The 71,475-nt window shown below is 33.0% G+C and overlaps 6 protein-coding genes across 11 annotated transcripts; 4 read left to right on the forward strand and 2 right to left on the reverse strand.

Annotated features, from left to right (window-relative positions):
- The first annotated feature begins 5,049 nt into the window (after positions 1 to 5,049).
- LOC120276864 (zinc finger protein ZAT6-like) lies at positions 5,050 to 6,089 on the forward strand. The gene has a single exon (XM_039283591.1). It carries the CDS (start codon positions 5,133 to 5,135, stop codon positions 5,820 to 5,822), a length of 690 nt encoding a protein of 229 aa, XP_039139525.1. The 5' UTR covers positions 5,050 to 5,132; the 3' UTR covers positions 5,823 to 6,089.
- An 8,154-nt stretch (positions 6,090 to 14,243) lies between these two features.
- LOC120277410 (BTB/POZ domain-containing protein NPY4-like) lies at positions 14,244 to 18,727 on the forward strand. Of its 4 annotated transcripts, none has more exons than XM_039284246.1 (6): positions 14,244 to 14,302; positions 14,380 to 14,490; positions 14,958 to 15,589; positions 16,571 to 16,640; positions 16,735 to 17,919; positions 17,991 to 18,727. In XM_039284246.1, the coding sequence occupies exons 3-6, from the start codon at positions 15,528 to 15,530 to the stop codon at positions 18,549 to 18,551; spliced, it is 1,878 nt and encodes a 625-aa protein (XP_039140180.1). In that variant the 5' UTR covers positions 14,244 to 14,302; positions 14,380 to 14,490; positions 14,958 to 15,527; the 3' UTR covers positions 18,552 to 18,727. The 4 variants fall into 4 exon arrangements, with proteins under 4 accessions (XP_039140180.1, XP_039140182.1, XP_039140181.1 ...); XM_039284248.1 differs by having other exon boundaries at positions 14,380 to 14,483; XM_039284247.1 differs by having other exon boundaries at positions 14,291 to 14,490.
- Positions 18,728 to 19,058: 331 nt separating this feature from the next.
- LOC120277189 (UDP-N-acetylglucosamine transporter UGNT1-like) lies at positions 19,059 to 29,541 on the forward strand. Of its 3 annotated transcripts, none has more exons than XM_039283947.1 (11): positions 19,059 to 19,282; positions 20,086 to 20,255; positions 21,897 to 21,973; positions 22,676 to 22,831; positions 22,926 to 23,059; positions 23,707 to 23,837; positions 23,923 to 23,967; positions 24,073 to 24,170; positions 28,724 to 28,831; positions 28,923 to 28,979; positions 29,051 to 29,541. In XM_039283947.1, the coding sequence occupies exons 2-11, from the start codon at positions 20,111 to 20,113 to the stop codon at positions 29,129 to 29,131; spliced, it is 1,032 nt and encodes a 343-aa protein (XP_039139881.1). In that variant the 5' UTR covers positions 19,059 to 19,282; positions 20,086 to 20,110; the 3' UTR covers positions 29,132 to 29,541. The 3 variants fall into 3 exon arrangements, with proteins under 3 accessions (XP_039139881.1, XP_039139882.1, XP_039139880.1); XM_039283948.1 differs by lacking the exon at positions 19,059 to 19,282 and adding an exon at positions 20,715 to 20,768 and having other exon boundaries at positions 19,967 to 20,255; XM_039283946.1 differs by lacking the exon at positions 19,059 to 19,282 and having other exon boundaries at positions 19,970 to 20,255; positions 29,073 to 29,541.
- A 14,067-nt stretch (positions 29,542 to 43,608) lies between these two features.
- On the reverse strand, positions 43,609 to 45,179 carry LOC120276900 (probable N-acetyltransferase HLS1). The gene is made up of 3 exons (XM_039283634.1): positions 44,945 to 45,179; positions 44,677 to 44,843; positions 43,609 to 44,592 (listed from the first exon to the last, which is right to left on the reverse strand). Exons 1-3 carry the CDS (start codon positions 45,113 to 45,115, stop codon positions 43,725 to 43,727), a joined length of 1,206 nt encoding a protein of 401 aa, XP_039139568.1. The 5' UTR covers positions 45,116 to 45,179; the 3' UTR covers positions 43,609 to 43,724.
- Positions 45,180 to 54,205: 9,026 nt separating this feature from the next.
- Positions 54,206 to 55,508, forward strand: LOC120276879 (LOB domain-containing protein 37-like). Its single transcript, XM_039283612.1, has 2 exons — positions 54,206 to 54,668; positions 54,756 to 55,508. The coding sequence occupies exons 1-2, from the start codon at positions 54,485 to 54,487 to the stop codon at positions 55,157 to 55,159; spliced, it is 588 nt and encodes a 195-aa protein (XP_039139546.1). The 5' UTR covers positions 54,206 to 54,484; the 3' UTR covers positions 55,160 to 55,508.
- An 8,121-nt stretch (positions 55,509 to 63,629) lies between these two features.
- LOC120276927 (protein SNOWY COTYLEDON 3-like) lies at positions 63,630 to 67,782 on the reverse strand. Its single transcript, XM_039283671.1, has 6 exons — positions 66,879 to 67,782; positions 65,171 to 65,290; positions 64,733 to 64,849; positions 64,541 to 64,630; positions 64,089 to 64,196; positions 63,630 to 64,013 (listed from the first exon to the last, which is right to left on the reverse strand). Exons 1-6 carry the CDS (start codon positions 67,629 to 67,631, stop codon positions 63,963 to 63,965), a joined length of 1,239 nt encoding a protein of 412 aa, XP_039139605.1. The 5' UTR covers positions 67,632 to 67,782; the 3' UTR covers positions 63,630 to 63,962.
- Positions 67,783 to 71,475: the final 3,693 nt, after the last annotated feature.

A 71,475-nucleotide genomic window follows, 5' to 3' on the forward strand; every position in this document is an offset into this window, starting at 1 on the left:
GGAATGCACGCATGCATGAATTACGTAAGTGATGACAACATGTGATCTCATTCAATACGTTGATATAAATTAATAAAAATAAAGTGTGCACGCCCAGTCAATCTAGTCTTTCATGCCATTTCTTTCTTTGATTTTCCCTTATTTTTCCTAGTTTATATAGACATCACCTTTCTCAAAACACATGGTCTTCATAGTTCTCTACAAATTCATTAATAATGACTAAAAAAAAAAATCAGAGATATATATGTCGATTTAATTTTACAAAGTCAATTAATGTTACAAACTAATTAAAAAAACCCTCAAATGATTTCGATTAAAAATAAAAATATTAAATATTAACAGAAAAATAAGTCCAAAACACAGTTCTCTTCCATCTCACAATATCAACAACTTCTTATTCTAAATAATTATATGTAAATGCATTTGAACAAATAAAATATCTTCAAATTATTCAAAGTCAAACTAGGAAATATACGGCAGCCCTCAATTCTCATGTTGTTCATATCTTCTTCTTATCTAATTAATAGTTAATCAAAACAGATGTTTCATGAGAGCAAAACCAAGAACTAGTCTAACATCCTACGAAGTTAGGAACTATGAATTTTGTTTTGTTAGGGTTCACATGTTATTATTTATATTAAGTTATTAACATTAGAGTGAGGTGAGTGGTAAGTGACAAAGTCTATGTATATCTTTGATACAATGAATGTGATAGAACTTTCCTATATGTCTTTCCACGCTTTGCACTTTCTAAGTCTTATGAAACTTTTTGGTCAATATATAACGTTTACACGTGTTGGTCTTATTCTTTAAGAGAAGTGTGAGAGTAGCTTACCCACTGGAAGCCATCTTATCTTTCTTTGCACCTAATTCATTGTTGCCAACTAAAATATATCTCATTTAATTGAATGATTATATATATATATATATATATATATATATATATATAACATAATATATATATCATATTTCATAGGGATTATGTAATAATTTGCAACAATAAGTTTTTATAAGTACACAAAAATATATTATTTTACACATATCACAAGTTTCGATTTTGGGATATGAGTTTCTCATTGTACAATGAGACCGGTGCCGTTAGGTTAAAAAAATTTTATCTACTACAAATAACATTTACATATTTATTGATGATATGGTTTCATGCTTTAAAAATATTATATGAAAATTTATTTATTGTTATGTTAGAATGCATTAATTGATCATTCACTATCAACTTTTCTAAATATAAAGTTTTTTTCCGTGAAACTTCCACTTGGAGAAATTTAATTTCATTATCACTTTTCTTTTGTACTTAATAATATAATAATAAATTAATAAATTAAAATTAATAAATATATATTTTTTAAAAAATCACGTGAGAAAAAATATTAACCCCAAGTTTTTTGTGTCTAAAATTCTCATAAAATTCCCCCATTTATTTAAATAGAAATGAAGAAATTTTCATGGCTTCCTTAAAAACATAAATTATTTAAAATTTTATTCTTTCTTAAATATTTGGATTATTAAGCAGTGTAATTTACAAATATTATGTGAGAAAATAAACAAATGTGAATACATAGCACTTCGATAAAATTTATCATTTTATATAAATTGAAAAGGAAGAAAACTTGTGTTTTCTTAAAAGCATAAATTATTTAAAATTCTATTTTTAACAAATATCTGAACTATTCTCTTCTAAATGATTTTATTTTATTAAATATTTGAACTTAATCATCCATTTACATAAATTATATAAGAAAATAGACAAATATAAATACTGAGCAATTCAATAAAATTTATCTTTCTGTATATATAGAAACAAAGAAAAATTCACGTCTTCTTAAAAGTATAAAAGTATTATTTATTTAAAATTTAATTTTGGCAAATATCTAACTATTAATCAAATTTGATTTTTCTTAAATTTCTTAACTATTAAGAGGTGTAATTTACAGAAATTAGATTAAAAAAAATATAATAAAAAAAGAGACACAATACTTCAATTAAATTTCTTTTTTTTTTAAACCGAAATTTTCATGTCTTCATAGAAATATAAATTGTTTTCATAATTTTTTCATTTGGAGAAACGACGAAAATTTCATGTCCTCCTAAAAATATAAATTATTTAAAATTGTATTTTGCTCGAATATCTGAACTATTAAGAGGTGAAATTTAAAAAAATATATAGGTGACAAAATAGGCAAATACCAACTCACAGTACATCAACGAAATTTTGAAACATGGAAACTTTGGTGTTTTTCTAGAAATATAAATAATTTTTTTTTTTTAACATTCAAATTATTAAGTGGTGCAATTTATAGAAATTAGGTGAGAAACAGACAAATGTAGATATAGAGCACTTTGATTAAAAAAAAAATCTTTTCTTATAAATAGAGAATTAAAAATTTCATCTCTTCCTAAAAATATAACTTATTTAAAATTTTATTTTTCTCGATTATCTGAACTATAGATTGTGCTTCGTTGCAAAAATTAGGTTAGAAAGTAGGCAAATAAATTACTTAAATTTTTATTTTTCTCAATTATCTAAACTATTAAGTAATGCTTTGTTACAAATATTTGATGAGAAAATGAGCAAATAAATTATTTAAATTTTATTTTTCTCAATTATCTGAACTATTAGACGGTGCTTTGTTGTCAAAATTGGGTGAGAAAAAAACATATAAATTATTTAATTTTTTATTTATTTCGAATATTTTAACTATCAAACATGCTCCATTTATAAAAATTGGTGACAAAATACCTAAATGCAATGCAGAACACTTTGATACACTTCCCTGTGTTTAGCAATACAAGTGATCTTTAAAATTGGAAGTCGCATTCTTACTCCATCAAGTCTCTTTTTAATATGAATTAAAAAAACATACACTTCTACTCCAAACCAAATTATTCTTATTATGTTAAAGTAAATATAAATATAATTTCATTAAAATTTATTTAATTCATAATGTTGCACTCACCCTATATACTATATTTTATAAAAATACAAACTTATATATATATATATATATATATAAGGACCCATCAATTAAGGGCACACCAAAATTTATTCTAAGAATGTCCACATTAACAATTAGATTACTATTCAATGACTATAATCTATTTTAAAAACAATATTTAGCAATGTCAAATAGTATTATATAATAATTATAAATAGTAAACCATCACATTATTTATAGAAACAATAACCGTTAAATCATCACGGTTGTAAATAAATATTTTTAGTGAATAAATATCTATGTACATACTGAGATAATTTAAACCATTGTTATCAAACCCGGACCGGCCCGGCGGTTCGACCGGTCGACCCGGTGACCCGGTGACTAAACCGGTTCGGGTCTCTAATTAGACCGGACATGCAATCAACCCGGTGTAACCCGATGTGACCCGGTGTGACCCGGCTAAAACCCGAGTGACCCGGTCGGGTTTCAATGACCCGGACGGGTTAATGCTTGTTTATAAAAATAACCTTTTTATTTTTTTAGTTTTTTTGTATATTTTTTTATATGTTGGAGGGTAAAAATGACCCTTTCATCCTTTTAGTTTTATTATGTATTGGATTAAAAATGGTTTGATGTTAAGTTTAAACATGTATTGTAGATTGATTTGGTGTTAAATTTAAATTTGTGTTGTGGAATAGTCGATCATGTGAAGCTTGAATTTTTGAAATTTTGTTATGTATTGATTTTTATGTTTATCATGTATTTTTTTACTAATTTATTTTTTTCCCTTCATATTATTTATTTGATAACAAATAATAAATGAATATTATATATTATTATAGAATTAAAAAAACTAATTTATAATTTAAAAAAATAATATAAAAAAATAATTTTATTAACCCAAAGATTGACCCTAAATGACCCGCTGGTTGAACCATTGACCCTGAGACCCGGGAGCCTAAACCGGGTCGATGTCCGGCCGGGTCCGATAACTATGATTTAAACCCTATATATATATATATATATATATATATATATATATATATATATATATATATATATATTCAAGATATTTTTTTTTAAAAAAAAGTTAATATTGGGAAGGTGGATAGGAAAGCAAGCAACACACTCTTCCACAATGAATTCATTTGATAATAATAAAGGAAAGTATGGAAAACGTGGGGTTATGAGGTGATACTTTGTATGAAGCTGGTGAAACTATCTTCTCTAGCTTTGCCGTCTTTCTAGAATAGTCTTCTTTTTCCCTTTCTATGTTCTTCTCTTCCTTTCCAAGTCTCCACGCGGCAACAACCACACTTCCTAACAGCCTACCCGGTCCACTGTCCCTCCACACCACTCCTATCCTTATCTTATTCCTATCCCCACCACAACCACCACTAATTATTAATTTTGTTTTCTTTAAATAAATATGTTAGCACTTCTATCCAGTTCTATGATTTTTTCCATCCATCTGTGTCAGAACACCATTTATATCAAAAACAAATATTACTCTTTTATAAAACGCTCATCGGTTAAAAATTAAAAAAATAATAATTTAACTCAATAGTATAAAAAATTACACCGAAAATAAAACTATGATTATTCTAAATATAGAACATTCTATAAAATTAATAATACTTGAAAAAAAAAATTATTTCAAATTAATTCTAAACCAAGACATTCCTAATATACTAAAAAAAAAAAATCTATTCTATTCCTTTAAAAATTCATCAATCAAACATAATCAAACTAAACAAACAAGGTAACAAATCATATACCAAAAAAAAAAAAAAATCATATTCCAAATTTATAAAATAATTTAATTTTTTGCCCATATTAGGAGGAACAAGTTAACTAAAATGAACCTTCGAGAAAGACACCTAATAAGCTCACTATCTAAAGACGGCTAAGCGAGGGCATTGACCAAAGAACCAGTCCCCAACTTCTCCCTTTCCTCCTGGTCAGCACTCACACACTTCGTGTTGACCCTCACCGCTTATCCTGTTCCACCACCCTTACCCCTTCTCTTCTCTTTGCCACGCAACTTCCACTCACCCTCACTCTTTCTTTCTCTATATATACACCTCTTCACACACCTCTTCAAACCATTCCCATTCAATTTCAATCCTCACTTCCAATTCAATCCTCACCGTTCAATTCTCTTTTCAGTCACTAATGGCCGTAGATGCTATCGGAACCACACCAACTCCCACTCCTCCGCCGGCTCAACTCACCACCACAAGCGACGCAGGGGAGAGCTGCTGGGCGAAACGCAAACGCTCTAAACGTCACCACCGGTACTTCGACCACCCTCCAACTGAAGAAGAGTACCTTGCTCTTTGCCTAGTTATGCTTGCCCGTGGAGGTTCTGATCACCGCCCGGTGTTTCGCTCACCTCCACCTCTGTTTCCGGCCACCCAGAACTCCTACCAGTGTTCCGTTTGTGATAAGGCTTTCTCTTCTTATCAAGCTCTTGGTGGTCATAAAGCGAGTCACCGGAAACCAATGGACGAGTCAACGGCGGCGACGGCGGTGCAGGTTGCGCCGGCGAGTTCGGCTACCTCGGGATCTGTGTCTGGTGGGGTTAGAGTTCACAGGTGTGGGATTTGTTCAAAGGTTTTCCCTTCCGGGCAGGCTTTGGGAGGGCATAAGAGGTGTCACTATGATGGAACTCCGGGGAGTGCTAGTGGTAGTGGCGCTGCTGTGTCGGAGACGACGACGACGACGACAAGCTCGGTTTTTAGAGGGTTTGACTTGAACTTGCCGGCGGTGCCGGAACTGGCGAGGTGCTTGTCGGTGGTCGGAGAGGAAGAGGAGGTGCAAAGCCCACTGCCGTTGAAGAAGCCGAGGTTGTTGCTGGCTTGACGAAGATGATGACGTGGTGAAGTCGGTGCTTGGGTTGCCGACTTTTGGGTTGGTGAATTCGGTGTTTGGGCTGCCGACTTTGGTGTAGATTTATTAGGGTCGGTTTGTATTAGTCATTGGTTGGGATTTTGTTTGTTTTTGGGTTTTTTTTTTTTTAATTCTATTATTGTTTTATTGGTTTTAAATTTTAATTTTGTATAGATGGAGTTATTGGTGGTAAAAATAGGGGGTTGTAGTTTTTTATTTATTTTTGTTATTTTTCATGAATTTAATTTATTCATTTCTTTTTGCTTTTTGAAATATTTATTTATTTTTGTGGTAGTGGGGTGTGTATATGAATAGAAGTTCAAATTAATTGAAATTTAATTAGTTTGAATTTAAGGATTAATATTTTTCATAAATAAAAATTAAAAATTTAGTCCCAAAAGTTTGTTTTTGTGGTATCATACGGCATTTAGATGCTAATGTTTGAGTTGATTAAACATTGACTAAAGAATTAAGAAGTTTCATACTTTAATCACATCGACAATTGGCATAATAATAACATAAATTAATATGCCGACATGCATAATTGATCCACTTGTACAATAAAAAAAATAAATAAAAGGGACAATTTATATAACAAAAAAATTACAGATGTATATGTATATATTCACAATGTGAGAACTTAAACTTAGTGATTTTTACAATCACTTATTTAATTATTTAATATTAATTAATTTTAAATTCATTGAATTGAGGGGGAAAACCCTATATTTGAAGTAATTTTCATTTTTACCCCTATATCTTCTTCAACTCTAAAGACAAGAAAATTCATAAAGACATGGAAGTCAAGTCATCTTTTTCTAGGAATTTTCTTGCTAGAAGTAATAAACTTAGATGAATTAGTTTCTCATTGCCAAGTCATGCATTGCATTTCTAAATGCGGCATTAGATTCAACTACATTAAATATTGATTACTTATAAATTTCTTGATTGACTTATGGCCATCTCATTAAAAATTTCAAAATATGGGTTAGTTAGGTTGCCAATAAATCTTTATTTTTTTTAAGCTAATATTCTTCATCCAAAGTTGTTACTGACGGATACACGGACCACGGTTGTGTTGGGATATATTTGACATTTAGATATATTAATTAATGTATGTTTAATGGCTTTTATTTTAAAATTTTAATTAATTTATTAAATAATCTTGTTGTAAGAAATATAAGTGATCTGAAGTAGGGAAAAGTGATATTACTTCCGGTACTTTTGATGTTTATTTGCTAGAAAGTAATAACAAAATCGGAGAATTTAGGTATTAAGTGAAGTTCTATGAGTTTAAAAACAATTTAAAAAAAAAAAATGAGTTTTTATAGATTAACTCACTTTCTCCTATTCAGTAAAAAAAAATACCAAAATCCACTTCATATGAAAATGGAGAAGTAAGGACAAATAAACACTAGAAGTGAGGGAAGTCATATCATTTTTTTTCGCTTCTCCCAACTTTTCCTATATTGAACACCCCTAAGAAAGAGTTTAAATCAAATGCCTTATTATTATTATTATTATTATTATTATTGTTTTTTTTAATAGTTAAGCGTGACCTAGATTTTTTATATCATTTTTTGTGTGGGGCTAAAGTCAGTACTATAGGCAAAGATTAGACTAAAGATGAATGATCTTTGCTCATGTCAATGCTACACGGGTTGGGTTGGTATTGTTATGCATTTATTTCTTTGAAAACTCTGTTTTACTTCCCGTCTAATCATCTATAATAGATATTATGATTTTTCCCCCTCTATTTTTTGTTGTTTTTTTTTTATGCTTTTATTATTATTATTATTATTTTGTTCTCATTTTTAAGTTCCTTGTTAGTGTTAAATTTTATTTATACAAGCACAAAAACAATTTAAATTATTGCATGTTTATTAGCTTTGTTTCAGGTTATATTTAAAATTTAAAATTTTATAGATATTGTATGGTATATATTATATCATAAAATGTCCTTAAATTTATCTCCTCTATTTTTTATAAGACTTACAATATAATAGAGATTATATTAGACTTTGGGTTTGTCTAATAGTTGGTTGAAAGTATCCTATCTCAGTTCTCAAGAGCGGCGGTCAAACCGACTCGGTGGTCAGATCGGTTGACCCATTAACCCGATACTTAAACTAGTCTGGGTCTCTAATTAGACCATTTATGCAACAACCCGTATTGACCCGGTCAAACTCTGTAACCCGGTTGGGTTTCTATAGCCAGGCAGAATCAATGATTTGTTTTTTTTTTTTAAATGACCTTTTCATCAAGTTGAAGAGTATATATATATGCAATTTTGTCATGTTTGTATTTTTTCCCCCTTTTCTACTACTTCCAAATACGGGACTAACAATTGTATTTTTTTAATTTTTTCCATCAAATTATTTATTTGGTAACTAATAATTCATAAATATTATTATATATCATTACATAATTTATAATTTTAAAAATACTATTTTAAAATACTTCTATTAACCCAGTATTGACCCAAATGACCCACGGTTGAATCAATTGACCAGAGATCCAGAGCCTCAACCGTGTCAATGCCCAGGTGGGGTCTAATAACTATGCTCAAGAGATCCACCTAAGATTTTTTTAAGGGTTTTTTTTTATATTTTTTTAATTTTTGTTGTTTCCCAGGAATTGTTGGCCCATGACTAGATGTCCGGGCTTCCAGTCACAAATGTTTCAACAGGCCAAACTTTAGGCATAATGGAATCATTCTTTGAAAGGCCCATTGTAACTTAATGAGTGGGCCACTTGGGCATTTTTTGAGCCCAAAAAAATCTGAACAGTAAATTGTTAACTAGGTCTCCAATTGAGCCCAAGTAACAAAAAACCAAATGATATGAAACCCGTACACAGGCATAATGGGCTGGTTTTTTGAAGGCCCTTAGCAACTTACTATGTGAGCCACGTGGACCTTAATTGAGCCCAAAAAGTCCAAAAGCCCAATGAATGAAATCCAACTTACAAATCCATAAGATCGAGAGTAAGGACTAGCTATCAATTATTAGATCGGACTAAAAGTGACCCATATCTATATCAGTCTATTGGCCTAATTACCAAATTTACAATAGTGACTTATCAAATGTAATATCGAATCTACTTAAATAAATAAAATACTTTAATTTGCTAATATATAAATGTGTGTTTTAAAAGCATTTTAAATAGAACATTCAATGTAATTAAGTTAATGATTTTTCTATGTTATGGGAATACTCAATTGTGAAACCATGTCTCTCATCCTATGAATTTTGAAATTTTAATATAATAAATAAATAAATAAATAAAAGACCATGTGGTTGCCAAAAATAAACAGCCCGGTCCATGCATCAATGCGCCACAAGCCAAGGAGGCTTGTCACTTAACCAAATTAGGGAACACATTTGTAGATCTAATGGCCTTTTCACATGGTGTTTGATTTTTTAAGTTTATTTTAATCTACTAGTTATTAATTAGAAAACTCATATTTATATAATATATAATAGAATTTAATTATTCAAAACCAAAATAATCTTTAACATACCTAATCATATAGAGCAATTGCTTTCCTTTGATGATGGTGTGACTTTGGCTTCCAATTTTATTCTTATTTTTTGATTTTATAGCTTGGCCAATCATTTATTATTTATAATAAATTTTTAATATTTATTGAATTAAAATTTTATAATTATTTCGTTGCTAAAACGAACATTTTTTATTGTTAGGGAGTAGATTAAATTTTTAAGTAAATTTTAGAGACAAAAGGTTTAAAAAAAAATTCAGAATGACAAAACCAAGAGAAATAATAATTCATTTAATTTTCTTACTTTATCCATTTGTTTGTCATAAACTAGGAAAAAAATTTCCATAATAAAATTATAAATAATTTTTTATGACCGTTATAATAATTAGCAAGTGGTAGTGCTATTAATTCCTATATAGAAAATCGAGAGTAGCTTATTTACATTATATAAAAAATAATTTTTTATAAAACTTGACTTCAAAAATTTATCATCTCCATCGAAACATTCAATTATCTTTTAACCGTCCGTATTTCATAAAATAATTTTTTTTGTTGCATACCCTTAAAAAATTAAAATTTTTACTGTCAACTTTAAAAATTATATTTGCTTGTACACGCCCCTCTGTAAATCATTTTTATTTTACTTATATATTTGTTAGATTAAAAATTAATTAAAAAAATATAAAATTAATAATAAATTATTATTTACTCTTTTTATTTAACCTAAAAAAACGAAAATAAATTAAATAATTATATTTTTCATAAACTTTATAAATTAATTTTCAATCATTAAACTATATAAAAAACAAAACCTTTTTTTTAAGGATATATATAAATATAATTTTTAAATATATATCAACAATTACTCACTTTATATGGGTGTCCAAATAATTTTCACTTTATAAAAACTAACATATCATGGTCATTATTTTCTAATTTTTTAAATTCACCACAGACAAAAGTTTATATATATAATATCTATTTTTTTAATAAAATAAACAAGCCACCCATAACATACATTTTTTTTATTATTAACCTCAACTATGTATTAGAAAGAAGTAAAATTTTTGACTTATTATACCTTAATTACTAAGTTATTACTGTGATGGTTATATATAACAATTTTATATTAAGTAGATACAAGTAATATTTTGTGTGTATATATATTAATTTGTATCTCTCTATATAGATTATCTATAAGAAAAGAAGAAGAAGATAATAACAACTAATTAAAAGCATGGATCCACCTTGCCATCTTCCTTTCTTGGCACTTTCTATTTGGCGTGTTTATACTAAGATATGCTCTTTCTTTTTAAGTCTCATGGGACCCTAAAACTTATTGGTAGACATGGATCTCCCTTAGATTTTTTATATCCAAGATAACTATATCATAACAAATACCTCCAAGATCTCTCTCTCTCCCTCTCTCTCTTTCTCTATACAAAAAAACAAAGGAGCCTCCAAAAACCAAAAGGATGGTGTTAAAAAGGAATTCAAGTGTGGATCTTGGACTCTTATATAGTCTCCATTTGTTTGGTTCTTTCTTCCATTGTCTCCCATGATGCCATGTCCCCCACCATTCATTGTATTTATTTATTTATTTTTTTCTCCATTAACAAACTAGCTAATTAAAGAAAACTATGCCACAGAACAAGTGTTTCATTCCTTGATTTATGGGACTATTTGGGCTTGTTTTAAGGGAAAGACAGGTAGTGGAAGGAAGCACCAATTAGTATTGGTGTATATCATCCTATATGGAAGTTTGATATGCTTGTGAATTAGTGCAAAACAAAAGGAACAAACTTTATATATATATATATATATATATATATGTATGTATGTCTTCTTTTTTATCCTCAAGTTAGGTCTAGCTCATATAAGGTAACAAAAACACTTGATATTATAGTGTGGTGTGATGCAATTGAATGCACTCTTTATAGTGCCTTTTCAAAGTCTTCATGCTTGAGTTTAGTGTTCAAGGGTGGGACAAATGGTTAATTAGGCATGGTGCAATTAAGGATTAATATAAACCTCTCATTATTTTTTTTATGGTAATGGCTTAAATTTTTGTATTAATTAAATTGGGGATTGAGCGCATTGAACATAATCAGCATCACATGCACCGATTCGCCTCGTATTAGGAAGCAAATGGAGGTCGGCGATGATGGTGGAATTTGCATGGATTAATAAAGATTGAGAAAATTAAAAATATAATCAATTTTTATAGTGATGTGTAAGTTGGAACCTATGTTTAGCTCCTAATTATGTGACCATTTATTTATTTATTTATTTCTAAGCTTGTAAGTCATGTGTTACTATATAAAATTTAATAGATGGTGCTTTAATGTGTTGAAAAAAATAATCTCCATATGTGTGAAACATAAAAAGTGGTAAAGGTGGAATGAGGCGCATTTGTGCTAATTATATCACCAAAAGAACATATTATTTTATATACCGAAACATGTAGATCAACTTTTTCTTTTATATTATTTTCATAATTAATATTTTATTGTTAGGGTTAGGGTTTAGACAAAGGCAACATCATACTTTATCTAGGAATTCATATAATACATTTAGGTGATGGTCGGCCACCATTAACACTAAACATGCATTAATTTACTAAAAAAATTATATAAAATAATGGGTTGTGCCAACCATTGTCTAGTGTAGTGAAAAAGCATGTTAGCATGAGTGAGAAAACGGATCCTTCCACCATCAATACTATAGCATCACAGTGAAATACTGATTGGTATTGTTCACTGGATCGCTGTGATAAGAGTCATATTCTCTATTTTTATTTTTTCAAAATTACAAAACAGATGATATTTATCATTATAAGATTATGATCCCTAATATATTATTTTAGGCTCACGTGAACCATAATGAATCTCTAAGGGGTTATTGAGCTAACAAAACTAGTGCACTACCACACTTACTTGTTTTATTGGCAATCTCCTTCTAAGGTGGTGCTTGTGTCTGTGTAAACAAATGTTATGTATTATAAGTATTATTAATTAATTTTTTAATAAAACCGACTAATGACATAAGATATTATTCTGGTTGAAAAGCACTACAATATTATTATGCAAAGATGAGTCAGCACCTCCGACCCAAATACGAAAATTTCGGAGAAAGAACCATGTTTAATATTGAATGAAAGAAACACTAGATCTAGCCAAGTACACCCTCTTCTCCTTCTTTGCATTTGCTTTGATTTAAAGTTATGGTTAGAATCTGAACTTAATTAATTAAATGAGCCACATGATAAGGCCATTCCCTAAATAGATTACTCACATTGCATGTGACATGTGACATGTGATTAGAGTTCCTTTTTAGTATTTATTCTTCACATCACACCATCAAGCAAGATGATGATGATGATGATGATGATGATGTGCATGACTAAAAGACTTAATTGAAACAATTAATGAATGCTTTGGGACTTAAAAGAAAGTGGACCCAAACCAACTTGGATCCATTGTGGATTCAAGCTATTTGGACTTTGGTCACAATATTGATCCCTGGTCAATGATACAGCTAATGTTCATACACAAACATTCACACACATACACACAACACAAGTAGTCCCCCACTGCATTGTGGTCCAACTACAAGTATCAAGTTATAGTCATAAAGTGAGTGGCAAAGATTTAATCAATATTTAAGTTGAAAATTAATATCTTTGAAATGATTATAAAATATTAACCAAACATAATATATATATATATATATATGTACAAAGACTTTGTATTTAAATAATATGGTTTGGTTAATATAATTAACCTTCATTAATGGATATAAGATATTATTATTATTATAGGGTTCTGGGTCTTGTTTAGTTTTTTTTTTTTCTCTAGTCGATGCTTAATTTATTTTTTTCAAACATATTTATTTCACAAAATAAATATTTTTTTAAACTAAAAAATAAGTACTTCTTTTAAAAGCATTGATAGAAACATTCTTGAAATACATAACTTAAACATCTATTGTTATAAGTGAAAGTGAATCCAAATGTAAAAAAATTCTTGGAAATGAACACTCAAATATATAATATAAACTTCAAATTTTCTCATATTTTTTTTCTGAGCTTAGATTCAAAACATGCATGACAAACATACAATTGTAACTATTTATTTAGAGATTGCTATGTATAAAACATTATATTTTCTTGTGAGATTTTTTTTATTTATATATAAATGTGGACAATCCATCTCTGAGTCACTCTAAACCGTCAATCATGTTTTGAATGAAAATCAACCTTTGAACTTTCACATGAAGGTTAGTAACACTACCACTATCACTACCACTTATCTATTGCGATAATGATTAAATTGATAAATGTGGGCAAATCATAACCCTTAACTACTATTGTGAGAGAAATAAGTTGATAAACTCCACTTTCATTTATATATATATATATATATATATAATATATGAGATAAACTTGGGAAAGATAAATGAGGGGATAGAGATAAAACAAAGAAAATCACTAGACAAAATTTGTCCAAAATGGCTACAAGGACAATCAAGTAGCACTCAATGTTCAAATGAGAAAGGACCAACATCCAAACATGACCATCAGAGGTACAAGCCATGTCCACAGAGAACAACAAGATATAGTCATGGTTTTTTTTTGCATGCACTAATTTCCTACCCTTCATTTTTCTCATTTGATAACAAAAAACATTCCACATTGACTTTCAAAAATATTTATTTATTTACTTATTTTTAGCAAAGTGAAAATTATATAGTATCAATCTTGGAACCAGCATGGGGGGAGACAATGGAGAGAATAGTCTCTATCACAATCACTATCACTTTCAGATGTAATTTTCTTATTTACTGAGGGTATTAATGACATTTTACAGTTCATCCCTCTCATGTATGTATGAATACTATAGTTAGGGTGTCATTGCTCTCTCACTGGAATCTCTTGAGGAAGTAGAGATTGGTATTTGATTTCAGTGTTTAGATTGAAATTGGAGTTGTTTTCTTTGAATTTTCTTTGAATTTTCTCTTTTTTTGTAGATTTTTGTTGTTCTTTGGAGTGTTGGGTTGGTGTTGGTGTTGGTGTTGCTGCTGCTGCTGCTGCTTCTTCTGGATGGATTCTTTGTAGGACACCCAGTATTGAGGTTAAAGGTCTCGCTTTTAAGGCTGGCTGATTCTTTTTTGGCATGCTTTTCTTCTCAAAATTCATTTTTTTTAATAATAAAAAAAATCAAGGTTTTTCAAAAGAGAAATTTGATTCACTTTGTTCTCCTTAGGGTTCTTCCACCATGCATTTCTGTTAATCTTTTTTGCTGATTCAAGGTTCACTCTAAATGGTCATTCTTTTATTGTTTTCTATTTTATTTTTAATCTTTTTTATGATGCTTTCATAACTAGGGTTTGTATTCTGATCACATGTGTGTTGTTCTGGCTTCAATTTAATTACTTATATATATATATATATATATATATATATATATATGTTCTGATCTGGGTTCTCCCATTTTGATGTGATTCTTTTGGCTGTTGATTTGGTCTGCGCTATAAAAAATGGTTCTTGTCTGTAGTTTTCAATGCTCCTCATCAACATAAATTTGTTACCTTTGTTTTTTTTGCAGGAATTTGGAATTGTGTGGGTGCTTTGAGATTTGATGTTTTGAGCAACCGACCTTATGATCTTGAGAACTTGAACCTTTGAGTGTGAGATAAAAGAATGAATTTTTGAACACTATACACAGCTTGGCAGTGATAAAACTAATAACAATTGGTCTCTGAGGATGTGGCTGTCAGTTCAGTGTTTGTGAGTGCCTCTGCTCTTCTTAATTTTTTACTAGTATTGAGGGACTGTTTATCACCGGAGTCTGTGGGCTCTGTTGCTAGTTTAGGAAACAACAAAGCCTTTGCCTCAGACCGCATCTTTGGGTGCTTTTGCCATTCTCACTAGTGGCAAGAGGACTGCAATGCTGCATTTTTAGATCTTGGAGCACATTTACAAGTGAAATACTTTTGTTAGGAATTCATTCTAGTGCTAGAGATCCCAACTTAGTGTTCTTTATTTCGGTCAATGTTTTGTTTTGCCGGGATTGTGGGTATCTGTTGTGGAGTTCTTTTGATGGATTGATGAAGTGAAGGAGGAGTTTGAGCTTTTGAAGTGGAGAAGCAGAGTTGCATTCTTGTTCGCCGCTACGATGAAGTATATGAAACTGGGATCGAAGCCTGATGCTTTTCAAACAGATGGGAGCAATGTCAGGTGAAGTTTCCTAAACTCTCTTATTTGAATCTTGATCTGGATTTCCCATTATTTTTTTTGAGTTGGTGATTGTTCTCTCTTTGAAGTCCCCTTTTTAGTGTAGTTTGGTAGATCATCTTTTACTAGTTCAATCTAGGAATAGATTGGTTTTTCTTGATATCTATGTGTTTTGTCATTTATTTCTGAGTAAAATGTAAAACAATCCTCACTTGCTTTACTTCTTTTTGGTTAGTATAGTCTGGAAATGAAGCAAAAAATTAGTGAATATTGGTATTTGATTACATTCTCACTGGAGCTATTTCTTGACAGCCTTCAAGAAGAGTGGCTTATATGGTTTGTGAGTGTTGGGTAATAACACCCAGCTTTTTTGGATACATGATTTGAATTTTTTCTTTCGATCAGTGATGAATCAATCACACAAGTATTATTTCTCTAATGGAAACAGATTGGTCTTGCAATGACTTTGTATAATGTGACCGGAGATGTGGTTTTGATCTTTAGTTGGGGATTATGGAATAAATAGATCTTGAAGCAATTGATGAGGAAAGGTGTGAAGCTGAACTTATCCAAAGTGGTTTACCTCAAGTAATCTGACGAAGCCTTTTCCTTTTTCATTTGTTTACAAATAAGATATCTAAGTATTTGATTAGGATATAACTTTCAGGATGTTTTGGTGTGTGTGTGTGACTTGATAGATAGGTAAAAAAAATAAAATAGCAATGAAACAGGTAGAATCACACCAAATGAGGGTATTTAGATGATTGAGCCTGGTCTCTACATAAAAGTAGAAAACTTAGATTGGAAATTTCAATTGTTAACTAACTGATGACTGTTTGAGAAGACATCAGATGAGTATGTAAATGTAAATTAATGGTACCTTATTTTCTGAAGTTCTTTCATTCCTCGAGTTGCTTTTTATTTGCTTCTCTATATTTATGAAAATATTTTGCTGAAATTATAATAAAGAGCATTTCTATGCAGGTTTGTGGCTGCTGAATTGGCGGCTGACTTAATTGTCAATGTTGGTGATGTGAAGTTCTATCTACACAAGGTTTATCTCCTAACTCATGCATGTATAGACTGTTTATGTTTAGTGTGACCTCTTTTCTGTCAGTCATTAATCTCTCTTTCACACCATTATGCAGTTTCCCCTCTTGTCGAAAAGTCCTCTCTTGAAGAGGCTAGTGGCAAATACAAATGATGACGATGACGATGATGAGATTTACATTCCAGATATCCCGGGTGGTCCTGCCGCCTTTGAGATATGTGCTAAATTTTGTTATGGCATGATAGTCACTCTCAATGCATACAATGTGGTTGCGGCGCGATGTGCAGCTGAATATCTTGAGATGCATGAAACAATTGAGAAAGGCAATCTCATTTACAAAATTGAAGTCTTTCTGAATTCGAGCATATTCCGAAGCTGGAAGGACTCCATTATAGTTCTCCAGACAACAAAGTCTCTGTTACCTTGGTCTGAGGACTTGAAGGTGATTAAACATTGTGTTGATTCTATAGCCTCCAAGGCCTCCATTAATCCATCGGAGGTTGAGTGGTCATACACGTATAACAGGAAGAGACTTACTTCAGAAAATGGTATTGAATCACAATGGAATGGAGTTCGAAAGCAGCAATCGGTGCCGAAGGACTGGTGGGTCGAAGACCTGTGTGAGCTGGAGATGGATTTGTACAAGCAGGTCATTATGGCAATTAAAATGAAAGGGAGAATGACTAGTGAAGTGATAGGAGAAGCTCTGAAAGCCTATACGTATAGAAGACTTTCGGGCTTTGCCAGAGGTGCTGTGAATTTAAGTGGTGATGTAGTTAAAAACCGGACATTGCTTGAGACTGTCATCCGGCTATTGCCTCCTGATTTCGGTTCGGTTTCATGCAGCTTTCTGCTCAAGCTGCTTAAGGCTGCATGCTTGCTGGATTGCGGTGAAGTGAGTAAAAGGGGATTGATCAAGAGAATAGGCCAACAGTTAGAAGAAGCTTCGGTACCTGATCTTTTGATTCCATCTCCAGATGAAGACACTCTATATCATGTTGACATAGTGATGAACATTGTCGAGGAGTTCTTCATGCAGGAAAACAGCAGCACTCATTCTAGTCCTCATGTCTCCGAAGAAGTTCAGGACATTCGGAGCCCTGGCTTTGTGTCCACCTCTGCAAAAGTGGCTGTGACTCGATTAGTCGATGGGTATCTTACTGAAATTGCAAAGGATCCAAATCTACCACTTTCGAAGTTTCTTGATGTTGCTGAAATGGCTTCTGGTTCCTCCAGGCCTGTGCACGACGCCCTTTATTGCGCCATTGACATGTATCTCAAGGTATAATTCAACCCAAATTGTTCATTATATAATTGGTTCTCTTCAGTTTCCTGATCTCCATGACACTGCAGGAGCACCTGGACATGACAAAGAGCGAGAAGAAAAAGATATGTAGTTTAATGGACTGCAAAAAACTCTCAGCTGATGCTTGCATGCACGCGGTTCAGAATGAACGGCTTCCTCTGAGAGTTGTCGTTCAGGTACTCTTCTTTGAACAGATGAGAGCATCGATGACTGGTGGTGGAACTGAAGTCTCAGGAGGTATCCGATCACTTCTTCCGCGCGAAAATGGTGGGTCATATGGAAGCTCCAGATCAGCAGCAACAACCAACACTGATGACCACTGGGACGCAATTAATACAATTAAGTCAATGAGATTGGCTAACAACGGCGCAGGAAGTGAGAAGAGCAGTGGCAGTAGTGATATGCATAAGAACGGTGGTGCCGATAAGACCAATGGCAAGGCGAAAGGAAGCACAATGCCGAAAAAGATACTAAGCAAGCTGTTTTCAAGCAAAGCGCAAAGCGGGGAGAACAGCAGCAGTTCTGATACATCTGAAAGTCCAGGTTCTGTCAACCCGGAAGTTCCCCGTTCCACGCCATCACGAAATGTTCGACATTCGGTATCATAGATGAAGCTCAGCAGCAGGAGATGTATGTTCTTCTTTTTTTTTTTTTCGTATTCTTTTGTCAGGATGATAACCCAATTTTTGCATGTATGATAAAAGTTGTACTATTACTTCTTTGCATGAAGTTGGATTTCAAACTTTGTAAACTTTTGGAATATATATAAATATTTGTCTTGATATGTGGATTTTCTTATTTCCTTCAATATTCCCTCAATATAAACACATTATTATTATTATTATTATTATTTATTATTCTTATTCTTATTCTTCTTTCTTATTATTATTCTTATTAATTTATTTATTATCAATATTTATTATTATTCTTTTTTTTATTTTTTCTAATTCTCTTCATCTTATTAGTGTTATTTATTATTATTATTATTATTATTATTATTTATTTGAATAAAAAAATGAGTTAAGCGCAATATTCAACAATTCAAGGGGGTTATTTGCAAAAGAGACCCCACATTATAAACGAGATGTTTCAAAGACGTTTCGGTGAACCCGCGAGACATCGTATTATTGTCATCTCGGCGCAGCGGTAAGCTTTCCGCCGCCTCGTCCCTCGTGAAAGCTCGCGTATTCTGCGCTTCGGGGCCAAAGCTCTCGCCTTTGGAGCAGAAACCCTAGCTGGCGGATCGTGCCGCGTCCGTCGCCGTTGCCGGATCTCACCGCCCGGTTCTTTGTCAGAGTCTTGCTGACCTCCCCGGGGATCTCCTCGTGGTTTGTCTAAGGTTTGGATTTTGATTCTTGTCTTTAGTTGGTAACAGTCCAAGATGGTAAACTAAGGAGAATCCTTCTAAATTTGCTGAAATTTGAAGTTGTTTTGTTCTATGTTCTGGGAATAGCATGGATCTTTTGATTAAATTTGTTCTCAAATCTTATTTCTTGCCTTAGCTGTAAACCCTAATTGTAATCGCCGTTGTTTTAGTTCTCTTTTTTCCTGATTTTTGATGGTACAAGCCCTGTTTTTCTTTTTTTTGAAATTTATGATTTACTTTTTCTATAATGTTGAATCATGTTCGAAGATCATGGCTAGAATTTGAATGGAAACTTGTTTTTGTTGTTTTGGATATTAAAAAAAATCTAAAAGTAGCTAATTTACCACTCCCTTATTTTGATTCGTGCAAAAGAGGGATTTTTGGAGTAAACAGAACTTAGGGTTTGGATTTCAAGGCCTCATCTTTCCGTGTAATGGGATAAACTGTGTTCTATTATGATTTTTTTTTAAAAAATTTCTGTGTTTAATTGTGCCTTGGAGTAGGGTTTTGGATGTTTTTATCTTTTTTTCACAAGTGCAGGTTTAGGAATCTGAATTAATTTTAATTTTATACTTTGTGATGTGATGTGGACTGATTTGCAGTTTTATGCTTTATTGTAATCCATTATCACGTGGTCATTACGTGCCCTTACCACTATTATTGAATTCTCTCCGGCGTTTCTCCCTTTCTTCCTGCCAAAGAGACCGCATCTCTACCTTTGTTTTGTATTTCTTTCTTGTGTCTCTCACTCTCTCTCTCTCTTTCGAATTCTCTAGGGACGAGGGATCAGAACTTGTTGAGATGGCTCCATTAGCTCCGGCGTCGAAGGGCATGTTGCTGCCAGTGTCCAATTCGGCACGGGGCGCTGCCGATGAGAGCCTATTCAAAGGCTCTGCCATGACCAAGCGCGGTGCCTATGCTGCCCTTGCCTACATGAGTTGCGCTGGTTCGTCCATTGATCTCTCCTCTTGATCTTGATGTTAGTCTTTTATTATTATTATTTGTTTTTGGAAGTGTTGTCTTGTTTGTTTTGATGTTTTCCTTTTTCTTTTTTTTAATTTGATTGAGATTTGAGGGTTTTTTATTTGGTTTTATTAAGGAGCTGTTTTTTTTTTTAATTGTTCCCGTATTTGGTGGTGCGTAAATTGGGGATTTGCCTCTCAGGGGTTGGCGCTTTAGATAAATTCACTTTCGAGTTACAGAGTTCATGAGTATGTTTTCCTTTCTTTTTTTTTTATGGTAGTGCCTCCCAAAGGTTGGTGCTTTAGATTAATTTAGTTTCAAGTTAAAGAGTGCATGTTAGTAGTTTGTCTCTTTATTTTAATGGTGTTTTGGTTACTAGAATTGTTGCATCCTGAGAAAGAAGAATCTTTGTTTTGTTTTTAGAGTAATTTTTTGATGGCAGGATTTTGAATGGAGACAACAAGAGGGGATTTTCTCAAGGACAAGCTGGTTTTGTGTATGTCTCAATGAAAAGTCTGGTTTGTGTCTTTTTGTAGAAATAGGTTGTGTCTATCGCTCAGTTAAAAGAGATTCAACACCAATATTCAATGATTATGGTTCTCAAGTTAATTTGACAAATTATCAAGGAGCTAATTGCCTAATTTAGAACATCAGCACTCACAGCTGTATTGATGTTCATAACTTGGTAATGAATTGGGAGGCAAACCCCTGTTTCATCTTGCTTCTTTGAGAATTTCCCTTTTAAATATTCTATGTCAAATTTGCCAAATTGTTCACTTTATGTAAGCTTCTTATTAAGTTGCATCTACAACCACATGCTTGAAATTATAAAAAGGTGCATGTTCATTGCCTGAATTTTTTTTGCTTGAAGGCTGTTGGTCAAATTATCCCCTAGTATCCTGTTATTACTCTGAAAATTTTCAACTTGAGATGTATATGGGCATTTGCTATTTCCATTCTCTGAATGTGTGTGGGCGCTATCGCTCAGTCATATTAAATCTAAATTGGATATGTATATCCCTAGTGTTTCACAGTTTTTGCTTACAATCATTTCTTTGCGGCGATATTTGGAGCACTTTAGAATGTGCCTAAGATGTGCTTCCAAATGCCGTTGTATAACTTCAAACCTTCTTTTTTGACCCAAGCAGTCTAGAAACTCTAATATGACTGTTTAGTTCTTTACTGAAAAATCATAAACTTATACTTTTAGAAGGTTTTTGAAGACTAAAGGCTGATTGGAGGGGTTTGTGTGAAAAACTGAAGTCTATTAAAGATGATTTCCGTCATGTTTGTACCAATATTGAAAACCAATGTCTTGTTGCAGCCTTTGCGTTTGTCTTGATCTGATGTTTAGCAGTGTTCTACATGATCAAAATTGCCATAATATCTGATTTCTTCATGGATATGGACTTATGTTTTGCATTGAATGTTAAGCTGTTTTCTTCGTATTGCGAAGTATTTTATGCTATATATGTTACTAAGATATCATCAGTCTATAAATCTACTTTGAGTGGCTAATGCTTTCAAATTTTAAGTGAAGGCTGCAGTTATCATTTCTTCTCAAGTTTCTTTTTGATGGTACTGTCATGACAATTCTTTTTGTTTGATGGCTTGTGTGTTGCAGTACTTCTTGTGTTGTTTAACAAGGCTGCTTTGTCCTTGTATAGTTTCCCATTCGCTAATGTGATAACTCTCTTTCAGGTACTTCCTTGGTTAAATAGTTGCTTTTACATTCATGTGCGTCTCAATATCGTAAAATTCATCTCATATCTTTTGCTTTTAATATGCATTTGTTGTAGTCATTAATAATTTGATGTTCACATTATCAGCATACTATAATTGGCTATCTTTTGTGATTAGTGTTGGATATTTACCTTGAGATGAAATCTTTGGAAAATTTATACCAGGGAAGAATTTCATTTGGCCCTTCTAGTAGTTTTTCCCTGAGACTTAAGGTTCCTTTTAGGCTCTCTATCTGTGCCCTATCTTATGGAAGCCTTTGTTATTGGTGTATATCTCGAAGAAATTAAAAGTGAACACATCTCCCTGATGGATTTTGTGTTTCTTAATCACCTTGCCATTAACTCTTGCATTTTGCACAAACATGGCTAAAAAGGTTTACTGGTTACATCTGAGACCTAATAGATCAATGATCGATTATTTGTCTTGTTTTTGTGCATTATCATTATTACTTCAGTACATAAGTATAGCTCTAGCACCCTTTTTTATGATACATGAACTTGTTTTTGGAATAAAACTTCAATAAAACTAGACCTAAGAGTTATCCAAAAGAATGCTCCATGCCACTTCCGTCCCACAAAATGCTTACCTAGTTTTGTTCAGTGAACCAAATCATCTTTTTGTAATAATTAAGAAAAGCAAATCTGCTCCTATTTGTTGCAGATGATCTGTTCCACCGCCCTTCTCTATGCAATGAAACGTTGGAAGATCATTTCCTTTACAGTAGGTGAACCATGGGCTTCTGACTCAGGGAGCCTTTTGCCATTCAGGACAATATTGCAAACTCTTCCTCTTTCTTTATCTTATTTGCTTTATATGGTACTTTCACAACTTGAATGTGCTTCATTATCTACTGAATCATTTAATTCTATTTAGTTTGTGAAAAAACCAATACTTTTGACTTATGTAAAAGCTGGCTTCTATGGAATCTGTACGTGGAGTAAATGTTCCCATGTACACAACACTTAGAAGAACAACCGTCGTATTCACAATGACTATGGAATATCTCTTGACAAGACAAAAGTATTCTTTTCCGATTTTCGGCAGGTAAGTTGCACCTACAAGCCTTTTCTTTTTCTAGTATTGTCATGCAAATTGGCCTCAAGCATCCTTTGTATCAAATAATTGCTTACCAAATTTGGGCAATGGTTTCATAAAGCCTTCTGCTAGTGAAATATTACTATTTGCAAATTCTATGGATACCATCTTCTTTGACATTTAGAATAAAGGTATCCTTTCAAATCATGCTCATTGAAAGACAGCCCAGACACTGTATGATTACCAGCTGTTTTGATGCCTTGTCATTGGCTTGTGCCTCCCTCTCCCCATTTGATTCCATTAAAAAAATGCAGTATGATAAAATAATCCATTTTCTTCTGATGCATAATCAACGTGAATATGGTGTTCGAAGCATGCAACTACTTGAATGAGGTTCTTCCAACTAAGTTCTCTACTAAATTTTCTGTTAAAAAATTCCTGAAACAAACTCACCATCATCCTATCACCATCTTTCATCTTAAATGTGTTTCTCTTTTATGGTTGGGAAGCAAATGCTATATTTGCACAATTCTATCATAGTATTTCTTATGGGTCTTTCTTGTTGTTGTTTTCGGTTTTTCTGCAACATTAGCTCATCTTCTTTGTCCAAACTTTTTCTGATTTTTTCTCAATGGCATGACAAAGGGTTTTATCAGTGTGGCATTGATTGTTTTTGGAGCATTTGTTGCTGGAGCTCGTGACTTGTCATTTGATGCATATGGCTATGCCATTGTGTTTGTAGCCAACATCACAACTGCCATATATCTTGCAACCATTGCCCGTGTTGGTAGGACGGTCATCTTTTTAACTTTTTTTGCATCTTTTCTTTAACATTCTCATTGTTGCTTGATGTTGTATTTTTCTACGTGCAGGAAAATCAAGTGGTCTCAATAGTTTTGGTCTCATGTGGTGCAATGGTAAGAAGAGGAGCTGTTCTTCTAGTACTTTTACAAACTATAGATTTATTAAATGATTGAATTATAAAAGCACTTCTTATTGAATTCAGCATTTAACCTTCCCAGGATTAGTATGTGGGCCAATTTTGTTGTTTTGGACATTTATCCGCGGTGATTTGCAGTCTACAATAAACTTTCCCTATCTATATTCTCCAGGATTTCAGGTATGGTGATATTTGAGTTTTTTTCACAATATATATTCTGTTGCAGTTTTAAGTGCAGTCGTGAAATGGGTTGTGATGGAAGACGCTACAAAAATGAAAATACTAAAAGAAGCGCAGGCAATGGAAATATTTAAAAACTTTAAAGAAAAAGCAATGCATGGTAACCATGTAAATGAAAAAAATCCATTTTTACCTTTCATTGCATGATATTTGCAAGGGAAGATTTGTTAGATAATTTATTCCTGCGTTTAAGCATGCAACTCTTCAAAGGTTCGATGCTTGCACAAATTGTAATTATCCAATTAGTATTACCTAGTATGTCTTTGTCAGGACAGACGGTTGCGGTGGAGAACATAATTTTCTTCTTTATCAGAAGCCATTTTCTATATAGCTTTTAACATTGTGTCAATTTAGTTAGCATCATTCACTGTCTTACTCTGGGCGTAAGCTTGTAGATATGTGCCTTGCTGATCACGAGCTACTTCCTATAGCTTTTAACAAAGAATGCTAACTGAACTGAACCTGAAATTTACTGCTGATCTTTATGATTTAGAATACCGAACTTTGACATATAAATCAATGTACAGTTTTAAAACCATAATTCAACATCCTGGTAGTATGACTATAAGTGTCCAGATAACAATGTATGATTCCGTTAAATACCAAATATTTTAGAAATAATGTGCCTTTTATATTTGGAGCATGGAGCATGGGCCTTCTTTTTTTCCTGACATGTATTTTTCTTTTTCCTTTTTTTTTTGTGTGTGTGGATTATCTGTGCACTTAAATGGATACATGTATCCGCTTTTGAATATAATTGGGTATAGGCTATCTTATGAGTTCTCATGTCTGCTGGGGCTGATCTTACAATATTCCAAATTGTATGATCTTGAGGAGTGTGGTAGTGTGATGTTGTTCAACACATGCCCATGTGAATCTCTTGAGCCTGTGTGAGTGGCCCTGTGGCTTACAAAAAAGCTCCAAAAGTGTTTCACACCTCCATCTTTGCTTCCTTTTAAAATAGCCTTTACATACCCTAGCTACATGAAATACACAATAGGAGCGCACATATCTGATAAAAAACATGCTCGATCTACATAAAATACAATTATAAAATATGTATAAACAAGCACGATAATAATTTTCACTCTGATGCCATCTGGAATCTTGGCCTATGATGTAGAACATGTCTTAATCAAACCAAATTTCATGGAAATTTACTATTGGGCTTGGAGATAACCCTCAAATTGAAGGAGATTCAGAAAGCCATGGTGATATATACCTTGGAAAATTAGACCATCCTAAAGTTTATTCCAAGAAGAATAAAAGAACTAATTCCAGCTAAGTTATCCACTTCAATTAGGAGTTATTTTTTAGTTGTTATTTGTTTTATTTCAAATAGATAACCTTCTTATCACGTGTCTACTAAATATCAACAAGTTAGGATAAGATTTCTTCTGGATATTTAATTTTTTTTTTTTTTGGCTGTCAGTGAAGGAGTTTTAGTTTTCTTCTTGCTTTTCGTTGGCTCTTTGCTTGGGTTATTCAGATTGGTTATCTGGATTGGTTGTTCAAGGTTGATTGCATTAGGATTTATCATGTATAACGCTTTAGTGCTAAGTGATTCTCTACACGTAGCTAACACTTATCTTGGAGGCCTAAACTGCATGTCATCCCCTTGATTTGTACAGCTTAGACATCTGAATTATCTAATCGTGCAGTGCATCAAGTGGCATCAGAGCAGAGGTTGCTTTCTGTTTCCTTGCTACCTTCAATTTCTCTGCTATTAAATTTTTTTGGTAATAGCAACATTTCAAATCTGAGTCCTCACATTTCTGGTTCTTCTTGTTCTGATTCATTGTTGCAACAACAAATAGATACTCTCTCTCGACAGAATAAGGATATGAGTCTAGACATGTTGGAGATGGAGGAACAATTACACATATTAACCTCGCAATTTCTACATCTTGTAACTTTAGGATCACAGCAAGAAGGAACCTTGCCCAGCCTTCAGACAACAATTGATGATGCTAACACTGTGTGCTACAATATAGATTTTAAGCTGTGGAAATCATCAGTAGCCAGCCATTCTATGCCGTAATGCAGGTAACAATTATGGTTATCTACAGCCACAAGAGTGGCGGTCAATTCAGACGATAGGTCTGTGGATAGACATCTCAATCAATTTTGTGGTTGGCTCTCTCAAACCTTGCGAGGTTGTGAGTCTATCTTTGTGGTTATGAACAAATTTACGATGCAAGCGAGATGGCTGAGTTCGTTATCAAAGAACAGTGCTTTATCATGCTCTTCCATCTATTATTACCTTCGATACTGACTTGAGGTTTATGAGCTTATTTTGGAAAAATGATTGGCGCAGGATGGTGTCATCATTGAAGTTCAACAGTCTTTTAACACCCTCAGACCAATGAACAAACTGAGGTTGTGAACAGACTAGAATATCTGGAAGCATGTTGAGGACACAAGTAAAGAGCTTTGACAAATGGGATGTGGTGCTTCCCAACATTGAGTTTGAATTTAATTGTTTGAAGAATCGGAGTATTAGTTACTCACTATTTGAGACCTTACTCGGTGCAAATCCACATGGCCTATTAGCTTTGATTCTATATTTCTATTACCTTCTACTAAAGTTGAAGCTTGGATTGATAAAATCAAATCCTTACATCCACATGCTATTTGTAATCTACAAACTTCTAATGAAAAATATAAAGAATATGCTGATAGTAATCTAGAGAAGTTTGTTTCGAATTGGTGGTTTAGTTTTGGTAGATTTTTTCGAGGATCATTATCCATAGGGAGAATATCATAGATTAAAGCTTTGTAAGATTGGGCCCTGTGAAATACCTGCCAAGCTTGGGATGGGATGCATATAAGGTCCAATTACCTGATGGATGGAACATTCAGAACACCTTTGATGTTGCTCACATATGGGCTTCCTTTGGAGAACACTAGGTAGCAGACTCTGAGACGAGCCCTTTTTCAGAAGAGGCGATTGATGTAGAGCATCCCTTAAGCTACCCAAATTTTGTGGAATCTACTGTTGAGACTGGAGATTACCCTCAAATTGGAGAAGATTCGGAAGACCTTGATGAGTTATACCTTTGAAAATTAGACCATTCTATAATAGTTGGAGGAATGAAAAGACTAAGTCCAACTAAGTGATCTATTTTAATTAGGAGTTGTTTTAGTTATTTTATTTTATTTCAGGTAGCTTTCCTTCCTATCACGGTGTCTACTTAGGATTTGGGTGTTTTGAATATTTAAATACCATCAAGCTAGGAATTTTTATTTTTTATTTTTGTTAGAATTTAAGCATCAACATAAACAAAAAATTTGGGATCCATTTTTCTTGCTCTTTCTTTTTTCTAGGATGTCAATGGAGGTGTTTTAGTCCTCTTCTTACTTTTAATTTGCCTCTTTTGCTTTGACTACTGGGCATCAAATGGTAATCTAGATTGATTGTTCAAATGTTGATTGAGCAGAGTTCATCTAGTATAAAGCTGTAGTTTTAAGTGATGCCTTGCACAAAGCTAACATCGATCTCGGAGGCTGAAATGGCATGCATCACCTTGATCCGCATCCTAGACACCTGAATTGTTCCCATTTGATTGAAGGGCGCATCAGCCTAATCCTTGGTGGTCGAGTGCAGCACTCACACGCACACAACTGCACACAAAATTGATAAAATAATCTAGGATGATTCCTGTGTAATCTTTTTGAAAGACATAAATGATCTCTTGAGCATGTTCATTTGTAGGTTGTTTCCTTACATTGTATCATTTCTGGTGTTTCGCCTTCTTTGTGATCTTTTTATATATTATATATATATATATATATATGGAGTGTAGATGAAGTCTGCTCTGTAACTTACTTCAGTTTTTAACTAACATATGATATAACTTCCTCTGGTGTGTAAATATTGATAGTACTTTCTGTCACCTTTATGCCTCTTGAAGAACAATGATGTTATATTTCATTTTTAGATATGCCAAGGTCATGGTTTGGCCGTTTGTAACTGATAGAAGGAATATCCAAAGTGGCACTCCTTGTAATGACCTCAGATTACTCACTTGTGGGCATTTCCCTTGTATAATTACAAGAAATAATTACTTGGGATTCAGATAAGAGGTTTAAGGTCGTGGATCATGTTCAAATGCAGCAATATTAATATATATATATATACATATATAAATGAAAAGCTTGACCACAAAAACTAGCCCAAGTTTTATGAATTTAGTATTTTAAGTTGGACATTAGGCATTTGATATTTTGAAAAATGAATGATTGGGAAAGTGAATAGGACTAAAGCTCACATCATAGACAAGGCCGGCTGAACCCAGGATTACCTGGATAGCCCCTTTAATAAGAAGTGGTCCCTTTACTTTGGTGCAACCAAACAACAAATAAAACAAATGCTGTTCATTCTTCCTAGGTGAAAGGTCATTTACTTTCAAATATAACAATTTTAAGCATGCATGCAGATATGACTTAACATTGGCATTGTATGCAATTTATTAATTAATTTCTTTTTGCAGATTGTGATGCTTTCTTCCTGTATAATGGCATTTTTCTTGAATTATAGCATATTCCTGAACACAACCCTTAACTCTGCAGTGACACAGACCATGTGTGGTAATTTAAAGGTGTGTGACACACTTTCTCACTTAAATTTGTCTTCCCTTTCATTCAGGGAAAACTATTACTGATGGGATACCTTATTTGATGTGACTGTAGGATTTGTTTACTGTTGGACTCGGCTGGATATTATTTGGGGGCCTTCCATTTGATTTGGTAAACTCTGAATCCTCATTCTTCCTCTTCAATTTTTTTTTTTTTCTGTTTTCAACTTGATAATCTGAAAGGTTTATGCAATTTGCTCTCCAGTTGAATGTAATCGGACAGGTTCTTGGTTTTCTTGGCTCTGGTTTATATGCCTACTGTAAACTCAAAGGAAAATAATGATAAGCTATTGGTAATCTCCTACTGATTAAGCTGATCTTGTGCTTTCTTCAAGCGGGATCTAGTTTGGAAATTATTCGGAAGATCGTCCCCAGCTCACCTTCATGGATTAGAAACTGGATTATGTTCCTGCTTGTCCTGGCATATCTAATTTGTCTGCATTGAAATGATAAGAATATGTAGGAAAGTGTTTAACCAAGGATAAATTGTAATTTATATCTGGTAGACTTATTTGTCATTGGTTTCGTCTTTATTTATGCCCTCGTTTATGAAGGGCTATCTATATACCTGTAGTTTGATGTATTTCCGTGTAGACCTGGAAAATTTAGGGAACTATTAAGTTCGTCTGTTTTAAGAAATAATGCACTTAGACTTAAATAGCTTTCTCGTTCAAGATCATTCCTAATTGTTGGCTGTATAAAAGCATATGCAGTTGTGTTTGTTAATAAATTTGTCAAAAATCAGTTTTGTTGGATTTGTATTTTTGAAGACATTTAAAGCTCTAGAATAAAGTATTTTTAAGCAATTACAAGAATTTCATTCTTCGGATTCTCTTTGTAATTTTTTGACATGGTTCGTGATTGATGATGATGATTGAATCTTATCAATTTTCTGGTCTTTTGTTGGTTTCTGCGTTCCCATTGTTCTTCTTCATGGTACTGTGTTTTTTTAACAACATGCTGGCCCCACACTAGATGATTACTGAACAGTGGAAGCAGTTCTCATGCTAATTGGGCGACACAAGCACTACCATCTTTTCGTTCTGGACAAGGACAAAAAGGATTATCTGCACTATTTGTCTTTAAGTAGCCTGATATATGACCAGTCAGCATTTATTATGGTGTACTTAATAAATTTTTTTTTTTACTTCATCCATTTTTATTACTGATTTTGTAGCATGCATTTTTCAAAAATTACTTGCAGCTTACGTTGAGTATCACCGACACTAGCTCCTACCCAATATCACATGTGCAAGACCGCTCGCTATAAAAGGAAGATAGCATTGATTGTTCTATTTATTTTATGAGATTCATGGAACAAATACTCAAGAAAGAGCAACTCCATATAACCACCAGTGATGTTAGCCATGTTCACCTGCAATATGGTGTGCAAATATTGGCCAATAGTTTATGCTAAATGCCGACAAAGAAAGAACGCTCCGATGGAAGACCCACCAGCAAAGGTAGTTGCAAGTACAACCATCGTTGACCCTAGTGCAACAACAGAATTGACTACGATGGATGACAAAGGTGAAGTAGCATCGCTAGCGGGACCACCGAATAATGAAGACAATGTAGGTCAAGCTCCTTTAACTGTCAACGACTAAATGGTCTATTGGTATACGGGTCGCCGATAGAGCTCTTCACCGAGTGGTAAGAGTTTGATTCTCGGCTGATGGCACATTTGTGGGAGATGTGAGTGGTGGTTGTGTGCGGGTGGTCTCAGCGCCCATGTGTGCGCGGGCCCACCCCCACTTGCTCTACCGAAGCTTGTGCACGCCCCCGACGGTTTAGCAGGGCCTTGGGGCTGTCTGTTCTTCTTGTAAAAACAATTCTACTTTCAATTTTAATTTGACTCCAGCTATCTACTTGTTGTTTATGTTTGAAACCCATGAACTCTATTTTAATATTTGGACAATCAGGTATAAAATGTTAGATCTGCTTGTTATCACCAAATGTATACAGTAACTATTTGCTTTGAGTACTTCCTTGACAACTAGTTTAAAACTCCGCAATACAATTTAATATAAAAACAATATAGATGTAAAATGAGATAAACGCTTACATTACGATAGATGTTTTCACAAAACCAGGTCACTGTTTAATTTCAAAACAATTTGATCAGATACTAAAGTAACTGCTTACCAACATATAAAGACGTTTAGAAACCGACAATAATGCGTAACATCATGCCTTCCCATTTAGAAACTGCTTAACTCTTTGCATGTTGATTTTTTGAGTAGATGTGTTCAATAAATATTATTCAGTCTACAAACACAAAATTACTGGTAGCTCTGTTATGACCAACTTCATGACAATGACTACATCGTAACTCCCGGACGTTGAACGCTTGTGACTTGATCCTTCGGCGATTTGGACGACCAGGTTGTTCTTCGAGATGGGTGGTCTAAAACGGAGATCTCGATTATCGTCCTTAGGTTTGTCTTGGTCTGCTATTTGGGAATATTGGGTTCTCATATGTTGCTCTGTAAGTTGCGATAGTGTGGTAACTATCAATGAAGTGATGAACATTAGTATCCATTCGAATATTTGTGGCGCATGCATGTTTGCATGGTACGTCGTACACCTCCCAATGTTGACAAGAACATGTTCTCTCTCGTAAGTTAACCATATTACTTTGATGGTCAGTAACTTCAAATTGTTCCCCATTGGAGCACCCAACGACTAAGGTTCTGCTTTCCTCGACCGTTTTTTCAACCCTCCTATGAAGTTTAGGGCAAAGATAAGTGTCCCAGTTTTGGCATTGTTCACGCCTCTTATACATCATTCATGAGCTTAAATCTATAATGTAATCAGTAAGCATTATATACTAAACGGAATAGAAGTAAAGCGAGGGGAAAGGAAGCTGGCCAGACAGTACAAACTAATATTGTATATTAACAGCATATTTTGTACAGTTACACTTTTTATAATTAAATATTAGATATTGTATTTACTAAATCATATAATAAACTGTAAAGCCAGAACGTAAACAGAAAATATCATAAATAATCACTTTTGCATGAAAAAACGCACTTATGGGTAATACTGAACGGGATTGACATAACTTGGCAATAAACAATAATATTCAATGCACCTTATCAAATCAACCATATTGTACACAGGAAGGTGTCGAGCTTCTTATTAAGAAAGATTATAAGGAAGCTGATCAATTCTAGGATGTCATTCCTAATTATGAGAATAATTCAAGGGATTGTATGGAGACTCAAATCATCTCAAAATAGTAAGTTGGAACAAGAGGATTTATCTCCTTTATTCACGACAAGTGGCGGACAAAAATAATGGCAAGTGACAACCCAAGATAGGAATTGATTGATTCCAATTTTATTTTTCCATTCTTTGTATGATTGATTTGAATTCCTATTTTCCTTCCTTTCTGTGTATTGTTTTTTATTGTAACAAAGTCTATAAATATAATAAGAGTTGAACTCTCTTCTCACGTGGAAAAGAGAATTCATTATTTACAAAACCTTGTTCATTTTCATTTTTTCTTTATGGTACCAGAGCCACTTGTGAGATAAGAGAGTTCTATTCTACAAAACAATGGCTTCCACAATTTCCTTGAATGTTGCCAACTTTGTTACACTCAAACTTACCCCAGAAAACTATCCCTTGTGGCGTGAACAACTACTTGCTCTTGCAGAAAGTCAAGATATGGTTGGGCTTCTCACAGGCGAAAGAGATAAACCAGCCACGTACAACAATACCACAACAAGTGAAACTTCAACCAATGAAGCAAAAAAGATCTCAGAAGAATACCTCAAATGGCGAAAAGAAGATCGTCTCCTACGTGGGTGGATTATCGGGTTACTCACCGAAGAAGCTTTAGGTCTTGTCATTGGCCTAGAATCATCACAATCAGTTTGGCATGCCTTGAAAGAAGCATATGCTCAAGATTCCCAAGAACGAGAATTTACTCTTCGACAACAACTTACATATCTCAGAAAAGATCTAAATCAGCCTTTAGAGGAATACTTGAGGAAGTTTAAAAGTATTTGTGACAATCTTGCAGCTATCGGAAATCCAGTACCCGACAAGGCAAAAGTCTATTCCTTACTTGCTAATCTAGGTCCGAAATATGAGTCTTTTACAACGGCGATGCTCAAACCTCCCATGCCATCTTATTCCAAAGTTGTGTCACTCCTACAAGGTTATGAACAACGAAACACATGGTTTGAAGCCTCTAATTCACCAGCATATGCATTTTATGGACAACGCAACCAAACCCAGTAACAAACTTACAACAACCACAATCATCGAAACAAGCAATTCACATCAAAAGGTAGAGGTTTTCAGGCTACTAACAACAATTTTCAGCATTCAAATTTTGTAGGAAATAACTCACAACAGCCACAAAGATTTAACAATCACACTCCACGACCACCACCTCCTGGCAAACGACGAATGACAAGCACAGAAAGAGAGTTATATAAGAATGAGCACTGTCAGCTTTGTGGAAGGCTTGGACATATTGCAAAAATATGTTGGAGCCTACCAGAACAATCAGTGAATAATGAGGACCTTCCTCAAGCTCTTGCTGCTCTCACCATGGATACTTCAGTTGCGGATGTTGAATGGACAACAGACACTGGGGCTCAAATCATATGACTGCACATTCAGGTATGTTACAAAATCTTAAAAAATATGTTGGTCATGATTCAGTCTTCATTGGTGATGGTTCTCCTTTAAAGATAGATGCAACTGGAGATATTTTAGTTTCTGATGGTAAGAATGAATTATTTCTTCATGATGTCTTACATGTACCTCAGTTAACCCGAAATCTACTCTCTATTAGTCAGTTAACGACACAATATCCTTTAAATTGTGAATTTACTGACAAGTTGTTTTGTATTAAGGAACGAGCAGCAGGTCGAACATTGCTAATGGGTCAACGTAAAGGAGATCTTTATGTTTTGTCTAAACCAAAGGAAGCACACTTTTTAAATAGACAAAACTCAGGGACTGAAGAATTGTGGCATCAACGTCTTGGACATCCACAAAGATCAGTTGTTCAATTTTTACATACCAAGAATTTAATTCATGTTAATTCAAATAAAAACATGGAAACTATTTGTGAAAGTTGTCAATTAGGCAAACTTAGCAAGTTACCATTTAGTTCTTCTCATTCCTCTAGTAATCATGTTTTTGAAAAAATTCATTGTGATATTTGGGGACCGGCCCCTATTTTATCTCTTGGCAAATTTCGATATTATGCTTGTTTTGTAGATGACTATTCTCATTATATTTGGTTAATTCCTCTTCGTGCTAAATCTGATTTTATTGATGTTTACTTAGCCTTTGAAAGTTATGTGCAGCGCCAATTTGATAAAAAAATTAAGATTTTTCACTCTGATGGTGGAGGTGAGTTTGTCAATAAAAAACTTATTTCACACTTTCAGCAACAGGGAATTGTTCATCAGCTTTCTTGTCCTCATACACCTAAGCAAACGGGCATCGTTGAACGCCGTCATCGTACGATCAGAAACTTGGGATGACGATGATCTTTCATAGTGGAGCACCTAATTTTCTATGGGTTGAGGCCTTTACCACAACAACGTTTTTAATCAATCGTTTGCCTTCTTCCTCTATTAATTTTACTTCTCCTTATTTCCGTTTATATGGTGCTCATCCTAATTACTCTATTTTACGTGTGTTTGACGCTAGATGTTACCCATATACATGGGATTCTAAGAAGAATAAGTTTGATCCTAAAACAATTCCTTGTGTTTTTCTAGGTTACAGAGACAAGCATAAAGGATACCGATGTTTCAATCCAAAAACTAGCAAGATGTTTGTCTCTAGACATGTTCTCTTTGATGAGAATATGTTTCCTTATAAAGCAAAGGAGTCGTTTTCACCTTCTAATACCTACATAACAGATTTTCTCAATCCCTCACTTCCTGCTATGGATCTAACATCTATTTCACTACCATCCAATATTTCAACTACGCCATTAATTGCACCAGAACATACCAACTCAGATGTGCCACTTGAGTCACCTTTAAATCATGATAGTGATCACACTCTGCAACCTGGTGCCATCAATGTCTCATCCCAAGATCATGACATGACTCTTGTGACCTCTCCTACCACAGTGAACAATGATTCGGTGAGTCAAAACTTGATAAGTGAAAACTCTAACACTTTTGATCCTTCTGAACAGGTTCAGCCAACATCTCATCCTATGGTTACAAGAGCGAAACACGGCATTTACAAGCCTAATCCACGATATGCATTAACTCTTGAATGTGGTGATATACCAAGTGAGCCACGATCTATCAAAACAGCACTTCAACATGACGGGTGGAGGAAGGCCATGCTCGATGAACTTGATGCTTTGCATCAAAATCAAACATGGACCTTAGTTCCTAGAGAATCTCATATGAATGTTGTAGGATCAAAATGGGTGTTTAAAACCAAATTAAAAGCTAATGGCACACTTGATAGGTTGAAAGCTCGGTGGTTGCAAAAGGCTATCATCAAGTTAGCCGGTATCGATTATATTGAAACTTTTTCTCCCGTTATAAAAACCGGGTACTATTCGATTAGTTCTTAGTTTTTGCTTTTGGTTCAACAATGGGATATTAGCCAACCTGATGTTAAAAATGTTTTTCTCCATGGTCACATAAATGAAGATATTTACATGGAACAACCACCAGGTATGCATGATCCTATGTTTCCATCTCATGTTTGTAAACTTCAAAAAGCTCTTTTATGGCCTTAAAGCAGGCCCTTCGAGCATGGTTTGATCGTTTTAGTTCCTTTTTGATTCGCATGGGTTCTTTTTGTAGTTTGGGTGATCCATCTTTGTTTATTTTGCACTCATCACATGGCACATTGGTCTTACTTCTTTATGTTGATGATATGCTATTAACAGGTTCTAATTCAAAGTTACTTCTCGACTTTATTACACTTTTTGCATTCGAATTTGCTATGAAAGATCTTGGACCAGTGCATCATTTTCTTGGCATAGAAGTTCAACGATCTACTAACACTTTGCATCTTTCTCAAACTCACTATGCTCAAACTATTCTTGACAAAGCTCAAATGCTAGATTGCAAACCCATGACTACACCAATGGAATCTAAAACCAAGGGTCTTCATGATGATACTCCACTCTCTGATCCTACATTTTATCGTAGCCTTGTTGGTGCTTTACAATATTTAACACTTACAAGACCTGATCTCTCTTTTAGTGTTAATTATGTTTCTAAATTTATGCAGTCACCAACTATTGCTAGTATGAAAATGGTTCGGCGTATTTTAAGATATGTTAAAGGGTCTATTACTTTAGGTTTGCATCTAATTGGAGATACTACACTTGATCTTTTTGCCTTTTCTGATGCAGATTGGGCAGGTTGTCCTACTACAAGAAGGTCCACTACTGGTTATTGCACATTTTTGGGACGAAACATTATTTCTTGGTGTGCTAAGAAACAATCAACAATCTCATGCTCAAGTACTGAGGCAGAATATCGTGCTATGGCCAACACAGCAGCAGAATTAACTTGGCTCACGTTTCTTTTACGTGACCTTGGAGTTCCACAATCTTGTCCACCCATCCTGTTTTGTGATAACTTGAGTGCATTGCACATGACTATCAGTCCCGTCTTTCATGCTCGTAGCAAGCACATTGAATTAGATTACCATTTGTTCGTGAAAGAGTTTCAATGGGTCTCCTGATTACTCGTCATGTCTCCTCTACTTCTCAATTTGCAGATATTTTCACAAAACCGCTATGCAAGGCCGCTCTATGTTATTTACGTAGCAAACTATGCCTCCAACCTCGGCATAATTTGAGGGAGGATATTAAGAAAGATTATAAGGAAGCTGATCAATTCAAGGATGTCATTCCTAATTATGAGAATAATTCAAGGGATTGTATGGAGACTCAAATCATCTCAAAATAGTAAGTTGGAACAAGAGGATTTATCTCCTTTATTCACGACAAGTGGCGGACAAAAATAATGGCAAGTGACAACCCAAGATAGGAATTGATTGATTCCAATTTTATTTTTCCATTCTTTGTATGATTGATTTGAATTCCTATTTTCCTTCCTTTCTGTGTATTGTTTTTTATTGTAACAAAGTCTATAAATATAATAAGAGTTGAACTCTCTTCTCACCTTGAAAAGAGAATTCATTATTTACAAAAACCTTGTTCATTTTCATTTTTTCTTTACTTCTTTGCACATGTGGTAATAAGTTGTTTATAGTTATAAAATGTGTATTTAGTTGACCCAAAGGAAGACTTTATACTTGACTGGATTTTACTATAAAACATGATTACTACAACGAGTTAATCACTAGTGAATTGAATCATTGTCCAAAGACTAGATTTGATGTCACTCAATTAACTTGAAGATGGGTTATTGTTATTTATATGTTTTGATTATTAGACCTCTAATTAATTAACTGTGAGCTAATTATTGATTATTGCTCTCTATACAGTTAACATCATGAGTGTTAATAATGTGTTTGCTACACTCAATGGCATTCCCATGCTTAACAACTCAAATTTCAAAGCTGGAAAAAATAAGGTAATACTCATTTTGGGATGTATAAATCTAGAATATGTGTTAAGAGAACCATGTCCTGCACCTTTGATAGATCAAAACTCTATTCATGATAAGAGAGTTTTTGAGAGGTAGGAGTGGTTTAACCGTATAGGTTTAATGATCATAAAAAATACAATCCCAGAAGCTTTTCTAGACACTATGACTGAGGAATATACAGGAGTACATCCTCGATATATGTCATCTAGTTGGGAAATAGAAGGGTTTGAAAATTGAGCTGCCAAAGATAAGAAAGAGTTCATAGTGGTTCTGTCAATATTGAGCTTATAAGGATAAACTCCATTATTGTGGATCCACTTGCATTAGTGCCTATAGTGTTCAACAAGCATGTTGCTTATATGGTTGGCATTAGTAAATATACTTTGATTAGTGAGAGTTTATATATAGTTAGCTTTATATTGTATTGATGTCATGACATTTTTTAACAGATTTTATGAAATTTCTAGTTTATTCATTATTTCACTATGAATTATGATCTCATAAGGTATTTTAAGTTGGACCAGTTGGAAATAGACAAGCATAGATCAATTGGCTTGTAATTTCCATGCTACACATCCACACTTGATCTATGTCGTTAGTTAAGTCGGTACATGTGAGCATTGTGGGTTTAGTTGAATTGTAATGGCGACGACTGCCCCCATGTTCCTCGTATAGATGAGGATGATGGACGAGATTGATTTTGATGATTTTTCAGTTGTAATTACATTTGGTTGTTGATGGTAATTTATACACAATTTTTAAATTCCTGAAGAGCATGGTTGTATGGTCCAAGTGGAAGATTGTTGGGTTGTGGACCACATATCATGTAGAGATATAAGGACTTATGTACATAAGTTGTGTAGACGTACACAACTAATGTTTATAATTGTATATATTTTATCATATTTAGTTTTGAATGGACCCAATTGAGGTGATCTAAATTAAAGTTTGAATAGGGTCATAATTATCTAATTTTAAATGTGTGGATTTATGTATTAATAATATGTTGTGTAGAATTTATGGGGAAAAATCGTCAATTTTATGATGAACAAACTTGTAATTAGCCCCATAAATATTTCTTATAAATAGGGTGTGGTTCCTGACTGAGCACGCAATTATCTGAGATTCAGAATTAGGTTTTCTGAATTAGGGTTCCCATCTCCCCTATCTACGAGTGATCAGTTAGAAGAACCACAATGCCCAATCATTAACATCAATGGATTCAAGTGCAGGTACACTTCCTCAATTTATTGTTTATTCTCAAATAATTCTAATCAAGAAGATCATGGCTTTTCATAGTGATTATCTTATCGTGAAATCCATCAAGTTCCATCATAAACCGCTCACCATCCCTATCAATTTTGACAATGCTTCCTGGGTTAGTTTCAACTACATTGCTTACGTTCTATAGTAATAGATCGTAGTTTGCTATATCACTTCCATGTAGAATCTCCCGCGTCAACTCTTTACCCATCCAAGCTTGTTTGTATTAAAGATGAACACTGTGATCACGCAGTATGTCCCGTTGTATATCCACAGCTAGATAAAGAGAATGATCTCAGTTTTGTTAAGTACCTGCTTAGTAACTCATCTTTTTGAAGCTTTTGGATGAGATGTTGTGGCAATGCCTCCACCACATATATGGGCATCCTGTGATGTTTTTATTTTAAATGTTGGAAGTTTACCTTCCCTTGAGGCATGGACTCGCCATGGGCAGCTAAGGGAAGCACATATAACAGTAACTCTATCTTTATCATTTTTTATGAAATGAAAATTAAAATTTTGTTTGATAGCAAAGTCGCATAGTGCCTCATTGAAGTGTTTTGCATCTTCATAACATTGCCCGACCATTGTCACATCATGATCAAAGCTTCCGAGAGAACTCAAGTTTGGTGTAGGTCGCATGGATAAACTTGATGACGAGATGGGGCAAGGATTGCATGAAGTGCTTTCCAACACATGATCCCTTGTGATGGTAATATTAATAATAAACAGTTATATAGAAAGTAAGTAGTTTAAAAATTATGTATACAAGAATGTATAAACTAAATACAATACCTTATATGTGAATAAGAAAGTTGAAAGTTAGTAGATAAGATAAAATGGGAAACAAGAATATTATTACGTAAATGTTTAGTCTAACTTACTATGGTATTGACAACACATCCAAACTGCCATTCATTCCATCGACAACATCTACAATCATATCAACTACATTTTTATTGAACATATGATAAATATGGCACATCCGTTGAAAGTCACTTTCGGAGCTAATAGGAGATGTTGTCTTGTGCTCATTCGGAAGTAAATATTTCACTCTCACCCGAGAAGCTTCAAGATTCCATCGTTTGCATATTTCCTCAAGTACTTCCTCCCATTTAGTCAAAACAATATACTGCAACACATAGTCTTCGCCCTTATATCATGCAATTCCATGAAATATGTCCATCCAAGGCCTACACATTAAGAAAAAAATTACAACAATGAGGTCGACTTTAAAAAAACATGGACCTCCATGAGGGTTTCTTACTACCACTTTATCATCGGCTTCACATGCACATGTAAGAACCTTAGTAATGAAGAAGAAAAAGAAGAAGGAACACTAATAAAAAACAACAAGAAAAAGAACCCTAGTAAAGAAGAAGAAGGAACACTAGTAAACAACAACAAGAAGAAGAACCCTAGTAGAGAAGACGAAGAAGAAGTATACTAAAAGATGAAAACAATCTTCTCTTGTGCCGTTAAGAGGACATGCAACCATGGCTGACAAGACTTGGCAGTTGGCTCCATTCTTCCTGCCAAAACACACAAAGTCAATTTTGGGATTAACAAAAAATTCACGGTGCAAAGTAACGGCCAAACCAAATGACATGAATTTTAAAAAAGGACTAAAAAGTATATTAATTTGTCAGAGGGACTATAGGGATATTTGAACAATTTTAGGGACTAAAAAATAATTTTCCCTAATAATAATAAAACAACAACAATAATAAGAACAATAATAATAATAATAATAAAAGTAATAATGATACGAATAATAATAATAAATAAAAATAATAATAATAAGAAGAAGAACAACAACAACAACAACAATAATAATAACTAGGCGTTCTCCCCAGCTTTGCATTGGGTTTTTAAAATTTTATGAGTTGAGGCAATATCATATATAAAATAATATAATTAAACAACTCTTACTATAGAAACTATTTTATACCTTACATTTCAAAGGTCTTATGGACATTTATTTCATAAATAATTAGGTGTTTTTAAAATTTTGTGAGTTTTGAGGCAATATCATATATAAAATAATATAATTAAACAACTCCTACCATAAAAACTATTTTATACCTTGGATTTCAAAACTTTTATGGACATTTATTGCATAAATAATTAGGTGTAATTAATATTTTTCAATTATTAATATTATAAATAATATAAATAAAAAATTAAATATTATAAAAAAATTAAAATTGTTTTTTGAAACGCTCTCGGAGTAGATTATACATTTACTTTAATAGTATGTATTGATAATAATACACTAGATGTAAAATACTCTCTCCATTCTTTTTTACTTGTCATATTTGGAGTCTAAAGGAGAAAAAAAATAAAATTTGAAGTATGAGGTGATGCTTGGACATGGTTGCTTTGTTTGATATGTTTTAATGCACAGATTAGCAAAATTCTAAACTATGATTTCAAACTCAAGATAAAAGCAATGCAAAACTAGTAATTATAGGGTATAAAAACATTTTCAAAACTTATAATAACCTTTTCCTTTATGAGTTTGCATATATTCATGGCATCAACCAATTTGTCAAGGACAGGCTATGCTATTAATTTTGAGTTTTTAACACTTTATATGACTGACTGGTATAATGCAAATATTATATTAAACATGCTAATTACCTGCATGGTAAAATAGAATCCACATGCTGACACACAATTACAATCAAGACCATGATTATATTGTTTTCCAAATAGTAGGAGACAAGGTGATTTAAAACATATTGATTATTATGTTGGACTGTCAATTTGGATGACAAGACTATGTAGCTTTACAGCTTCATACAGTAATTACTAAGCAATATATTAAATTATCTGCATATTGTATGGATATTTTCATTATTTCATGTTAAAATTATTCAAGAATAAGCTAGGATAATATATGAAATTATGATCCATAGGATTTTATATCATCAACCCAATTGTCTCACAAAATAAATTCTACAGAGACAAAGATACAATCCAGTGAAATTTGAAATAAATCATATATAAAGAACTATGAATAAAAAATGAACTTTAGAAATCTGCTCAGCATGACTAAAAATGTTCTTGAAGATCCTATGAGCATACATGAAGAATACTGGAAAAGTCAACAAAATAAACAAAATATGTAAGCATGGTCTTTCAGCACCATTAAAAGTCAAATCTTCTATGTTTCTTTCTTGCAAAGTACGATGAAGTCGTCAAATAAAATGGTCAGTATAGCATGTCAAAAATGAAGGCAAAAAGGAATAGATATAATAATGATAAAAAATAATAAAAATAACAAGATATTGATTGAAAATATAGTCATCTCCATGCCATGTGAATTGAAATTCATATTTTTATAAGGAAAAAACTATATCATGATTTTAAGTTTTGATGATAAAAAACGATTATTATTATTATTATTATTTTATAAAAATGACGTACTATATGCATTTGAGACTAAATTAATCAAATGCAGGGAATCAAGCCTATGTTTATGAACTCAATGAGCACTTTTCAAATCCCTAGTCCACCAGAGAACACCTCTTCTTCTCTTAATTAATAATTACTCCATGGACATTCCTATCTGATGCCTTTGGATAGGAACAAGCATCATAGGTCATAGAATTGTGGGTTAATAAGATACACAAACAAAGTCTATAATTATAATACAATGTGAACCAGTGAGAATGAACATATGTTTGCTTACTTTGGTCCCATAATTGGTCAACGTAGTGTTTGAAAAATAGAGCTAGAACTTTGAAACATGGCACTAGTTAGTTAATAAAAAGAATATTAGGTCCACAAATGAGTTCAAAGTTACAATTAGGCACAGTTAGGCTTGGGTGGTCTATGTATGCGAAAACTCTTGTTCATGCACTGAGTCCAAGTCAATGCCATTTTACCTTTTTGACTAACCATGACCCTGTATCACGCGTGGTTTGGTTTACTAAGTTAGGTTTGAATTATACCTCAAATATATTATATTTATATACATATATATATATATATGTATATGTTTCGCATGTTATTCTTATGGTTTAGTATGATCGACGAAGAGGGGCCCAAGTGCTGAAAGGCAGAGGACAATGGAAGCCAAATGGTGGGACCATGTACGCACACCTGAAGTATAAAGGAAAGACGTGGTCAACCAGGATTCACCAATTAGTGGGATGATTAATAGTGGACCCATTAGATTTGGTCCCATCAAAACCACTCAACCAAGATTACGACCCCAAAACCGAACCATGTGGCCCAACCAAACTCAACGCAAAACACAACCCGTGCCGTGTGTCACATCCTAACTTATATGAAATTACTAAACCACCCTTTTACAAGGGTTTTATTGTAAATTCACATCCACACACGCGTTTCATATTTGATCACCAAATGGCGCCAATATGCTCAGGTTCCGGTCACCACCTCCGGTTTGTTGATTACCTTCTCTTTTTCTTATCCATGATGTCAATTTTTTTAAAAACCCAAGGTGCGGTCTTTTTATTCTTCCCCGTAACTTCCCTCTTTTCTTATCCATGATGTCAATTAAAAAAAAAAATAAAAAAATAAAAAACAAAACCAAAATGTGGTCTTTTCTTCTATCCTTTTCCTTTTACTTGAAAAGCTTTTAGTCGTTGGTTTTCGTTGATCCAGCTTTTTTTTTTTTCTTCGGTTCCAAATGTTTTTATATCGTTCACTTATGATGTTTTTTTTAATTCATACTATTTTTTATATAAAATAGTGATTTATTTTTTTATAAAAAATAAAAAAATATATTCAAAGATATTATTCTTGAAAAATAAAAATTAAGAATATGTAAAGCAAAAGAAAGAAAAAAAAAGTTAAACCAGATTCCAACATATCTCAAAAAAATAAAATAAAATAAAAAACGTAAATTTCTTTTTAAAAAGCCCGCTTTTTCAGTTAAAGAAAAAAAAAAGGAGGGAAAATTCCAAAAAAAAGGGCGCGCTAATTTACACATGTGGGATATTCTGTTACAAAAAACAGGAGTGTCTCGTGACCGTTCGATCCGATCAGAACTCTCGCGGGTCCACGAAGATCGACGGCGGGGGAGACGACTTGGTCCAGTCACCGACGGACCCGTCGCTATAATCCTCCGCGAGCCTCTTCACACACCAAAGATCCTCCGCGCACGATAGCCTTCGCCAGTGCGGGATCCCACCGCGCAGCGGCTCGCACGCCGCCACCTCCGTCGCCACCACCCCGCACCCGCCGTCGCGCGCTAGGTTGTGCGCGCGCGCGCACAGCGCACGCACCAGCTCCACCGCCCTCGGCCCCTCCCCACCCAACCCGTAGAGAAAGTAAAGCCCGAATGGGTGGAAGAGATCTGGAATCGATGGGATCTGGAGCCATTGCAACGCGCGATCGGCAACCCTGCTTGCGCGCGCCAGCGCGCGCCGTAGTCTCGACGCCCCCCTCACCTCCATGCTGAACACCTCCTTGCTGTTCCACACGCTCAGCACCGCCCACGACTCCGGTGGGTTTTTGAGGAATTCTTCGGCGTTGATCCATTCATCGGGTTTTGATCTTGGATTGGAGAAGACGGCAATGAAGGTGCCGATCGAGAGGCGGTTGCTGAGGACGGTGTTGATGTCGCGGGGGAAGAACTCGGTGGTGGCGAAGCGGCGGCGGTAGATGGTCTCGGCGTCGGCGATTGAGAGCCGGCGGATGGTGACGCGGCGAGGGAACGAGAGGCGGTGGGCGAACACTGGGTGGACGAGGATTGAAGGGGTTCTGAATTTTGAGTATCCGCACCGCCCGGTGAACAACTTCACTGATGCTTCGTTGTCTTTGTCCGTCGCCATGTAAGCGTACTCCGCCCCTTTCTCTCTAAACCATTCTTCCATTTCTTTCACTAGCTTCAACCCAATGCCCAACCGCCTAACAAAAATTAATTAATTAATTAAATGCATTTTTTTTAAGTTGTTAAAAAAACAATAGGGTAAATGTGGAGGTGAGAGTTACCGGTGGGAAGGGGAGACGCGGAGGCCGAGGATGTAAGCGAGCTTGGTGTAGATAGGGGTCTGGTGTTTCGCGGGACAACGGAAGGGTTTCTTACCGCAGGTGGCGGTTTTGATGCAGCCCCTGATAAGGCCCACGATCTGTTTCTCCGGCCCAGCCGTTTCGGCTACCTATATATTTTTTAAAATGTAATAAAAATAGGAAAATAATTAGAAAATAATAAGAATAATAATAACTTTTTGGTAAAAAGAGAAAATAAGGGGAAACGGACCAGCATGTGAAAGGCAGGTGAGTGGCAAACGCGGGAAACGGGGTCACAGAGGTGGGTGAAGAGGGACATCTTACCGCTTGGCCCAACCTCGCACATCTCCTCTACGGCCATGGCGCCGTGCCTGTCCTTCTCCTTGTCGAACACCCTCACTATAACCTTCTCTTCTCTCATATCTCTTAATTTTCTATCTTCTTTTGTGACTACTGACTAACACAGCTAATGATTGATAAACAGGAGAACAAGAAGATGAAGATGAAGAAGAAGAAGAGGAGCAGCAAAGGGAGATAAGGAAGCGTAAGAGGTCAGTGAGAAAAATCCGAGCTTTTTGTTAATGTTTTTGTTTCTATTCTAATTCGAGTAGAGAGTAATTGGTTGCTGCTATTAACTTGGTTTGAGGACACTGGGTTTTGCATAGAAGGGGTAGAGCAGAGGAAGTGAGAGGGCTAGACATATATATAGATATATATAGAGACACAAGGGGACGAAGGAGAAAGGTTGGTAATAATGGAAAGCTGCCGTAAGGTAAAGAGAGTGGGGTTGTGGGGGCAAGCTAAATAGATGGGAATGGCGGCTATGGCTGCGCAGTCTTTGCGTAGTGTGTGCCGTTCGATATTTAATCATTTGTTCACCCACGGACGTAATCCTTCTCACCTTCCTCCCTTACCATGCTCATCACCATCACCATGTTTGCCATACATCCATGGACCATGTTTCATGGCCCATCTCTGTTCCATACTCTCTACATGAATGCATGTGCATGTGCATGTGCATGTGTATGTTTGTTATCATATATAAAAAGCTCTCTGGTGCTCAATCTGATAGGTTCTTCGTCTTGGGGTAGTAGGGGCCATGGATCTCTTGCCACGTGGAGATTCTACGGCGGTGATTTACTGATGGATAACCAATAGTATTAATGGATAGTGTAGTACAAGTATTGTGTTACAGTGAGAGTTTGGATGGTAGAGGAGGCTGTTGCTTTCCAACCGTTAGCTAAAAGCCTAAAAGTGAGTGGAGGGTGGGATTTGATTGCGGCCGAAAGCCGTTTCCGAGGATAAGGCAATGATTGATTGGAATTCCGTTTCAACCATTGTGACAAGTTGCTATCCCTCTCATTAATGCACAAGTTATTTTATCAAATTAGTAATTAGTAATTTATGGAGTAATATACTTTTGATTGATTAATGACACACTTATATAAAGCATGGGGGGATGAAGAGAAGAGCATCCACACAGGAAATACATGCAATATTTCAAGAAAAGGGGATTCTTAGTTATGCTCCTCATAATGGAATGATGAAAATGATTGGTGAAGTGTGCCATGTGCATGGCCCTTGAATCTTGAGGAAGGCCTTTTTTTTGTGTTTTGGCCATGTTTGCTCTCATTCAATTCCTTTAGTGTTTGAAATCTAATGTGTGTGTGAGAGAGAAAGTTCTTATTTTAGAGTTTGGGGGACCATGTTTGATTATTATTATTTTTTTCTGGTTAAAATTATCAGTCATGGTCGGATTTGTGCCTGGTCGTGATTATGTTTCCAAAGCTGTACAGTCAAACTGGTTACAATTGCAACTATATATATATATATATATACATTACATATATATTCTGATCAATCATATGACTGGAAAGTATTCATAACTAATATCAAAGTAGGAACATTAATAACTGTTATACTATTGCATAGGCTAGTGTATGACAATGCTCGGCCGACCGGCACAAGACACGGCCGGTGGTTTGTCGCCGGCGAAGAATCACAAGACCATCAAGACAGCTTATTAGTCACATGAACACATGAACATATGCCTAATTGCACTCACTTTCCCACAACCCAAAGCTTAACATTATTAGAATAGACTAATATTTACATAAAGAAAAGGAGTTTCTTCTTGTGGGGTATTGAGCATAGATGGACACAAGAACAGCAAAAGTAGATAGGCCAGCAAGGCCAGCATGTTCGCTGATAATCTGGGTATTTGTGTCCTTCTAAGCCTTGACCAGGTTCAATTAGCACCAGCTAATGCAAAAGCCCACTGGCTTTTGCTGCTTGGAAAAAAAAAGCTGTGTCTCCACGGCTGCTGCTGCGCCTGAGAAATTATGCCTGCTATTACGCAGAGCTATTTATCCACTTACTAAGCACCAACTGCAGCAGCAGCAGCATCTATTTGCATATATGGAATCCAATCTTCCGTATATAACATTGTCTCTTTCTTGTCCCCCTCTCTTTTTGCATGCTCAATTAGATCAAATAAAACATTTTATATATATATATATATTGTAAAGATGTTTTCTTTTTTTTTTTTTATAGCTTTTAAATTTTGAAAAGTTTACCCATTCAATTAGATTGACCAGATTCATTTCAAGTTTTGGTTTATAGTATTTCATGCATAGGGTGTAGATCCAAGAGTTTGGATCTAGAATTCAAGGTTTGAATGCATTGCAATATATATTTGATTTAAGATTGAAATAGAATAATTGGAGCTAGTTAAAATTATGAAAATTTGATGTATTTAAAATGTTTGGTTCATGTACAACATCACTAGCTCAAGAGTTTGGATACAATTTGTTAACAAAAACAGTGATTTTAATCCAATTTTGGGAACAGAGACATGATTGAATTAGTAGAGATCAATCTAAAAGTTGGAAAAAGACATTAAAGTGAGATTTAGAACAAGATGCAAAGGTTTAAAAATATTCACGCGTGGCTCAAGAAAGTGGGATTAGTTACAAACTTAGCATGAGAGAGAAAGAAAGAAGGACAAAGAATATATATTTGAAGGCTTCTTTTTCCCCTTCTTTCACTCTCACTTGTCCTCCCATGACTTAACAAGAGATGTCCTTGACTTAGACATACACACACCATGCTCTCTTATTTATATAATTTTGCTTCATGGTTTTGAGACTATTCATGAACTTGCTCTCACACTCCATTTAGTCAAAATTCCATAGGACACTTGGCCACCACATTAACTCAAATAAATTAAATCTTTCTTCTTTTTTTTTAATCTTAAAGGTTTCCACATCTGTGATTAATTATATAACCACTTCCCAAGCTGGAACACAACTATTTATGCTTTGTTTGTGCCACATGGCAACCAGTTCTACAATGACCTTGCAAAACTTATTTAATTATTACATCAATTTTGCTGCAATTACTTTTAAAATTATACTTATATTCTTATCAAGGTTTAATTATTTGCACCATCAGCATTCCAAGAATTCCAATTTGATTAGAATACTCTATGATGTATATTATTAATGTGCATATTAGAGAATCATGACTATCAAATTACTTCAATTTTTCAATCACAAGTCAAATTTTAATAAAATTATATATTTCATAAAACAATAGATATTATTAAAAAAATAAATATAGAAATACATCAGTTTTAATAATTTAGTAATATTTAAAAATTTATTATGTGGTATGAGTAAATATGCGAACCTTTGATTAATTATAATGATAAATTTTTTTTACTTGAAAAATTTTACCGTGTTTATACAATACTATAAACCATTGACATTGAAGTGTTCCAATCTTTAGGGTTTCATCTACCTAATGAGATACTATTAGATATGAGTGATTCTTTGATACTAATATTTGTAATATATATATTGATTAATTGAAAAATGTTATGATAAGATGGTAATGGAAGTCGGTGACGAAATTGGTTGAAATGCACATTTCTATCAAAATGAGTCAGCATCTCTAATAGCCGTGAGATAGTAGTCTATGAAAAGCCTAAGTGGATTAGACCCTTCACACTCATACGTCACGTGATTTTGAGATTTCACCTATGCATATATGATGTGTGGTGTCTGTTCATTCCGATTTTTTAGCAGTTAATTTGTCCTCATCCTTCTGCATAAATAAAAACAAATTTTACATCAACAAAGTAGAAGCAAAATTTGTTTTTATTTAACTCTTATCTTAGTTATAAACATGGGTGATAAATTAGTTAACATCAAGGATCAAGAACTTATATAGGTCACAAGAGAGAAATGGTAGCTAGAAAGTGATGTTGTGATAGAGCAATGAAAACATTAACAATATATATATATATATATAGGTCTCAAGAAAGTCCCACAGCAAATTTAGTAGAACCAATTATGTAACCTTGTGAATGGAATTAATCATTTATTTTTTTTAAAAGAGTCCATCTTTGATTTGAAAGGTGAGTGGATGGGAAAGGAAATGAAAAGGAAAGAGCTTGAGAAATTTTTAGATCATGCATTGACCCAGACGTTAGTGGGCCCATCTTGTAATCTATAAGCATTGTGTGTGGGCCCATCATGACCAGTTGACCATAAAGTAGATTAAGTTTTTAAGGGGAAAAGTTAAGAGAACTGAGAAGTCTGGTACTTTCTTGTCAACTAGTGCTCAGAAAGAACACTACTCCAACAGTTATACAGCCAATAATAAATTTTGTATTTAATATTTTAATTTATTTGGTAAGGGGGTGTCACTTAGGTGGTCGGCTTTGATGGAGTGGACTGAATCGGATCCGGCAAAGGATCCGTTTAGGGTCCATTACCAGCTCTGTGTCTTTTCAGGATTTGATACAAGGTAGTGCTTTACTAGCCTAGCCTTCAAATATAAATTTATTTATTTATTTATTTATTTATTTATTTATTTATAATAGGTGTGTGAGTAGAGATGTGTTAGAATCTTCTATAGGGGACCTGAATAATGTTATCAAGTCTGACACAAATTCGGTCTAAGATTTTTGTTGTTTTATCAAATCAAACTTCAAACCAATGGTCAATTGGGGGAAAACAACTTTATTCACATGGACTATGAATGTTTAAAATATATTAAATTTTTTTTAATTTTATGTTTATTTTTTAGGAAAAAATATTGAGTTTGGTCTGTGATTAGGCGAGAGAATAAACTGTCAATTCTTGTCTTGTACAGTAGGAATGATTTTGAAAAGTTACTATTTTTCTTTTTATGTTTTTTTTTTCAATTTTATTTACTTATATAAATAATTTGTTATGTAGCAATAGGATAGTGTTAGTTGTTATTTCATTTTCGTGTCTAAGTCAAAATCAATTGGTTTAATTCTATCTGTAATTTATTTATTTTTTAAAAAAAAATTATATAAATAAGTTCAAAGAGAAAACACTAATAGAAAAAAATATATATAAATTTTTATCCTTATATTAGAGGTTTTTGAGACTTTTAAATTGATATTTTTCTACATCTGGTCCAAAGGGAATTACTAACTTTTCATAGTATTTTTTAAGATTAAATATAACATCTGAGAAGCAATAATTTAGGAAAACTTTTAAAAGAATATTAATTTTCTAATACTATTTTTTTATAAGATGATAACCCACCAACTTAATTAATATTCTGAGTTAATCTAACCTCCTCCCACCACTTTGTAAAGGGAAAAATAAAGTGACCTTGGGTTGAAAATTTGATTAGATAAAAAAACATAACACCTAAACACACCACAGAATTACTGTAACAGTCCAATCAGAGTGACATGCCAAATTACTGTAGTATTGATGGCTATAGTAATGGAAACCTTTATAAATAACAATATCTTTATTTCTCTTTCTAATCTACACATGTTTATATTAATATATATATATATATATCTAGAAACTCTTTTAGCTCTGTAGATAGAAAACAAGCAGCCCTAATGTGGTTTTTCACTTGACCCAACTAAATGATGCCAAGTAGCTGACCATCCCTCCATATCTTTACCAAAAAGTAAACAAACAAAGAAGATCACCAAGCCATGCCTTAAAAACCTCCCACATTGTTCTCATGCATACCCCAAAGGACATGCTTGCAAATAGTAGTACCCTCTCCCTAAAGCTAAAATAGAAAAGTTTGTGTCCTTTTTTGATCTCCAAACAATGTTTGATCTGACCATATTGTTTCTGTACACTGACTATGACCATCACTTCCCAGCTACTTAATGACATGACCCACAACCCATGCATATGCATGTATGTAATGTAATGCCATCCCATGCTATGCACATTCATGCATGCAAAGGGGACCAGGGACAAAGGAGGGGGCCCTTATGCTGTGTCAGTAATATGGATGCCAAGTGTTTTGTTAGGGTTTGAGAGTGTTGCAATACCAACTTGTCCTACTCCAAACCACTGGGCCCTTGAAGAGATCTTCATGGAGGGCATGCTGGACACTTGGGACTTGGTCTAAGGTTGAGGTTTGTAAGTCTAAATCATCCTTTATATCTTTTCAATCTATACACTATTTCCATTTCTTTGTGTTCTTTCTTATTAGGCTGGGCTTTCTCATTCCTTATTGGTCCTGGGCTTCCCACTAACTTTCTACTCAAAACTTAGGGTTTCTGGTTTGTAAATTAGCACATGCATTTTGATACCTCAACAACTAGTGAATGTATATATATATATATATATATATACACCTTTATATCAAATCAATTAGTTCCAGTTAGGTTTTGATTTAGTTTTATATATTTATATTACTTAACCAAAAAGAAACAGATAGAATTTACCAAACTTGGACTATGGTAAACTTGAGCTTGAACCTAACTTGATTACACTAGCATTACGGATATATGATATCTTTGTTTGACTTAAGAGTCATGGTTGATTCTAATTTTTATTTTTTTAACTTTGTAATTGTCTGGGTTTTTTTTTTTATTTAACTTGTCTTGATTTCTTATGTACATTGTCTTAGATTTAGGACAAACTACATTGCTTATTAGTGACTGTCGACGTGGTTGGGTGGTGATCGCTTGAGTTACTTTCGAGTCACAAATTAAGACAATTCTTTGAAAATCACACCTTGTTTTTTTTAATTTTTTATCCAACATGGTAATTACTATGACATTGATTTGAGAGCTTGGATGGCTTTGAAGGGCCCTCCACTAAGCTTTGCCTTTTGTTAATTAACCTTATTATTTATATATTTATTTATTTATTTATTCACAATCTAACAAAGGAGTGAAAGGGATGGGTGGCCATTGTGCTTGTTAAGCAATTGTTTGTATTTGAAACCCCTTCTAAACAATTTAATGGCTGAAAAACACTTGTTATTTTATTTTATTTATTGGCATTCATAATTAGTGTCAATGTGACATAAGCATGTGTTAGGTTTAATTTGGTAAGTGATGACATGTTTTGATATAAATATTCACAATAATATATATATATATATATTTATATGTAGTAAAATAAATGTACAAAAAAGATGATGACTTAGTATAAGATCACATTATGAACATAATGCCAAACTAACTTGGTATTCTTAGTAACAGTAATGAAGATTTGTATGACAAAGACAAGGTCATTAATATCAGAACTTTGTCATGCATGGGCATAAATAGTATGTGTGTAATCACAATCAAAGTGTTGTAATAGGAGTTGTTATTGGTCCTTTTCTATATGCTTATAATTTATAAGCAAAAATGGTTCCTGATATTATATGTCAATGATTGGAAGAATAAACATGTATGGATTAAATTAAGTATTGCCATTGATGTATACCCTTCATATGTTCACATACTATTAATGGAAAGGGATGGTAATAAATACACAATTTAGATTACTCTTGATATAATGCCATTAATTATTGGTGAAATTTAATTGGAGTAGATTGGCATTTTCCAAGCCCAATGTCCACTGGGCCGGGGCCCATGTTTGAAATTTTAGGTTTCTTTGATGAATTTTAACAGAATAATTGGATGTGGATTTATTAATGATTATATTATATATTCGGTAAGCTTTCATGCGTGCTTTGGCAACACTGAGTCACTGACTATGATATCATATTAAATAGAATCAATGCTTATTTATTGTTTTAATAATGTAAGAGCATTTAATTAATTTTTGTTTAAGAATCTAATTAAATAAACAATATTTTTTTCTCTAAATTATATTCCTATGTTCATGCTTTAATATTGGTTCTATTCTTTGAATATAAAGAATATATAACAATGGCTAAACTCAAATAAGTAAGAATAATGATGTGTTGTTGTACAAATTATATAATTATATATTATATATAACAATTTTGAATTGAAAAGACTTCATTAAAGATACCTAAACTTAGAAAAAGAAAATTGAACAATTTTGCTTTTTGATTAAAAATTTTGGCTACAATTCAGGGTCCAAGAGTGTAGTTATTTTAGATAAGTAATTTTTTTTTTACTTAAACGAGTGTCTCAACAATATTGAGCACCATTAATTTATATATGTTAAAACATTTTTGGTGAGTGATAAAAGATACATCTAGATCCAGATAGATTGATTGTGTTGGCCCATGAATACAAACATATGGGTTAAGCCTGGTACTAGCAAAATATGGGATTCCAAAACATTGCTTTCCAAAGTTTATGTACATGTGTAGTTAAATAAATTCAGTTTGCATTAATAGCTTAATGGTTTATTGGTGCCGGTGTTTTTGCGTAAGGTTTTCATTTTGAATAGATCTGAAATTGAAACCTATGTAAAAGAAGTACATGATGTTATTAAATTTTATAGATGTGTTCTACGTCAGTGCGTGTTCTTGACCATTAATTTTAAATAGGAGTGTTTGTCGGTTAGTGTCCAAAAAAATTTCAACTTGTATAGAATAAATGCACACTTGTATAGAATAAATGCACATGTGTTTTATTATAGTATTAATTTTATGTGTGCACACATTTCTGATATGATTTATTTATTTTATTAAAATAAAAAAAATAATCAATGTCCATTAAAATTGGACTGATGAGTTTTTTTTAGTATTTCAAATCGAAAGATATTCATTTTGATCCTGAATTATATATATATATTTCTTTTGTTTGTTTTGACTTCTTAACTTAATTTACCAAAATTTACCAAAATGAACAAATTTATATAATTCAAAAAAAAAAATATCAAATAAGACTTAAAAAAATAACAGCATTAATCTCCGAATGTTTTTACTTGGTGGTCCAGCATGAACAATGAGCCCAATCAAAACGCCACCACCACCACCACAAGTCTTAAGACCAATTGGTTATATTTTACCAAATCGGTCACTTTCCTGGTCCTTTTTTTCCCTGGTCCAAATACACAACAAGAGAAAAAGAAACACAGTCCAGAAGGTCATTTTCAAGAGTCACACTCTCTTATGTTCACTCATCCAACTCCCCAATTTACCCAATTCCCAACCTTCTCTAGTTCTCCCACTAAAAGGTCATTCCAGTCTTTTCCCCTTAAATCCTTGTTTCTAGACGTTTCTTCCACCGCATCTATCCATTCCTTTATATCCAACGGTTCAGATCATCCCAACATCCCCGCCGCGGGGACACGGAGCCGCCCCCGCGACCTGGGAGCTTATATTAACTAAACTTCAGTCCTTCACAACACCTTCAAGTTAACTAACTTAACCTTAGTTAACACTTTTAACCCAAACCTTTTTCTCTTTCTCTTCTAAATTTATATATCTCTTAAGCTTCTTTCCCACCTCTAAAAGGCTCTCAGTTTCTTGTTTTCCAAGCTAACGGTGGAGAGAGGGAAGCGTACCTGATCGGACGGCTGTGGTTGATGAGGGATCATCATCAACGGTCAGGATGAGCTGTAACGGTTGCCGGATTCTCCGCAAGGGCTGCAGTGAAGGGTGCGTGCTCCGCACGTGCCTCCAGTGGATCGAAGGCGCCGAAGCTCAAGGCCACGCCACCGTCTTCGTCGCCAAATTCTTCGGCCGCGCCGGCCTCATGTCCTTCATCTCCGCCGTCCCCGAATCTCAACGCCCAGGTACGATCTCTCAATCCCTGATCATCCATCCTCTCTATCGTCCGATCATCCTTTTTTTAACGTTGAGATCCGTGCCTTGCTCTATAGCTCTCTTCCAGTCACTCCTCTACGAGGCGTGTGGCCGAGCGGTGAACCCTGTCGGCGGCGCTGTGGGGTTACTCTGGGGCGGTAACTGGCACCTCTGCGAAGCCGCGGTGGAGGCCGTGCTGTGCGGCGCGGCACCGAGACCAGCGCCGGGGATCGAGGCTGCTGGGGATCTCTACGGCCGATCATCCTACTCCACCGCGAAACGCCGAAAGCGATTCGAAAATCCCCAATCGGGAACCGCCGCTTGCGATCTCGACCTCTACCTGACGCCGAGCTCCGATGGTGGTCGGCGAAGGAGGCCAGGATCGCCGTCGATGAACTCTGAGGAATCGGTGACGACGACGGCGTGCGGTGGAATCGAAGTCGATCGCCGCGCTCCGCGGCTTTTGAATCTCTTCGTCTGAGAATAAAAGAAAGAAACGAGTCTTTCTTTAGTCTTTATTATATATATATATATATATAATTCGGGTTTTGGATCCTGGTCTCAGTTTTCGGGTTTCGGATCCGAGATCAGCGAGCGATCACCAGCGAAGATGAAGATGAAGAAGAAGAAGAAGAGTGTTTCTTGTTTTTATTAATTTTGTAATTTATTTGTTTTAGTGGGGGGTTTTTGTAATTTTCGCGGCATGGATTCCATTCTTTGGAAGATGAATTGCCACTTTTATCCAAATATAATAATATTAATAATAATAACTAAAAAAAAAAAACTTCTGGTTTGATTGTTTTCCCTTCCATTATTCTCTCCTCAGACATTTTTAAAATCAATGTTAGAATTTTGTTGTTCTCTCCCTCCTGTGCATATATTGTCTTTTTCACGTGATTGTGGTTCAGACTCATTTTGTCACTTTTGCATTTAATTTTCTTTATGTTATGTCCATTTGCTGATATTTCTTGAACTCCTCATCTTAAAACCACGTTAAATAAATTATTTTAAATAAAATGACAAGAGAAAGAGAGAGAGAGACGTGAAGAAAAGAGAGAAGAGAAGAGATAGAGATCAAATTAAAGAATGAGAATGAGAATGAGAATGAGATGATGATTGAGAGCAAGGGAGAGCCATGCGCAAGAGCAAGTTGAGATGGAGGTGGGGCCCAAACGAAGAGAGAGTACGGGATCATGTCAGTCATTTTGGGGCCCATCAAAAGGAAGAAGAAGAAGAAAAAAGAAAGGAAGGGGGGGTTTTTGACGGTGGGCGTTTGTGCGGCGCGTCTCAGCGTCGGTTGTTTGTCCTTTAGCTGATAAGCTCTTCCCTCGCCTTGTGGATGATGACGCGGAACTGGACCCCACCTTCTTTTTATTTTTTTGTTTTCTTTATATATATATTATATAATTATATATTATAAATATTTTATATTTATTTATATCTCTCTCTCACTAAAAGCCAACCGTTGCCTCTTGCTTTATTATCTTTTCTCTTCCCCATAAAGCCCACTAACCTTTTTTCCAACTTTTCTTTTATCGCGCCAACCATTATGGCTTATCAAAATAAATACACTTTCTTATATACTTATAAGTAAACTCCCCAAGAAATTAGGTGGGGTTTAGTAGCCCTTAGATACTCATCTAGTGTCTCAATCTCTAGGAGGATGAGTTTATAGATTTTATTTGTGGAACACAATCTTAGATTTAAAATTTAAAACCATCTACATTAACCATCCGATAATTATGATAAATAATGTTAAAATATATTTTACAGTATTATATAATAATCATAAATAGTAATAAAAAAAAATATATACAGTATTTATATATAATAAACAGCTAAACATCTCTAAAAAACAGTAATCTGAGGACATATTTAGATTACCATTTCTCATATATATATATTATTTAGTTTATTTTTATTTAAAAAAAAAGTTATGTATTTTTAATATAAAAAATATAATGTATTTATATAACAAACAACTAAACATCTTTAGAGAACAGTAATCTAAAGACGTACTTAGATTATCATTTCTCGTGTGTGTATATATAATTTAGTTTATTTTTTATTTGAAAATATGTTATGTGTTTTTTTTATATAAGTGAGATACTTGTGAAATACCAATTTTTCAATGGATTTTTTTAATAAAATATAGATAATTTATATTAAGAGTGTGTAGATGTAATATTACTATCTCAATACACATAATATGTTTATCCAGTTTACAACATAGGACTTTGTGCCAATATATCAAAAGATCATTAAATTGCTGTGATTTTTTTAAAATATATAAACATATTTAACTGATCCTCTATTACTTAAACAATGAGTTTTTGTCAATGATATCTATAGCATAGTATTAAATTTTTTTTCTAGATATTTATATTTAGATGTTTTTATACATGACATTAGTTTGTTTATTTTTTTTTTCTTTGAGTGGGCAATTGATAGACTTTTTTCAATTTCTGTACTTTTGTTTTCTTTGTTCTTTAAAGGAACTCACATAAAAAGGAAGAATATAAAATGATAACCAAAGGAGTCGGGAGTGTGTTCTTCTTGGGTTCACTTTTTAGTTTTTAATGGGACCTTTATATTGATACATTGATGTATATGTATATGTATATGTATATATATATATATATATATATATATATGTATGTATATATTAGTTTTCAAACTATAAATCAACAATAATCACTTCATTACCTTTTTCTAAATTTTTTTTAATCATTTTAAACTACACATTAAAATAAAAGATAATCCCCAAGTCTATTTTTCATTTATATCATATCTATACTTTTTAAGCAAATATTTGATTAAAATTTATATTTTTGTGTTTTGATAAAATAACAAAAAACAATGCTTAAAAAAAAATTTAATAGAAATCTTATGTCATCATACATCTGATTTTAATTTATTTGGTTTTTTCCCCTCTTGATAAAAAGAGATGATTAATACCAATCCGAAATTGGCTCTTGTCATTGTTATTGTTGTAATATTTATATTTATATTTTTTTATTAAAAAATTGTTTATATTAATATAATATATATATATATATATATAAATGAATATAAAAGAGGGAAGAAGAATAAAAAGAAAGAGTCCTTTGTGGTAGTGAAAATGTGTTAGTGGGTATTCATGATGATGATAAAGCATCTTGCAGTTAAATCCGCTAATTTAGAGCCCGTCGCCGCGCAGCAGAGCATCCACTTGGGATCAATCACAAAAGAGAAAATAAATTTTAAAAAAAAAAGTAACAAACAAAACCAAAAGGAAATATACACACACACATATATATATATATACATGAGAAAGAGAAAGAGAAAGAGAAAGAGAAAGAGAAAGAGAGAATAAGAGCATAAAAGAGGATTCCCAAAGTGTTATCTCTCATAAATGAAGCTCTATTACTTGCTTTGTCTTGTTCTTGAAGCCACTCTTTCTCTCAATATAGAGATAATAGAGATTTATGTGTCACAATACATTGAAAGAAAGAGAAAGAGAAAGAGGGATGGGTGTAATTATTTTACACCAATGAGGTTCAAGGGACCATGCCTTGTTCACATGCTTGATGCTCCCCTCTCTCCATCCTTCCTTTTATTTGGTCCTTCTTCCCATTCTCTCTCGCTCTCTCTCTCACCCCCTCATTATTCTTTTTGCTTTGAAAGAATAATCAAAATATCTAAATATTATTATAAGTCTAAAAATATAATATAATTGTAATATGTTTATATAGATAATAACGGTAATAAACAAGCGGTCGTGTTGATTAATTTCTATACAGAAAATCATTGATTCAACTTTTTTCTAAAAAGTATAATTTAGAATTTGTGATGTATGTATGTAAAATTATTTATTTTTGTTATTAAGAAAAAAAATTATGTAAATTGATTTATTTTTATTAATTTAATTTTATCAGAGTTTGAGTAAAATTCAATCTCTTTGATTTTTCTCATTAAGAGTTAGTACTGAAAATGATAGAATTATTATTGATCGAATAAATAATCTAATTCCAAATACTTGAGATTAAGTTTGAATGGTGTTGTTGTATGGAGGGATTGATTGGTACACCCCTTAAAAGTTTTGAAATATCATTAAAACTATGCACTTGTTCTTTTAGCTATATGTAATATTAAAAAATTTTCACTGTGTCATTGTCATATTGTCAACAAGCAAGGCTAGTGCTAGTCTTGTATATTTATTGTTAGGAGAATAATGCTTATATAACTCCTCCACCAATAGTGGACCACCCTAGAGAGTTGGATTATTATTCATGGTTTTCTCATTTTAAATAAGCATAGGTTGAATTTGATATATATATATATATATATATATATATATATATATAGCGTCTGTGAATTTGTTAGTATAATGGCATTTACTTAAAAAAAATAAAGAAAAAAAAAAGTTTTCTGCTAGCAACAGGAGAATTGATTTTTCATTTTTTTTTACTCAAAGATTAAATTTTATTTTACGTAATTTAAGAGTAATATATAAATTCATATGAATAAAAAACTTTTGTGAATTCATGAGATTTGATGAAGAAACAAATAATTATATGGAGAGTTATCCATGTTCATAATTTTTTTTTATAATGAACATGTACTGGTTTGAAATACCAAGTTACATAAATTTAATCTAATTTATAATAATTCATATTAACGATAAATTTAATTAAATTTGTTTAGCATTATCATTGATGTATTTCAAAGGACAACATCATGAATTGCTAAATTTATGGAATCCTCTCCCACCTTCCTTCTCACAGAATAAAAGAAAAAAATAAAATAAAATAACAAACAACAAGTGAGTATGGTGGTGGTGATAGGGTTGGTCATGGGCAAGTTGGTAATTTCACAAATGCCCTAAGTTCCAATCAGTGGCTATCCAATGAGTGGGCACTAGCTAGGAAGATAGTGACACATATCCAGCTTTATTTTAGTTTGGAAAACAAATCTACCTTCATGAACCCTTTTCCCATCAATGCCCTTTCAGACAACTCAGAGCCATCCATACCTTCGTCGCTTCCCATTATTTTTTTTTATTTTTTATTTCTAATATTATCTTAAAATATATCTATATATTTAACGGTCTTCACCGAATAGTAATACAATGAAAATTAAGATGTGTAGTATTTTAATCTGAACAACCGTCTGCTTGGTGATACAAGTATTTGTCAATTTTTTTTTGCACTGTTGATCTAGTTGCTATAGTAAAATTTGTCTATCTCACTCATTGTTATTCTCTCTCATCTTTTTTAAACTCTGAGGATGTTCTTATGAATGTCGTAACTATTGTACTGGTGTCCATCTCTCAATCATTGGATTTGAATTCAATAACCATAAATTAGCCATTTTTTTTATAAACAATATAATTAACAAAAAAACCCTCTGAGCAATACCACAACACTGTGTATAAATAATATTATAAACAATTGTACAATAAAAAGTGAGATACTAATTAAATTTTATTTTTATTTTATTTTTTTTACGAAATGTAGATAAATCACGTGACAGGGACATGCGCAGATGTGGAGTTGCTATCTCAATACATATGTGCTCTTACTCTTTTATGAGTTGAGGTTAAAACATGCCTTCTCATCTTTTCGATAAGACATGAAAACCATATACAGGAATTTGGTACTAATAACCAAGAGATCATTTAGTTACTAAAATAATATTAAAAATCATTATTGTTCTTCACTTGTTTATGTTTTTAACTATAAATCTTGTAAAGTATTTTATAAAATGATGATTTTCAATAACAATTTGTTTTCAAACCTCCATTTAATGTGGTTCTGTACAAATATATCACATATCTAACCAAAGACTTGTTATTGTAACTAGAAAAGCGAGAATGAAAATTTTTCATATTATTTAGAAACATCACAATGTACAATCAATCAAACATTCAAACTTTAGAGTCACTATATATATATATATATTACATTAATTTTTAATTATAAAAAAGTATGCATTAAAATAGAAGCATATAGTGCTAGCTTGAGTAAATAAAATTTTTATAGCATTATCTTAGCAATTACTCATTTTTTATATTAATATGCAAGCATTTTTTTTTTTTTTCTCTTTTAAGTATTATAATTTTTTTTTCTTCGCATTTTGAATAGGAGAATGTAATTGGATGGGTTTGAAATAATAAGGTTGCTTTTTGACCTTTTTATTTTATAAATATGTTTTGCTTTTGTATTTTTGCAAAATTACAAATTTTTACATTTAAATATTGAATAACTAGTCAAACTTTATTATATTAAAAAATAATCAACATATTAATTAGTCAATAAAACCAATTGTTGCATTCTCAACTATAGTCAACTCATATTGTTATCATTGTTATTATTATGGTCAAAATAACTTCAAACGTTAAAACTTTAATATTTGTTTATGGATTTGAGACAACATTGGCAAATAATTTTTTATGACATCAACCTCAAACTATTTGGCTTAGCTCATAAAAAATAATAAAATATCAAAACTGAAAATTTCTTTTTTCTTTAAAAAAAACCTACAATTTTTCATTTTTTTTTATAAATCTGTAACAGTAAAACAAATTACCTCATATTTCAACAAAAAAAATTATTTTTAATTTATGTTAGATAACATAATGAAATTTATTATTAATAATAATAGTCTATGCGTACTATACTGCTATTAGAGTGTCTCAAAAAATAAATTTAAATTTTTTTAATATATTTAAAATTTTATTTATATTAAATATGGTGTTAATAATAAATTTTTTAATTACACATATTTATTTATAGAATAAATATCTATAAAATATTTAAAACTAAAATTTATCAATAATTTTTATTATAAAACTTATTTATTTATAGTACCAGAGTTTTTATTGTTTATCTGTATAATATTGTCTCAAATTTTTAAAAATATATAAATTTTACTACGGATCTAAAATTTTAATAATAATAATAATAACAACAACAAGTTGAATTTTTTTTTTGAAAAAACTGATAATTCTTGGGACTCACAATGCTTCAAAATTCAGGATAATTGATAATGCCTTCCAAATTTAATTCAAATAAAATTATTTAATATATATATATATATTAAATTTTAGGGAAGTGAACATAGGTGCTAGTAGAAACTTATCGTTATTGGCATGTGCCGTTTTGGTCACGGTCCCGGAGAAGTGGGGTTCTAACCACGTGGGAGTAACACGTGCGAAGTACGTACGGAACGGCGCCGAAATCGTTGACTTTTTCCCGACATTCATGACGGCACGTGGGATGTCTGGTCCAAACAGCACGAACTTCGGAATGGACCGGCTGGTCCGGTTCATTTCATACATTTCACCAAGGACCAACCCTATCCCAACTTAGGACCATCCTTCTCCGTCCCCATTTTCATTTTCAATCATACCACTTTTCAATAATTTCTTTTCACATCAAACCACTTTTTTTTTTCTTTCTAATATATAGTTTTTTTTTCAATTATATAAATTACAATTCAACGGTTGAGATTGTATAACAAACAGTTAATAATACAGTAAAAAATAGAATGCACAATTATATAATGATAGTGACACAGTAATTGTGTTTTGATCTGAACTTCAATTTATTCACAATATCTTAATAAATTTCAATTATATAAATTACAATTCAACGGTTGGGCACTGTATAATGAACAGTTAATAATACAGTAAAAAATGGAATGCACAATTATACAATGATAGTGACACAGTGATTGTGTTTTGATCTGAACTTCAATTTATTCACAGTATCTTAATAAATTTCAACCGTTCAACCATATTTTCCTACTAGACCAGCAGCAACTACAAAAACCATAATCTAAAACTAATCAACTCTAATTAGCTATATTAAACCCTAATTAGCACTCATCGTAACAACTCTATCATTACTGTGATATATATCTATGTGTGTTATGTATATATATATATGGCCCATACTATATTTGCATCCAAATATCCAATAACTAGTGTTAATTTATATACATTATCAAACCGTGTCAAATAATAATCAAATACAATATTTATAGTAATTTAAATGATGATCTAATGACTATAACAGTAACTCTAAAGATGTTCATAAGACCGTTGATGACATTTTGTTGTTTTTTTTTACAAAAGCAATAAGCGTTATAAAAAAGACAGACATGTATAGAAGTGCACTTGTTACGGTGATTTAGCGAATCCCTAGAGATAAAATTCCCTTTGTCATACAACCCTGGAAGGGAGTAAATACTAATTTTTTTATACAGAACTCTCACAAAGACCAGCAAACAATACTGAAAAACAATATTGGGTCAAAATGTAAAATGTGTGACAAGTAATACTTTGTGGTAAGTTATCATTAGACTACCAGCGTTTCTGATAACAATTTAATTTATAATATAATATATTTAAAATTAAAATTTATTTTTATTTATTTTAATTTATTTAACATACCTCAAAACTCATCAACTCATCTAACAGTTGTTAACAGTTGTAGACACTACACTTAAAAAGAAAAAGGAAAGCTTAGAATGACAAAATTATCTATTCCATGTTTAAATCTTCACTTCTACTTTTAACGTCAAATAAATATCATAAGCATATTGACAGATATTTCTTTTCCTGTCATTTTATTGAATCATAATTCTTAGATTTCACAATTCACTTTTACTTTATAAACATCAAATAAATATCATGAGCATTTTGACATATATTCCTTTTCCTGTCATTTATTGAATGATAATTCTTAGATTTCACAATTCTTATTTATCATCAAACAAATCACCACCAAATTTTTGTTTGTTTCTTATTAATCAATAGATTTCTTTTCATTTCATCAATTGAATCACCGACCAAAAATTTTTCCATTTCCTATCAATGAATAGATCTCTTCATTCATAACACATAATATCATATAATTTTTTTTTTTCTATTTGCGACGTTATTTGGTATGATACTAACAGCTCAATCATCGTACAAACCGATAACATTTTCCAATCCAAAGACATTTACATGATATTCCCACACTAAATCAAAAAACGGCGCCTAAAACAAATGCCTATTCACATCTTTTTTCTTTTTTATCTGTGATCGAAGATCGTTCTCTCATATACAACAAAAAAAATTTATCGGTTAGCTCACCGAATGAGATAAACAGACTTGTTCAAACACATGGCTTCACACAAAACAAACCAATATGCGGTAAAGCTTCGATACAATCTCCGGTTAGACAAATCGATGTGCTGTCAGGTTAACTATAATAACTGTCGTCAAATTATCTGCTTTGCAGTTGCATTGTTCTTCATCTACAATTTAACTGTAGGATATGTCCTCGGAGACTACATTGCTTTACCTGTTGTGATTTTTAGATCAACATCCGGAATGGAAATGCCGAAATGAAATCAAGGGAAACAAGGGTAGTACTTACATGCAGCATTGCTACTGTCGAAAGGAGGTCTCGCGATTGTGCCAGTAAATCTTCTTCGAGAGCTGCCAGTTTCGATAGCTCAGTCAATAAGTTATGCATCCCTTCTACCTGTAAAAAATACGATGGTTATGTTTTTTCAAGTTTGGAAGACTACCTGATCGTCATAGTTGCAAGATAAAACAAGTTTCGAAGCAATTGAGATGCGGGAAATTAATGTCTGTTGAACTTCGATGTTTTATGTTTGTTTATTGACCCGATAAGAATGTTTTAAGAATCAAGTGTCATCGGTATTAGAAGACTAGAATAAACATAACCTTCTAAACTATCACATTTATTTCTGATGAGTTTAACTCGAGGTTTAATTAGTACCATGCGAACGAAATTTCCAATTATGGTTTTCTAAGTGGAATATCTGCCATTTTTATTGAAGTGATGGTTAATAAGGGTATCACCTTTGGTAGCAAAGAGGACATCGAAGAGCTCATCGCCTCCATCATGTTAATTGCATTACCAACAGCATTTTTCACAACTTGAACATCTACCTGTCGAATAGAAAGGAGTCATAGAATTTAGAACCCATTATATTTTCAAGATTTTTTTTTTTGCATTCTCGATAGCAATTCTTAAAGTATGTAGTTACGAACCCTTGCTCCATCTATGACAGGAAGGCGGAGAATGCTTGCCTTCAATGATTCAATCGCGCCTGTTAATGAACTTGAATGTTCATCATCCATAAGCGACCATTCTTCCAGATAGGCCATCTGCATCAATCAAATGCAGTAAAATTCAGATGTTCTGATATATTACAAATAAATAGACAAGAAGTTCAGTTTTGTGATGAATACAATAGGCCAAAGTATTTTTTTGTTTATAATTCCTACAAAAGTGAAACATTAGTCATTTGTGCCAATTTTTCTACATTGATAATTTTGATGAAAAAAATGTTTGTTGTCAATAATAATTACAGGATTTTACTTCAATTACAATCAAACCTGAAGAAGAGGATTTTCTTAGAGAGCGAAAACAGCAATACAGAAATAATAAACAAAGGACGAGAAAAAAAAAAAAGAAAAAAGAATGACCTGTTTGTTAAGAACTGAGGCTAGCCTTAAATTTTGAGTCAAAAGATGAAGCTTTGTTCTTTTATTTGTGACTGAATCTTGCAACCCTGAGGTAGTTATCCAAGCACTATATAAAGATTTCTGTCAAAGATCAAATGAACAACATTAGTCGACAAATATTTCCAACGAAAAATAAATATAAATTGACATGCATCAAGATTAAAATATTAAGTACACTTTCTATACTACTTAAATTTCTCCCACCATAAAAAGGGAGTTCACAATTTGAACATCAAAATCATAACAAACTATCAAAACAAAAATCACACAATAACTCAAGGATGTGTTCTCTAGTTCTTCAAAGAAGAAGAAGAAGAAGAAGGGTTCCCAATTTGAACATCAAAATCATAACAAACTATCAAAACAAAAATCACACTATAACTCAAGGATGTGTTCCCTAGTTCTTCAAATAAGAAGAAGAAGGGTTCACAATTTGAACATCAAAATCATAACAAACTATCAAAACAAAAATCACACTATAACTCAAGGATGTGTTCCCTAGTTCTTCAAAGAAGAAGAAGAAGAGTTCACAATTTGAGCATCAAAATCATAACAAACGATCAAAACAAAAATCACACTATAACTCAAGGATGTGTTCCCTAGTTCTTCAAAGAAGAAGAAGAAGAAGAAGAAGAAGAGTTCACAATTTGAGCACCAAATCATAACAAACTATCAAAACAAAAGTCACACTATAACTCAAGGATGTGTTCCCTAGTTCTTCAAACTCCAACAAGAAAAAAAAATGAGGGTTCTCATGAAAATTATAAAGAACTATCAAAATGAAAATTGCCATAATGAATGCTCATTAAATATCCACACTATAACTCAAGGACTTCAGTATGAGTTCTCTAGTTCTTCAAACTCCAATAAAAAAAAAAGGGTGCTCATGAAACATACTCATGAATACTTGCAAACATTTACAAGACTTCACAACAATGGTACAAGTTCTCCATACCATAATGAACGTAGGTTGAAAATACACACACACCACACTATAATTTAAGGACATTAGTACAAGTGCTCAACTTCCTCAAATTCGAAAAAAACAAAACAATACTTATGAAACATACCTAACAATACATGCATACATTATTTACAAGAAGTATGCACAATTTGAACATCAAAATCATAATGAACTATCAAAACAAAAATCACCACAACCAATGCATGCTAAATATCCACAATAACTCAAGGACCTCAGTGTGAGTTCTCTAGCTCTTCAAACTCCAATAATAATAAAAATAAAAATAAAAAAAGGCAAAAAGAAAAAAGAGGGTGCTCATGAAGCATATTTATGATTACATGCAAATATTTACAAGACTTCACAATTCGACATTGAAATCTTAACGAACAATCAAACCAAAAATCGCCATAATGAACACAAGCACTCCACTCCACACTATAATTTAAGGACACTAGTACAAGTGCTCAATTTCCTCAAATTCTATAAAAACATTACCATACTCGCAAAACATAGTTACGAATACATGCATACATTATTTACAAGGAAAATTCTTCACAATTTGATATTGAAAGCTGAATGAACATAAGCAAGTTTTTCATATTTGATCAAAAGAACAAGCAATGCACATTGAATTCGATAATGCACCATCTTCTTCATAACAAAACTAAACATTTGAGAAAACAGAACAAAACTAAAAGCTTTTACCTCCACAGCCAAACGACGAGCCGATAAAGAGGCATTCGCCCTCGCATTAACACAACGCCATTGCAAAAGCCGATTATGGAGCAATCTAAGCAAGTGAGCTTCCTCAATCCTGCCTTCCCCCTTCTTGCCTTTCTTCAATTGAGCTGCAAAGCTTATAATTGAAGGTGCATTGCCATTACTTCTCACCATCAGAGGACCCGCTGCATTCTTACAAGCTAAAAAGGGCTTTTTGGGAGGCAATGGAGCAGGAGGCTCAGTTGAGCGGCGGAGACGGCTATTGGTCTCCTGCCAGAACCTCGCCGGAACGCTAATGCCACGAGGTGTGTGGCGTGAAGGAGCAGTGGTGGTGGCAGCGCCGCCCTTATCTGAGTTGCTACCGGAAGAATGGCTATCAGCTTCGGAGGAGGCGTCAGCATCGTCGAGAACAAGGAGGCGGACAGAGGAAAAGGGTCTCGCCGGCGGCCAACGGGAGTTCTCTGATTGGGAAGGTTTGGCCTTTGTGGATTGGAAGAAGAAGGACTCACCCTGGAAGGAGACAGAGAGGCTGCGAGTGGTAGTGGTGAGGTATTTGGAGGAAGAGAGGGAACGAGAGCGAGAATGAGAACGGTGGAGGAGTGAGGTTGGAGAAGGTGAGGAAGAAGAAGAAGAAGAAGAAGAAGGAGAAGGTGAAGTAAAGGTGGAGTCTTTGGAGGTCTTTGGGGTGGAAATGGTTGCGTTTTGGTGGTCGGAAGGGGAGAGAGGAACTGCCACCATTGATGATGATGAAGATGATGAAGATGAGGATGCAGTGAAGTGTGGAGAAGATGAAGGAAGAGAGGGAGAGGAGTGAAGAAGAGAAGGGAAGGAAGAGAAGGAGGAGAAGGAGAAGGAGAAGGGAAAGGGAGGGAGTTTGTTGGAGATTAAGGTGTGGGGTTGTTATTAGTGTTAGTTAAGTGTGACATTTTGCTGGTTTGTTAAGATAGAACAAGTGTTCTTAATCTTTTTGTTTATCAAGTCTTAGTTTGTGATTTTGTGTTTGTATCGCTTTCTTTTATATATATATATATATATATATATATATATATATATATATATATATATACCAATGTAAAGTTCTTATATGGAGGAATTCAGAAATCGAAACCTACGCAAGGTGAGGGTAAAGTATTATTGAGCTTGTGATTGCGGTCCACATCTGTATCTGTCGTTGAGTTAAGTTTTAAATGGGGGCGCTTGTCACCTAATATCAAAAAAAAAATTATATATATAATAATGTAAGTATATTAGAGACTAGTAGAGGTTGTGCAGTTTATATATTTCTAGTAAATAATGTGTTATAGAAGAAGTGCTAAGCATAAAAATCAATGATGGTTTGGTGATCTAACAACAAAATGCATTCATTTGGTGTGAAATGGTTTGAAGCGAAGAAATACACCGAAGTAACTTTTTTGTGTTTTTTTAAGTGGTTAGAAGGTAATATTATTTTTAAGTAATTATGATGTTTACTGTGTGAACATTTTAAAAAAAATAAAAGAAAAGGGGGCTTGAGAGGTAAAAAAATTCGGAAATATATATAATTCAAAAATAAAATAAAAAATAAATAAAGTTAAAGAAATGTCATTCTTTCACTTGATGGTAAATAAATATATAAAGTGAAAGAAAATCATGTTCATATATAGTGACTTCTCCATCATTTTTATGGTAAATGAATGTTTAAAAAAATGAGAAATTAAAACAAAACTTCAAAGAAATAATTATTAAAAAAAAAAATCATCAATTTATGGCTTATATATTAACCTAGAATTGTCATTCTTTCACTTGATGGTAAATAAATATATAAAGTGAAAGAAAATCATGTTCATATATAGTGACTTCTCCATCATTTTTATGGTAAATGAATGTTTAAAAAAAATGAGAAATTAAAACAAAACTTCAAAGAAATAATTATTAAAAAAAAATCATCAATTTATGGCTTATATATTAACCTAGAATTGTCAAACATTATCAATCAGTTTTTTATCAGCAGAAGAGTTCTCATCAATCCTAAGGAAGATGTATCATAAATCAAAGTTGTGTTTGATATTCATGGCAGAGTACTCATGTACATTGGTAATGATATGAGGTACAGATAAATATAGAGTTTATCATATATACTAACACTTTTATTAGTATAACTGTAGTGTTTGAATTTTAATTAATGAAAGTAAGAATAAATTAGTACTAGAGAAGGTGTTGCTTTAAGTGTATGCCAAGAAGCATTTACAATTAGTCTCACATATTGATGTTGTTTGGAAGGAAAAAAGTAGTAATAGTGATTTGATAAGCTTGATTCTTTATTTGAGCCTTTTTTTTCCTTGTTTTGTGTGTGCATTTAGGTTGATGTGTGCTTAGATTGCTAAGTATATTAAACTTTGTGATGGTTGAACTACCATGCTAATACAAACCTTTATTCAAAATGGTTGTTGAGAAAATGAATATATCATCCCACCCACCTAAAATTTACTAACTTTAAATGTGTTCCAACAATAACTATGGATCATCTTAACATTAATAATAAGTGGTTATATTTTGGTATTTTTTACATTAATATTAATTAGAAAATATCTTTGCTAATTAAGGAACAATTATGTCATGCCGTTATCTTGTTTCCTAATCACTCATTAATCACATAAAATGATACATGAAAACAACTCCCTAATGATGGCATTTGGTTGTGAGGTTTCTATTTAGTAAACCAAAAAATTAAAGTGCTAATTTTATCTATAACATGATCAAAGAACAATTATAGATGATTAAGTAATTAGGATTTGAGTCTTAAGATCCACTCTTTATTAATCAAAGTCCACTAAGTATGTTTGTTAACAAAGTGTCTAAACAATGGAAAGTGGATTTTTGGTTTAGAATAATGATTATGTCTAGTCCTTTTCTATTGTATGTATTTATTATAACTCTTGACACTTTGGCTATGTTTTGTACTTCTAATCCAAGTAAAGGAACTGTGAAATCTAATCAAAGCATAATTTATTACAATTTTTTTAAATGATACAAACCCCCCATACAAAAAATTATTAGATGTTTAATTTATAAAACATGAAATAAAGTCATGTAAAAGAAACAAAAAATGATAGTAAAAAAGTAAAAATAGTTAAATTTGGTAGAGAACTCAAAATCCAAAAAAGACATTGAAAATACCAAAGTTACTAAAGTTATTTCACTATAATAAAATACCAATGTATGTATAAATGGACCTTAATCTTATTATAAATAGAATTAGTCTGAATTCAGTTTCATTTACTACTTGGCTTTATTATTTTTACATATATTCATATCACTTAAATTATCCAAATAAATTGTAACTATCTTCCACTATTATCATAGATTTTAAAATTATTTGCTATAATTTAAAAAATCAAATTAATTACATAGTGAGTTTGTAAAGAAAGTCAACCGGAATTGTTACAATCTCACTCATATATAAATATATATATATATATATATATACATACACACAGAGACATACAAATAGACATCTTTTAATTAAAAAAAAAAAGTGAAAAAGCAATCATAGAATGACTGAATGAGAATCTTTGTTGTGAGCTTTTTGAGATTGAGAATGGATTGAGAGAGGGGCACTATAGCTTGTGGTAAAAGCAATGTTTCAATGATGAAAATAAAGAAAAAAAAAAGTCATTCATGAATGATGATGTTCAATACTTTTAGGATTACCACCGAGTGAATTATGGATCTCAATTTTAGCCAAAAAGTGAGGTTAATGTCAATGAAAATTACATTTATATATATATATATATATATATATATATATATATATATATATATATAGGAAATGTTAATCTAAATATGTCCCTAAATTACTTTTTTTTAGAGACTTTTTTTTTTATAACTGTTGAATCACTATCCAACAGTTATTTTATTATATGTATTGTACATCTTTTTACTGTTTATGATTATTGTGCGACACTAGAAAACGCGTTTTGTATTATTTATAATGATCATAGCTGTTAGATTATCATCCGACAACTACGATAGACGTACCTAAATTATCTGTTCTCATATTTATATATAAACTATATATGCATGTTGGTCACTTGAGATGTGAGAAAACATTATGAAAGAATTACACATGAGAATGAGTTGCTTTCTATTTACTCATCAGAGATTGGCCACTCAAAAGTCACAAATGAAAGTGCATCTTATCTTTATTTTTATTTTTATTTCTATTTCTATTTAATTATTTAATTATTTTATTCACTTTATCAATTTCATCTCAATCCAAATCAAACAGCCAGGAAAAGAAAAAGAAAACAAAAGAAGCAACTGTTAATGTAGTTAATGTAGCAGTCTGAGATGACTTTGATTTGATTGATCATATCATTGGGTTATAATTTTAGACATACCATTCATACACATTTACATTCATTCAAATAATAATAATTCAGCAATAATGACTAAAGAGGAAAATAATAGTACACATCCCTTTATAAACTTTAGTTCCACCATTTCTTCTATCAAAATTTTCATATCAAACTATTAAAAGGTAACTGTGAACCTCTTCTCCTCTGAGTTTCTCTCCATCTTACCTCTCCTCCCTCCCTTGCCA

The sequence above is a fragment of the Dioscorea cayenensis genome, chromosome 15 (assembly GCF_009730915.1).
Source record: "Dioscorea cayenensis subsp. rotundata cultivar TDr96_F1 chromosome 15, TDr96_F1_v2_PseudoChromosome.rev07_lg8_w22 25.fasta, whole genome shotgun sequence".
NCBI classification, from domain to species: Eukaryota; Viridiplantae; Streptophyta; class Magnoliopsida; order Dioscoreales; family Dioscoreaceae; genus Dioscorea; species Dioscorea cayenensis.

Coding starts and splice junctions, on each gene's coding strand:
- LOC120276864 (XM_039283591.1), top strand. CDS start 5,133: ATGGCCGTAGATGCTATCGGAACCACACCAACTCCCACTCCTCCGCCG.
- LOC120277410 (XM_039284246.1), top strand. CDS start 15,528: ATGAAGTATATGAAACTGGGATCGAAGCCTGATGCTTTTCAAACAGAT. Junction 15,590..16,570: donor ACAGATGGGAGCAATGTCAG/GTGAAGTTTCCT, acceptor ATTTCTATGCAG/GTTTGTGGCTGCTGAATTGG. Junction 17,920..17,990: donor CCATTGACATGTATCTCAAG/GTATAATTCAAC, acceptor ATGACACTGCAG/GAGCACCTGGACATGACAAA.
- LOC120277189 (XM_039283947.1), top strand. CDS start 20,111: ATGGCTCCATTAGCTCCGGCGTCGAAGGGCATGTTGCTGCCAGTGTCC. Junction 20,256..21,896: donor TGCCTACATGAGTTGCGCTG/GTTCGTCCATTG, acceptor TGTGTGTTGCAG/TACTTCTTGTGTTGTTTAAC. Junction 28,980..29,050: donor GGGGCCTTCCATTTGATTTG/GTAAACTCTGAA, acceptor ATAATCTGAAAG/GTTTATGCAATTTGCTCTCC.
- LOC120276900 (XM_039283634.1), bottom strand. CDS start 45,115: ATGAGAGAAGAGAAGGTTATAGTGAGGGTGTTCGACAAGGAGAAGGAC. Junction 44,844..44,944: donor CACCTGCCTTTCACATGCTG/GTCCGTTTCCCC, acceptor AAAAATATATAG/GTAGCCGAAACGGCTGGGCC. Junction 44,593..44,676: donor CGCGTCTCCCCTTCCCACCG/GTAACTCTCACC, acceptor AATTTTTGTTAG/GCGGTTGGGCATTGGGTTGA.
- LOC120276879 (XM_039283612.1), top strand. CDS start 54,485: ATGAGCTGTAACGGTTGCCGGATTCTCCGCAAGGGCTGCAGTGAAGGG. Junction 54,669..54,755: donor CCCCGAATCTCAACGCCCAG/GTACGATCTCTC, acceptor CTTGCTCTATAG/CTCTCTTCCAGTCACTCCTC.
- LOC120276927 (XM_039283671.1), bottom strand. CDS start 67,631: ATGGTGGCAGTTCCTCTCTCCCCTTCCGACCACCAAAACGCAACCATT. Junction 65,291..66,878: donor CTCGTCGTTTGGCTGTGGAG/GTAAAAGCTTTT, acceptor GATCTTTGACAG/AAATCTTTATATAGTGCTTG. Junction 64,631..64,732: donor CTGTCATAGATGGAGCAAGG/GTTCGTAACTAC, acceptor TCTATTCGACAG/GTAGATGTTCAAGTTGTGAA.